Source organism: Micrasema longulum, unplaced genomic scaffold (genome assembly GCF_059751315.1).
Source record: "Micrasema longulum isolate JH-2025_06_02 unplaced genomic scaffold, ASM5975131v1 h1tg003324l, whole genome shotgun sequence".
In the NCBI taxonomy this organism is placed as follows: Eukaryota; Metazoa; Arthropoda; class Insecta; order Trichoptera; family Brachycentridae; genus Micrasema; species Micrasema longulum.
Genome location: NW_028280401.1, coordinates 1 through 64,231, shown reverse-complemented (window position 1 = coordinate 64,231; position 64,231 = coordinate 1). Strand labels below are relative to the sequence as shown.

The following is a 64,231-nucleotide window of genomic DNA, read 5'->3' as shown; positions in this document are numbered from 1 at the left end:
TACGGGACCGATTGCAGGCTCCAACAGGGACGCGAGGCCCCGAACGGATGGATGCAGGTAAAAAGGAAGATAGCCTAATCCTGCCTCACGCACACGCCTGTGAGTACAAAAGTTACACACAGCGTGTACAGAGAGACCCCAACAGGTAAGCAAAACGCCACACACCCACAACAGGGTCATTTTATATTTAAGTTTATTTTAATAAGTTAGATTTTAAGATTTTAAGTGGCCACGAGAAAGAAGGATTTTGGCGGGAAAAGAAGACCGCCCCAACCGAAGCGTGCGCCCGCCAATCAGGGCGACGAGACCGAGAAGCGGGAGGCGTCCTCCCAATCCGGTAGTGGGGACGACTAGAAGATGATAAAAACCGTGACACCCGCTTCCCGAACTCTCTCTTCTCCGGACCCGCTAGCCGAACTCTCTCTCCGGACTCTCTTCTCCTGCATCAGCGTCCCTTCACTCCGTGGGCGAGTTGTCTTCGAGGGTCACGGGCGGGTGCCTTGCCATCCCCGGAGCTCAGTCAGCAGCCCAGGAGAGAAGCTACCACGCCGACTATTCAGCCCTGACGCCGCAGCCCCGACGCTGCCGCCTACCCCGCATCTTACGCGCCTTCAAGCCCCCTTCCAAGGCCCCCGTCACGTCGGCACCACGAGACGCAACCCCCGCGCTCACGTCGCCGCATACGATGACGCAACCAACGCGCCCACGCCCCTGCTCATAACGAGCCGCCCACGTCGTGCGTCCCTCACGCACCTGACGTCATTCCTCGTGCCCCGCCATGGGACAGGAAGCCACGTATTTTTGAAAATACTATATATATACTGCAGTGATGGTGAAGGTGGAGGTGTGTGTACATGTTGGTGTAGTGAGTGTCCTGACAAAGAGACGGGTACGTCTCGAAACCGGTAGACTAAAAAAGTCAGTAAGCGCTGATATACTAATATTAGTTAGATGAATCTCACCCGCATAAAAAAAGGTTTCAGCTCTTTAACTTCACAACGATCACCAGATCAAAGAATTTAAGGAATTCAGATGTTCAAATACGGGCAGAATGGTGAATGTTACACAGTGTGTAAACTGGCCACTTTAACCAGCAAATGACAGGTAATAAGCCCAGTAGATGTCTAGACTTTCATATTACCTTCTCTAAAATGTTCTTCATCTCAGTTGCAATCTGTTAATATTAACAGCTCCCCAGGGAGTTAAATCCAGTCTTTGTCTACAAAAATTTCGACAAATTCAAAATATTTTTGATCTTGCGATATGTTTATGTTATTTAAGAAAAAAAATATCAAAGTTTGCAAAAAATGTTTCGCGCAATTTTTTTATGAAACTGAAGATTTCTTCAGACAAATTACTAATAAAGAAATGTTGCTTAGAGGTGCTATTACTATGCCAGATAGAAGAGATTAGAAGATTAAGGAATAAAATCAAGGAATTAAAAATAAAACATCAATTCGTTTCTTCCATAGAGACACACACAGACATTCAGAGATTAAATATTTGGCATCCAATTTAAATTTACCCAAGATGTATGAATTGTACAGTCCCTATTCACCAAATTACAGTACTAATCTTTGAATTTGATGGTGATGTCCGTGCGCCCCTTGTCCAGCATGGCGAAGAAGACGCTGTCGTCGTCGACGAGCCCGTGGCGGGCCATGTCGGCCAGGGAGGCCGTGACGTCGGCGCTGCTCAGGGTGGCCACGAGGCGCAGCGCCCTGCCCGCCGCGGGCGCCTCCGCCGTGACCGTGAGGGCGGGCAGGCGCGCGTCCAGCGCGCGCGCCGCGGCGGGGGCGCGGCTGAAGTCCAGGCCCAGGGCGGTGCGCGCGGGCCCCGTCACCCGGGGCGCAGCGGTCTCTACTTCAGCTTGGCTGCGGAGGCCTCTGCGCGACTCCAGGAGGCGGAGGAGGGACACGATGTGCTTGCCGGAGAGGTGGCAATCCTTTACGTGACTGTAGCCCAGAGCTTAAAGAAGAAAAAAAAAACACCTAAGTTTATATAAATATTTTCTCTGTGCAAAATAGCTACACATATTTAATCCGCCTACCAGTTTCAGAACATGATGAGTTCATTTTAACAATGTTTGAGTATGTCCAAATGCTTGTAGACTGGCTGGGTTTCCTCCCTAGGGAGTTATTCATATTTAAATGTATTTCTACAGACTCCCTAGGGAGAAAATCCAGCCAGTCTGCAAGCATTTGGACATACTCAAACATTTTTGAATTAACTGCCTGGTAAAAGAAGTATAAAAATTAGAAAATTGTTTTCAGGCGTTGCCTGGTAGGTGATTTGGTTCAGCCGGATGAATCTCACCCACGTGATAAAGGTTTCAGCTCGTTTACTTCACAAAAGTCAACAGATGGAAGAGTTGAGGAAATGTGGATTATCAAATATGGGCAGAATGGTGAATGTTACACAGTGTGTAAAGTGGCCACATAAACCAGCCAATGACAGGGCATAAGCCTTATAAATGCCTAGACTTCCATATTCCCTTCTCAAAAATGTTTTCCCTCTCTGTTGAAACAAATTAAAATAAGAGTTCATTTTACCCAATATTCAATTTAAAATAAACCTGTTCACTAATCACTTTTGATACACTTGGATTCCTCTAGTAACATTTTTGACTAATGTATTTCTTTATTTATTTATTCATTCATTCAAAATTACACTCGTTTAAATATTAATGAACTTATTAAGGCTTTTTAGGCTATGCCCGTGTCAAGCCATAGTAAATTACAATAAAAAATAAATAGTGAAATTAATTAGATTAAATTATAATGAATAGAATAACAATCCAGAAAAACAAGGTATAAGTAATAAATAATAAAATTCCAAAAAATACAATGTAAAAAGATAATCAGATATAAATATTAAAATTTGAATTATACAAATTTGGATTCAAACATAATCAAATATAAAAATTAGTAATATCATTGAAATCAACCGAAAAAGAATATACATATACAGGGTGTTCTTTAACCCTGTCACATCCGAAACCATGATGATCAGCATGGGCAAGAAGACATATTAGCATATTTAAAACAATATTTAGTACAAAGATTTAAAAAAAAAAACAAATGGTTGATTACTTCTGCAGGGGAGAAGTGAGGGGAGCGCGGCGCAGAATCAGACTCCCCCCTCCCCAATCCTCGTTACTCCCCTGCAGAAGTAAGCAACCATTTGCTTTTTTTGATATTTTATTTTTTAATCTTATTCATTTTTTTTTTCGTTCTAAAAAAATAATTTAATGCGCCAATTTGTCTTCTTGCTCATACTGATCATCATGGTTTCGGATGTGACAGGGTTTAATGAACACCCTGTATATATAAAAACATAATTGAGATATGGTTTCTAGAAACTCACTCTATACTATAGTAAGAAATATGAGTAATAAATAATATGCCAAATAAGAGTGAGTACCAAATTAAATAATACAAAAATACATAGTGAAAACACATAAAAATATCTAATAAAATTGACAATATTTGTCAATATATCTTAAACTTTAAAAAAATTGACAACCTCGTCCCTATCGATGTGCAGCAACCAATTGCAAACCTTTTTTAAAAATACATTGGCACTTATGGAGTTCTTTATGGCTGCCGGAAGTTGATAAAAAATAAAATAAAATAATATTTATACAGGATGTTCTTTAAACCCTGTCACATCCGAAACCACGATGATCAGAATGGGCAAGAAGACATATTAGCATATTTTTAAAAACATTCAGAATGAAAAAAAATATTTAAAATAAAATATTTAAAAAAAACAATAAGTTGCTTACTTCTGCAGGGGAGAAGGGAGGGGGGGAGCGGCCGTGCGGTTCAGACTCCCCCCTCCTCGTTGATTTTAGAAGATTTTAGTTGTTCAAAAAAAAATTTTAATGTGACAATGTCTTCTTGCTCATACTGATCATCGTGGTTTCAGATGTGACAGGGTTTAAAGAACATCCTGTATATATGTGAAGCATTTAACAAGAATTTAAATAGTCTTGATATATTGAACACTCCATATAATAGGTACAGAAGAGAACTTATAGGCTTGATTCAGAATAGAGAATGATGATAATGATTAGTAAGTTTTTAAATAATAAAAAGTTGAACCAACCTTCGGCGATGCCCTCCACGAGGGCGGGCTTCTTGATGCCGACGAGCAGGCAGCCCGAGTCGTGGAAGACCAGGGCGGGCACCGGCCGCCGCGCGCCGCCCACGCCCAGCAGCGTGCCGCCCAGGGGGCCGCGGACCGCCCGCACGCGCGCCCCCAGAGCGCGGCCGACGCGCGCGCACGCGGAGCGCAGCGCGGGCGCGGAGCGTTCGCCCCCGCCCAGCTGGTACACGTGCCAGCGCGAGGACGCCTGGTACGCCAGGGCTGGAGACAATAATAAATTTTAGTTTTTCCACCTCGAGAAACTGGCTGGAATTAATTGCCAAACAATGTTGTTCATTTGATAATGGAGAAATTTCACACACTACGAATACCGATAAAAATATATGAAATGGATTTGGAATAATTTATTGTATTTTCAAAATCAATATGAATATTGTGGAGAAATGTTTTCATACTTAAATGTAAAAAAGAAATTTAATAAAAATATGTTGCTATAAAAATGCACCGAGTTTTGCCTCGGTTGTTGTGACGTCAAGATTCGTGATAATGTTATAAATAAATTATAATGGCCAGGAACAAATAAACAGGAATCGTAACGTATTAGGGGCGTAGTCAATGGAATGACGGTTTTAGCGGAGATTAAAAATTACAAATTTAAACATATTTTTCATGCTAATGATCATTAGCAAAAAAAATTTTTTTTACTGGACAGTATTTCATCATCATCCCATTTCCGCACTTAATGGTGCACAGGGCACTGCATTAGTACACCAATCGCAGCGTATCTCGATCATTTTTGTTACATGAAGGTAAGATGATCAGTCACACACTTAGTTAGGTACAAGGCCAGGGGCTATGACATATTCTAGTTGTAAAAACACCCTTTCGAATAATATTTCATATCAACCATATCGGGAATTGAACCCGAGACCTCTTGCATGGTAGACAAATGCGCTGACCATTACACCACGAGGCCGACAATGGTATTTCATAGACTTTTATTACTTTAAAAATGTAAAAAAAACGTGATATTTACGTGAAATAAACCGAATAACAGGTGGCGTTACCTTTGAGCTTCAAGTTGTCCAGGTTGTCCGCCCCCACATGTTCAGCCGCCTGGGATAGCGCAGCGGCCATGGCGGGCGCGGAGGGCGCGCGCCCGGCGCGGTCCAGCAGGCGCAGCGCGCGCCCCACCACGCCGCCCCCCAGCTCCTGCCCCGCCTGCTCGCGCATGTCCGACAGAGCGAAGCGCCGGAGCGTCTTCTCCAGCTCGAGGCGCATCTCTTGCGACACTGTCTCGTCTTAGAAACAAAGGAGGCACTAGATGAAAATTTAGAAATCTCCATTGAAAAGACTGCGATATTGGAAAAATACCGATAACTATTTCTTTTTAAATACAAGGTGTGATAAAAAATATGAATTTATTTCAGACACCGCGCACGAGTCCAACTTCTAGGCGGCCCCATCTGGGAACGAGCATTTTCATTATGATTGAAAACTTACTGTTTACTGATTTTATTTAGATAGTTTTCTCTACTGTTTGTTTATGTGTTTACCGAGTCCGTCGCGTTTAATTACCTACTCTGGAGGATCGCAGGAAAATAACTGACCCAATATTTTTATATAAAATCATTAATTCTTAATTCAATTATTGCGAACTCCTGGATTTAATAAATATTAATATACCAACACGTACAACAGACAAAATAGTCTATATTATTGTCACCCTTCTCAAACCAACTATCTTTGTCACTCACCTATAACCGCGAATACACAGACTAGGAAATGAATGTATCTCTCATATTGGCATTTTTAACTCTGTGAATTCAAATCATCTCTTTATAAATATTTTATGTTCTATAGTTTTATACTAATTATTTGCAAAAGCTACTTATATTAATGATCTGGTGTTTATTCATTTTATATTTTTTATATCTTTTGTATGCTGACATACATACATGTGTAAATATATATTTCTTGTTATTTTTCTTCTTATACCCATGTTTTAATATTGTTTTTAAAATTTTGTATATCTAACGAACTCATTATTTTGTATATTTTATATTGTAAAAGGCACTTGTGCTGTATAATAAATAATAAGGTGACTTTGAAGACTGTACAAGAGTGGTCTGCGCGATTTAAAAGCGGAAATGAGCTGATTGAAGACCAACAACGGTAGGGATGTAATTCGAACTAAAAAACAAATGAAAACAGACAAAAATTTTCAAGAGATTACTGAACATCTCGTGATATTAAACTTCGATTTTCACGGCCGTTCAGATGCGCAACGAGTTTTTCTGGGTGTGTTATGCCGTGTGGTATTAGTACTATTTACAGACATATCGGATTGCATTACAGCGTCCATCGTCAGGGTTGATGGTATTTGTGTAGATGGATGTGTAATCTGGGTACCAGGATGATTCTAAATGCATCCCATCATCTCTGTTTATATTGGCGAGCTTATTTATTTACATTATTTATGGGAGCTTACACTAAAATTAAGCCACTTAGTAAACTTGGTATTCCTCTTATATTACTTTGTCAAGGTGTTATGATATAAAATATAAAACCCTTTTTAAAATATGGTTTTCATTATTTAAGGCATGTGTTTATGAGGTGCAGATTATGAATAATTATCAAAAAAGGACCCAACGGCAGGGGCGGCATTTGAAAGAAATAGTGAGCTAATTAAGTGCCTCATTACTGTATGTAAATTCTGATGATATTGTATGGAGTCTGGATGGATGTGTCAAAAACTTAAAAAACAGCACTCAGAAAAATTTAAACAAGTTTTCTTTGAAAGGCAGTTATTTTTAAACTGTGTAGGCTCACAGTTTTTTTTTAAACGGTGAAGTTCTCCAATTTTTTTTTATGTCTTGAAGATTACAACTGGTTATGACACTGTTTCAGTTTATTTTGCTACTCCGTTGTGGAAACATCTTCAATTTTTGTTATTTTTTTATAACGGTTATGACTTTGAGCTGTTTAAAATTTCGTTTTAAGAATACAGATGGACAAGGACATGGGGCTGCGCGGGTGTGGGGTGGAGTGGAGACGGGCCAGGGAGATTTCATGCGTATATGTGTAAGTACTTCTTCCTTGGGAGATTTTAATACGAGTAGGTGGGTATTATGGATAGAGATTTGAAGTTAGGGCGAAGCGAGGTACGGAGTGCGGCGGGGAATTCAATTTTTCGCACAAAGCGAAATGTTTTTTTTTTTTACTTCTGCGCTTGGTGATTAGATTTTTGTTTCTTTTAAACGATTTCATTTATTTTTGTGAAACTGTTTTAGGTGTTACGGGAGGGTAACTGTTTTAAAACTGCAAGTACATTTTTTTTACCAATTCTGGTCGGGATGTTTTTCAGGATTTTTACCCGAGAGTAGCCATCGAGTCAAAAACACAAGTCCAGTGGTCTGATTCTGAGTCCGTGCTATCGCAAGTTAACGCTGAAATTAACACGGCCGCGCTTTACATTTTTTTGTATTTATTTTTATTTAAGAAGGTCAACATGAACAGAAATTATAAAAGGAAAAATAATGAAACCCACTAAACTGCGAAACCGGCTTGTCAGCAGGTTTCTTATTTTTCCTTTACAAATAAAAACGCTAGAGAAATTACATAAATTTAAAAAGTAATATAAACATTACGAGCAATTAATATAAAGCCTTGTTACATATTAGCCATTTAATTATTTTTTTCTAAAAAGTTTTGTCAACATTTTCTTTTAAGATCTGTTTAGGAATCTTATTGAAAATTTTAGTAATTGTATAATGAAGTGTTCTTAGGCCATACTTGTTTACAAACCTCGGTACTGACAAGCCTTCACGTTGTGCTAGCTTTGTATGATGTGTATGTAACGAACGAACTTTTCTAACGTAAATTCAAATCCGTATTCTTTTAACGCGAGTTCGTGTTAAATTACAGCGAACTTAGAATCAGGCCCCTGGATTACGGTTCTATTTCACACAGAAAGGTATTCTTTATCCGCTCGAAAACATATCGAGGCATTATATATAATGATAATAAATCAACCGAAACGCTTTGACTTCTATGTCCAGCGCATTTGCGCTTATAGATTTAATCAAACCGACTCCATTGAGCAGTCGGAAACTGCGCCGTGCAAGACAGCTTACATTCTCACACTCCTCGGAATATTTTATGTAAACAGTAATTAGATCACAATGAGTATTATTGTTCAGAAACGTATTGCGGTTTAAAAACGTATTGTGGTTCAAAAACGCTTACCCATGTTTGGAGATTCTTACATCAACGAACAGTCAGAAAAAACACAGAACAGTCAAATAAATTACATATATATCGACTTATTTGTTAGTTTTAACAGTTATTAGCGTTTTATCATTAGAAACTTTAAAAAATCGACGTCTTTAACTGTTTTAACGGTCCCGGCGCCAAATCCAAGTTCATATACATTTTGAACAGATAAAGCAGCAGAAAAAACCTGCAGGCGCCAGGTGAAAAAATAAATACGAACAATAGACAACGATAATGTTGCCAGTACGTCAAACAAGAATATTCTTCAAGCAAGTACATCAAAATATTTTTTTCGTTCTTTATTTCGCCAAAACAGTATAATAATATCGGCTGAAAAATAAATTGCGCACAGAATATTACATTGTTATTTTTTCTTTGACCAAGTAATAGAAAAAATATTTTTGAACATGTTATCTTATACGGTTGTATTTATTGTTTTTTTGTGGTGAGAAACATAAAAAAAGATAATGCTGTTCTCCCAAACGATATTTTACTTAGTATACGTTTTACAAAATCAAAAGTTTTTATCGGATTTACTTTTTTTAACATACCCAAAATATCTGGTTTTTTGTACTTAGTTTTGAAATTTAATATTATTTGTGATTATTTTATTTTATTTTGGCAAATAAAATATTTTGTAGGTATGAACATAAACAGTTCGTTTGTATGTTAAATAATCTTCTTCAAATATTCAAGTGCCCGTCGATGAACAAAGTAAACGATAAATTTCGTTTGTGTTGGTGGGCACACTTGAATTATTTTTTTGGATACGTACTGTCACTAACAAATTAACGTAAAGTTATGAATTATTTGAATGTGCTGCATGAAAGTTGGGAATTTTTTGGTGTCTTCACATTTTTTCATAAAATATATATAAATGTGTGTATTTAGAAGATTGTCAGAGTAAATAATGCGCATTGCTATTCGCCTTAATATTCAGAGGAATAATCGTTATTTTTGTTTACTCTTAAGAATTTACCTATAATTTTTATTTTATTTTATTCAGAAAACATACAGTCATACATAATAAGTTTTAAAAACAACAACTTTTTAACATAAAAATACCAATTAAGTTTTATAAATTATGCAAAAGATATAAACATTAAATGTGACAAAAAAATAGATAAATAAGAATTTTAGGTGAGAAAAGAATAATTGTTAAACATTTGCGTTTTCTATGGATGTTAAAATAAAAAGAAATTAAAATAAATAAAAATACCGAATGTACACTCCGAGCCATCCATCCACGCACATATAAAACATACACAACATATACATTACATACGGCACATATACATAGCACAAATCACTCAAGATGCACATTCAGAAACTATCCCAAATAATCGACCCAATGAAGAAATTTTCTGTACAAATGCAACGTGCAGTTAAAAATGTCTACATCAATACTGAGTCCATTATAATTTTATTATAATAAATACATCGTTTTGTATACGTTTTTTAAATCATGATTTGTTTTCGCAATATAGGCGTAAAAAGTTTTCTTTTGTTATTTATATAATTAAATAGCATCAAAAGCGTAATTGTGCATATGACAAATACGGAGAGAAAATAAGAGGTTATTTACTACTAATTAAATTATTATCACAACAAATTAGTTAGCCGACTCAATAAAAAAAATATACAAACACCAGTCGGTATTGCCAACATCCTATAAATAACAACTATAGAGATTCCATAAAAAGGAAAATAATATTTTATATTTTATCTATAATCTAAATGTCATGATGACAGATGTGAACCGAGTTTCTGTGATTCAACGATGCATCGTTTATCATAAATATTTTGATTTCGATTTTACATTAAAAAATGTTTTCTAATTTGACGTCACCGTCCGTTCCATTAGACCCTTCAGAATTCGAGTTTTTGTGTAGGGTTTGCCTAAAAAGAGGACACCTGCAGTCGATATTTTACTACAATGAGTCGTCACTGACGGAGCCGAGGGATATATCAGACACTATGAGGTTATGCTCAGGTTTGTCGATAGAAATTTCAGATCAACTTCCTAATAAAATTTGCGAAGAATGCTACACGCTCCTAGCGACAGCGCTTCACTTCCGGACGCTTTGCGAAAACAGCGAAAAAATCATTCGCACTGCATTCAAAAATTACAATCAAGAAGCTTTGAAATTCGAACAGCAGGAAGCCATTATTGATAATGTGTCTTCAAATACGGGGCAAGATGTTAAAGTCGAATTATCCGACGAGTCGGCGTCGGATTCAAGTGACAACGTCGAAGAAGTATCGAGAGTTAACGACGATGAAGATTGCAGCGACGGGTTCTACTGGGAGTCTTCAGATTTTTATTATTGTTTGGTTTGTGGAGCCGAGTTTACAGATAAAGATTCAGTGAAAAGACATACTCAAACTGAACACTTAAAGGTAAAGAAAAATGGGTTTAAGTGCTACGGGTGCAATAAAGTATTTAAAAGTCGCTGGGACCGGGAGCTGCACGAAGATATGGATTGTCCACTGATGCCTCCTGGAACTAAATATGTCTGCAGGTAAATTTCGTTCAGTTTCTTCCTTTTTTTCAGACAATTGAGATTATTGATTTATATTTCTGAAAGCTCTATGACAGTGTTTCCCAGCCTTCTTTATGCCATGCCCCACTGTAGTCTCTTCAAAAGCCAGATGCCCTACCGGCATCTTTTTCAAGTAAACATCAGGTAAATTTTCAACTCTTATGGTAATATGTTTGTAAACATATGAACCCCTAATGAAATTAAATAAAACCTATTCTAATACATATGTTATAACTGAAATGATTACAAAACACAAATTGAAAATGTAATTAAGTAGAATAAAATAAGAATGAAAACAATAATAAAACACGAGTGACAATTGAAATTGAGTACAAACACACACATATCTTGACGCCTAATTCTGTTACGCTTGCTACAAAGAAATTAGATGTCCAGATCTAACTTAATTAATTTCAGTCTTAGGTCCCCTCTATACCTCTATTAGTTATATCCAATCGATTTAGTTTTTTAATGAGTAAATCGCTTATAGCGCTAAAACCACATTCCACCAAAAAAGATGAGGGAACGGGTAATAATAATTTTCTGGCATTCAAAGTAATATTAGGATATTTTGTGTTAGTTTCTTCGCAAATCCATGCCATTATTCCTACATCCTGCACAGTTTATGTGTTCTCAGATAATTATTGAAATCGCAACGGGTATCATTTTATTTTAAATACAATTTGGCGTATATTTCATATGACTGGTGAGTATTCCCCTTTATATTTGGATGCCGATGCCTCTCATCTCCGAAGCGTGGTGCCCCACCTCTGAGGCGTTATGCCCCACCGTGGGAAACACTGCTCTATGAGGTCAAGATCCCTGTGTTACGAGCAGCGAGGTTTCTGACAACGATCCGGATATTTGGTAATCCGGATGACTGGAGTTCGGTTAAACAGAGTTCCACTGTACCACATTTCATTTACAAAAAAGCTTAAAATACCCTAACAACAACAAACCATCATGCAGTTTCCCCATAGGGCCATATCACTCTGTCTTTGCATACAGAGCTCAACATTCATACATCTTCTCATGCACGCACGCCGATTATTCCTATTCTTGACATGTCCATCATCAAGTACTTGATGTACTTAATTGTGCCATGTCTTTCTTGGTCTTTGTCGTTTTCTGCATCCATCAACATTTGCATCGTAGATCCTTCTAGCCGTTCTTTCGCTGTCCATTCGCTCTACATGTCCAAACCAACGCAGCACCCCTTTCTTGATTCTGTCGATAATGCGAGTCTCAGCCTTATATAGTTCACGGATCTTGAACACATTTGTGCACCTATCATACGTTGTTTTACCACACATTCGCGTTAAAATACCTCAAAATACAAAAATCCCTTCTATGGCTTGTGCTTGTGCTTCTAAGTCCTAAAAAATAAGTTCTATAGAAAATGAGGAATACCGAAGAAGACATAGCACGATCAAGACTATCAAATACTTGAAGATGGACATGTCAAACGTAGGAATAATCGGTCGTGTGTGCATGAGAAGATGTATTAATGTAGAGGAGGCGAGGTCTGTATGCAAAGACAGAGTGATTTGGCATTCTATCCTCTCTGCCTAGCCCTATGTGGAAGCGGCGTGATGGTTTGTTTGTACAACATTAATAACCTCCCCACAGAAAATAACTCTTAAAGTAGCATAACTTAATTTGCATTTTTCAGAGTATGTTCCGTGGAAACCACCGACCGAAGTGACTTCGATATCCACCTGGCAGCTCACCGAGGAATGTCAGACTCGCGGCCCTCCAAGTCGCGCAAGAAGCCACGCGAAACCTCACGAATGAGGGAACCAAAGTCACAACCCGCGCCGCCCAATGTGGTTCATGATATCGACGCCCTCCCTGAGTACGTATGTGAGGTATGTGACCGTAGGTTTACGCACTTTATAATTCTAAGATCCATCGAACGCAGTTATGCAGAAAGCAGCAGTCCACAATTAAAAAAATGAGATATTGGTGTTATCGGGTGCAGAAAGGTCAATTTTATGTCCTGCTAAAAACAGCCAGGACATTTTCATACAATAGACTGTAATAATCACCCTCTGAAAATAGTGTCCATCACAAAAATGGCATTTCTCAATTTGCAGAAAACACCCACAACACTAGAGATATCTTATGGTACTTCGAAAATCTTTAGCATGTAGCACTAGAGTCCAAAAATCCATCTGTGACATCAATTTCCACCAAGCAGACATTGAAAGGGGCTTAATTGAACTAAAGGCTGAATCTCCGATGAGCCCCGATTCTATCCCTGCAATATTACTAAAGAAGTGTACAACTGCCCGAAGTTTCCCTATATCATTACTCATGCAACATTAGTTTGAGACCGGAGAATTACCATCAGAATAGAAGAAAGCAACTGTTGCGCCCATATTCAAGTACGGCCTTATCTCACAAGCAGCGGGACTTATTCATCATTTCAAACAAACACCACGAAGCGTGCACAGCAATCAGCTAACTCATAATGGCGTCAACTCTTCGATTAATATTATTATTTTTATTATTATTATTTATAATACACTAGCAGCTATTAAGCTGATGCGTGTATATCAAGTGTACAAGTACATGGTTATTAAACATTATACATTGCTGTGTGCATCTAGTTAACATTCACTGAACTAGCACCAATCACTTTCTCAGGAAGGCCATTCCATTTCTCCACAACTCAGTTTGTCAGGAAGTTCTTCCTGGGGTTGGATGAGGAGGTAGTGTTTAGTTTCAATGAATGACCTCTGAGATGGCTGTTTTCATTCATAGTGATTATTGATTTCAACTTGGGCACATTATATTGCTCAGTTAAGATTTTGAATGTTTCAATCGAGTCACCACGCTGCCTCCGCTCTTCCAGTAAACTTAACCCAAGCTCTCTTAATTAGTCAGGGTAAGTACCTTGCATGTGCGAAACTACGTTTACAATGCCGCAACGGCCAGAAATACAAACAGAATTGACTTTCTGGATGTATCTCGTATTTGATTCACCCTCGTAGTAACATCAGAAACAGCTAGATTGGTATACTTCAGTTACACCCACAGCGTTATGTCTTACTTATGGTATACTGCTGTGGGAAAGTGCTGCAGATGTTGATTCTGTTTTGTGCTGCAGAAGAGAGCTGTTTGAGCAATTTACAATATGAGTCTCCGAGAATCGCTTAGAGATAGGTTTAAAAAAATCAATATACTGAATGTCACATGTCAATATATCTATGAAAATTTAATGTACGTTCATAAAAATATTGTTGATTTTAGAAGAAACTGAGATTTCCATAGGTTTAACACTAAAAATATAGATATGCTAGTTGTGCCCACCGCTATAATAATTCTTCTATCTCAAACTGCATTCAATTCTACAACAAGGTACCTCTTGAAATTCAGGCTTTGCCAACAATTTTTTTTTAATATTTTGTCAAGCACAGCCTGTTTGGTAAGAGCTACTATAGAGTCTATGGATATTTCCAGGACAAGACAACTTGGCATTAGATTGGCGATTATTGATTTTAATTTTATAGTTATAATTTATTTATTGACGATTATAAGAGATTCGATGAATCCTGTAAAAAAAATAAAAATAATAATAATAACCCCCCTTTCTCGTCCAGCTGTGCGGGCGCATCCTGCGCATGCGCGCGGCGCTGCGGCGCCACCTGCTCGCGCACGGCGCACGCGAGCTGCTCGCCTGCGACCTGTGCCCGTACCGCGGGCGCGGGCCGGCCGCGCTGCGCTCGCACCGCCGGCGCCACATGCGGCGGCGCGCGCACGAGTGCGCCACCTGCGGCCATCGCACGGATACGCCCAGCGAGATGCTCATCCACCAACGCGTGCACACAGGGGAGAAGCCCTTCGCGTGCGTGCACTGCCCCTACCGGGCCATCAACATCGGCAACCTGAAGAAACACGAGGAGACGCATCTGCCCAGGATGCATCAGGTTCGTTGATTCAATCGGCAGGTTGGTCCTGTTTATCGGAATATGAAACAATCTATCTGACACTGTCTTAGGAATCAGAAATATACAAACCAATGCTTATCTTAATCTCAGGATTATCGACCGTACCGCGCAACAATCGATAAAAATTATTTATTCATTAACGGACATTGTCCATTTATTAAATTTATTGGGTTTTAATATTACAATAAATAATAGTTCACACATTTTTTAAAAAAAGAAAAGAAGCATTGACAAACAAGATCTGGACTATTTATTTAGTGCTCGTTTAAATTGCTGTAAACTCTAACCAAAAAGTCCAAATCTTGTCTTGAGTTAACAATACGACAAAGACAGGTCATTGGAGAATTAAGGCCATTTCATTTTTTTTGCACCACAACAGGCCAGATGCCCAATTACAGTGGTGAATTACATTACAGAACAACCCGGCTTGAGAAAAATCACATTTTTAATTTTTGTGTTCTCACCGGGAATCGAACCCGGAACCTTCCGTGCGCGAGTCAAGCGTCTTGACCACTACACCACGGAGGCCGCCATAGTTTGTTCTATGCTGATCGATGAACAGTACTTCATTGTTTCTCAACCTATGAGTCGGAATATGGAATTTTACTTGTCCCAGTAATGATGGCACATAAATTATACCATTTAGTATGCCGAACATATATATGGAATCAATATTAGTTCTATGTTTTTGTACATTTTTTACTCTACAGGGTGTTCTTTAAACCCTGTCACATCCGAAACCACGATGATCAGTATGAGCAAGAAGACATATTGGCACATTGAAATATTTTTTAGAATGAATAAAATTTTAAAAAATAAAACAAAAAAAAGCAAATGGTTGCTTACTTCTGCAGGGGTGAAACGAGGAGGGGGAAGGGGTTGTCTGACACTGCGCCACGCTCCCCTCAGTTCTCCCCTGCAGAAGTAAGCAACCATTTGTTTTTTTTAATATTTTATTTAATTTTTTTTCTTTGTTCTAAATATTTTTTAAAATATGCTATTATGTCTTCTTGCCTATACTGATCATCGTAGTTTCGGATGTGACAGGGTTTAAAGAACACCCTGTATATCAGCATAAGAATAATCACCTCTCTCTAGTCCAAGCATCCACGCTACTTTTCGAAGCCAGCGATGTTGGACTGATTCAATGTGATTTTTGAGATTGACATAGAATGGAGACCAGACCACTATTCTAGGAGGCATATTCTAGAAGAGGGCGAACAGTTGAGCAATAAATAGTTTTGATTGTACGGACATTAGTAAAATCAGAGGATATTCTGTTAATGAAGCCAAGATGATTTTGGTAACTGTTGGGGTTGTACCTCCTATACCAGTTGGAGTAAACAGGAGTTGAAGAAATGACGTTGAGGTTGAATGAGTAACTTTGGTGATTTTTTAAATGTAGTTTTTATGTTTAATATACTATTTTTATGTATTGTGTATGTTTTATAACCGAGAAACTTATATTTAAGTTAGTAGTAATTATTATTATACAACTATGTAGTGTGATCATACGTTTTCGTGTAAAGGATCTTTACCGACAAGCCATATTAATTGGCTTTGTGAGTCCTGTAAAATAAAAAAATTATTTTAAAAATGTTTTTAAAAGAATAATAAAAATGTAATATACGTAAATAATAAATAAATATAAAAAATTCAAAAAGCCCGGGTGTTTTGTGCTTCACAACTGTTATTGGGCCTCCTGGCCTTGGGGTGCAGAAAAAAAAACAGAATTACAGAATCAGGAATTGCTTTATTGTAAATCACTTTTTTTTTCAGTGTCTAGAGTGTTCCAAGACGTATCTCTGCAAGACGCGGTTGGCCGATCACGTCGCAAGCGTCCACGAGGGTCGCATGCCCTACCCGTGCTCCGTGTGTCCCACGGGCTTCACGACGCGCAGGGCCATGCGGCGACACGCCAAGAGATTCCACCTCGTCACCACCGGACAGGAGGTTACTGCAACAGGCGCACCGAACCCCCCCGCGCCAGACCTGCCAGCCTTGGGGATGCCGGACCTGGCGGCTAGCCTGGGATATGAACACCACATTTCGTTATAACCTAAAATTAAAATATTTTTTAAATTGTGAGATGAATATAGCGTTTGTGATTCTGATGTATTATTAGGCAGAGGATTGAGAAAGTTGACAGATCTAAATACTTGGGATTTCACAAAACTGAGGGTGGAAGCATGCACAAAGAGCTCGCAACACGCCTAGGAACTGCTGGAGCAGTCAAAACGAAATCCTGATTATTTAACTCTTCTAAAATGCCAGTACTCCTATCTGGGTATTAATTCTGCCACCTTGATAAAATTAAAAACACCAAACATCTGGATTTGAGTGTAAGAGAAGGAATATAAAGTATAAGGTGGTTAGATTTCATTACTAAGATAAAAAAGACAAACTTTTTAATAATCCCATTCATAAAAAATGTTATAAATAAGTTCAAATGAACGTACTTTTGCAGAAAGCAGCCAGCCATAGAAAATAAAAACTGAGATAATAGCACTTTTTTTTTATTAATATCCCTACAGAGATGAGGTAGAATTTTTTCAAATTCAGGATTATGGATATTCGAGCGTTTACAGGGCTTATGACTTGTCATTGGCTAGGTCTTAAATACATAAAATAAAGTAATATGCTAATTAAAAATACTTGACTTCAATATCAATACATAGATGGCGCTCCAACACGCTAGTGAATGGTTTCTCATTTAATAACATATATACAAAAATCCAAAAAAAATGTTACCTGTGTCGATATTCGCTAATAAGCGGAATGGGGAATGTTGTAAAACGTAAAGTGGCCACTTAACCCAGCCAATGACAGGTCATAAGCCCTGTAAACGCTCGAATATCCATAATCCTGAATTTGAAAAAATTCTACCTCATCTCTGTAGGGATATTAATAAAAAATATATGCCTACTCCCCCTCGGGAGAAATCCAGATTTGTGTATGTACAAAATACACATACCAAAAAATAATGTTGTGTAATAGCACTTTAATGAAAAGTGTGAATAATGAAATCTACGCAAGAGTATGACATGTTTTTGACTTTGGACAAATGATAAACAATAAATAAATTAGTTTTTTTTATACTACATACAAGAATATAATTATGTATTTGACCAGTTTTATTGACTTTTAAAGTACCGTAAGATTTTTGTAGTTTTGTGGGTGTTTTCTGCAAATTGAGAAATGCTATTTTTGTGATCAACACTATTTTCAGAAGGTGGTTATTACAGTTTTTTTGTATGAAAGCGGTCTTGCTGTTTTTAGCAGAACATAGAATTGACCTCACTGCACCCGATAATACCAATATCTCATTTTTTCTAAATTGTGAACTGGCTGCTTTCTGCATAACTGCGTTCAAATCTAATTGCAACCTTTTAAAAATGTATGTGTCGACAAAAGTCTAGTGTTATTACATTGTGAATTTTATTTCTTAGATTGGTAAGAATACTGAAGAAAATGATAGCTTTAATTATTTAATTTTTTTAAATAAAATTTGTATGTGAAGCACTGACTTTGTGATTATTCATTATTATTTACTTGTCAAGTATTTCATTCTTATAAAAATATGCATTATTTGGTTTTAAAACCATATTATATTATCATCTGTGTCTAGTGTAAGAGATTTAAGTATTATACTCGACACTAAACTTCATATAGAACATCTTACCAATGAATCCTTAAAACTCCTTGGATTTATTGACAGAAGCACAATTGACTTCAAAAATATCAATACCCTTAAAACTGTCTTCTGTTCCCTAGTTCGCCCGCACCTAGAGTATTCCTCTGTTATCTGGTATCCGTATTATGATGTTCACATCAAAAATGTTGAATCAGTTCCAACATCGACTTTTAAGAAAGTTAGGCTGGAGGTTGGGCTTATCCAGAGACCAATATACGTATAATGAGTTAGAAACTACCTTAAATATGTCTTATCTTTAAGACCGTCGAAATAAATCCGACCTTCTAGTCCTATTTAAAATTCTCAACTCACTCTTTGATGCGCCTGAACTACTGAGCTCAATAAAATTAAATATCCCAACTAGAAATCTCAGACAAAGCTTACTCTTTCATACCGATAACCATAGAACTAACTATGGCTTTTATTGCCCTGTGCCCAGAATTCTTAGGTCTGCCAACAAACATACCAGTCTTGATTTCTTTGATAACAAGTTGTCTTCTTTCAAACGATCACTGAATCAAATTCAATTATAAACACCTATTATCTCCCGCTTCCACTCCCACCGAGTCTACTCTATACCATTGTGTCTTTCTACTTTCCTTTATAATAATTTTATATATATAAATATGTCCTTTAAAATGCCCATTGGGCGTATATATTTACATAAATAAATAAATAATGTATTCCTCAGTGGGAAATCCTGTGTTGAGGATTTTTTTTTCGTATCTAGATAAAGGAGAGCATAGTAGCTCAGAAACCAGTCCGTAATGAAATAAATAATAAGTGGTTAAAAACAAATATGTTGAGAAATTGGTATCAGTGGTTACCATTTTTATGACAGACTTTCTAAGGCACAGTCTGGGCTGATAATTTGTACACCAGTCCACTATTGTTCCAAGTTTTGCATAGCGGTGCAAGGTTGACCCTTGAACTCTATTTCACACTCACTGTTTAAGCTAGCTCTAATTAAATTCTTGCAAAAGGATACAAAAGAAAATAGCTTTAAAAAAAATAAGAGAAAATTTATTTAGCAACGGATTTTTTAAAACAAAAAAAACCTTTTACACTATCAAAATTTTTTCTCTGTGGTATTTTTTAAAACACAATCCTGGGTGCAGACTAGGTTTCCTTGAATATGTTTTGCTAAACCAAAGTTTTTCTTTTCTCCTTCCCCGTTTTTTCGGTCACCACTAGGCATGGGTAACTAGATTATTTTTTGAGCTGCAGATCAGCTCGCAGCTCAAATACTTGAGCTGGAATTTTGGACCGGCTCGCAGATCAGCTCAACGATTCACCGAATCACCGCTGACTCGGCTGATATGAAGCGTTGCGCACGCGTACCATCCGAACGAAACTTACAACGAACTGCTGTGAGCCGCCATTAGAAGTTTGAGCTGCAGCTCAGCAGCTCAAAGCGTTCGAACTGTCTTTTTGAACCGGTTCAAAATTGAGTTACCCACGTCTAGTCATCACGCTGCAGTCCTTAGATCTACTCATCTCTCTCTCGGCTAAGAAGTGTGACTTTCCATCTTATTTCATCGTCAAAAAAATACGATACTAATTTGATTATTCTGTTCCGTATTTTTAACCAGAAATCTGTTTTCTTTTAAAAAAATTTTTTTATTTGCTTATGATTTTTTCTCCAATAGATGATAGTTATAAAATCATTTCATGACATAAATATTAAACATATCACAACAGAAATGGAGAACATTTTAGAGAAGGGAATATAGAAGTCTAGGCATCCACAGGGCTTATGACCTGTCATTGACTAGTTTTAAAAAAATAAAAATATTTATTATGATTTATTTTTAGCATTTTACAATACGTATACCCTTAGTAACAAATACAAAAAAAAAACTATTACATTAACACAAAAAAATCCTACTAAGTACACTGTGTAACATTCACCACTCTGCCCATGTTTGAACATCCACATTTCCTCAACTCTTCCATCTGTTGACTTTTTTGTCTAGTAGGTGATTTGATTCAGCCGAATGAATCTCACCCACGTGATAAAGGTTTCAGCTTTTACTTCACAAAAGTCAACAGATGGAAGAGTTGAGGAAATGTGGATGTTCAAACATGGGCAGAATGGTGAATGTTAACAGTGTAAAGTGGGCACTTAAACCAGCCAATGACAGGTCATAAGCCCCGTAAATGCCTAGACTTCCATATTTCCCTCTCTGTTAAAATAAATTTAAACATACCTTTCCAATTGCTTTTTGCAGTGAGCGTAGAAAACATTTCCAAATAAATAAAAAGCGGTTGTTTTTTAAATTATTTTATTGTTATTACGTACATACAAATCTTTACATTTCTTAGTGCCACCAATTTCTAAAACATCCGGCCTCAAATGATCATAAAACATCTAATTCTGCTTGATTCGGAGGCGATATGTCCAATTTAGTTTACAGCTGCTGTGAGGAGTTTATAGACGACTTAAATTATCAACAAAACGGTGTCACAAAATGGCCGACAGAACAAAATGGCGGAGTGGTACGGAGGTCAATAAACCCGATTATTATTTTCTACCACAACTTTAGGTGCATCAACTCCAAACTTGTATTTTTTTCTTTAATATTATCACTTCTAAATATATAATATACGCTTAACTTATCTTACATGGACAGGATTCTTAAACTAAAAAACTAATTTTCTAGTATATATAAACATATAGATATATTTCTTGCAGCCCCAAATTACATATACTTATTAGGAGAAGAATCTATCTTTTTTTAAAACTTCACTTAACTGCGGGGACGATTAAAATAACAGTAGAGAAAATATATTTTTTACATTTTTTTTATTTTATATTTCGCGTGGCGAAGCATAGTGCCAAATTTGCAAAAAGCACATATTACTACATTTGATTGGTTAATGGAATAAAAATTAAATGCTTTTTGTTATTTTTTTTAATACAAACTTAAATCCTATTACAAATGTGATGGATTTTAAAAATTATCAAAACATAATCTTTTTGTAAATGCAAAAAATGTGGGGAAAAATATCAAATCAGATCAGAAGCGGAATTCCTAAAATAACTTATTTTAAAAAATGGCAGTTTATGAAAAATTTTAAACTGGTCAAATAATTCATTAGAAATTATTATGGCAACATTTCAAAAGGTACAATTATATTTTTTAATTCAAAAAAACATTACAATAAAAAATAAATTAATCATTTTAAAAAAACCTTTCGCAAGAATAAAAAAAAATTGTTCGTAGTTTTGTGAAATATGTACTCAGATTTAGAATCTAAATTACACACTGCCGACTTCGTAAAAAACAATAAGTTCTTATAATTAAAAATTAAACATACAATATAATAAAATTCAAAGCGTGAAAGTATAATAATTATATTCGCAAGAAATTATTAGTCAATCTTAATTAATGTTAAAATACTGGTATATAAAAAGAAAATGATTTTGCAATTCAATTTTCAATAAGTAAATAAAAAAATTTAGAAGAATAAATCTAAAATGTAGAAGCACCATTAAAAAGAAACACAAAATTGCTTTTAATATATGAAGTTAGAATTTTACATTCATCTATTTAAAGTTAATATTCTCGTAAGAATATTTAATAGTTTATAATATGATTTATCATTATGTCAAAAAAAAAATAAGTTGGGTTTTTTAATTTTCAAACAAATTCTCCCGTTTTTACGAATAAAAACTCGAGAAAATCTTTAAATAAATATGTTATTTGTTTCAGTTGTTCAAATTCTTAACTTAATTTTTAAATTTGTGAACAATTTGTTTGATTGAATTAATACATCTCTCGCAGGGGTAAATCATAGAAATCACATACGTTAATTTTGAATTTGAACAAATGAATGACATTCCACAATTATGGGATTTGTAAAAAAAAATTAATGCGTCGTTACAATTATTATTATAATACATATTATAAATACACGGATACATTACACATACAAATGTAGATACGTCTAGTTATTTAATTACATATATCATTAATGTTCTCTATAAAGATGATTATGTTGATAGTTAAAAAAATTGCTTCCATAGATATATATGTATTACACGTTATAATACATCTAGCCAATAGTCAAACACCAAATCTATTTTTAAAATCTCAGTTTAGAATCAAAACTTATCCGCTGTAAAAGCTACGTAAAAACGTCGAAGAGAATCTCACGAAGAGCTGCCAAAATAATATAATCACAAATATTAAATAGAAATATGTTTTATACACAGTAGAGCCTCGTTGATCTGCGCTAATTGTAAATACTGCAGCCGGACAAATCATTTGGATTATCAAACGTGATTCTGTTATTAAATTTCCACAGTCATTTGATTATTGCAAGTTTTTAATTTACCGTACCTCAATGGCCTTTAAGATTACAATATTTTCAGATTGAAGAGGTTCTATTTTGCGAATAAAACATAAAATAAATTGAAACAACTAAAAAAACAACATTGTAAAATTAATATTTTTGATTATGTAGTCTGCTATGTGCCCACATTGTAGAGTATTTGACAGATTTATAGATTTAATAAATATTATTTTTCAAAATAATTTCCTCAGAACGAAATTTCCCAGTGAGGAATAACCAGATCATATATATATTTTTATAACAATGGAATTTTGCGTTCCATACAAACTATAGATATAATTCGAATGGGGTGGCAGCGCCCGTAGCATCCAGGATGGTTTACACGCGTAGAGCTAGAGCCCGGCTAAATAACGGCTAAAAAGATTTACAAACTATTTCAAATATAACGAATACATAAATATAGACATGTAAAAACTGGAATAATTGGCATACGTGCATGAAAAGATGCAGATGGACAGGTTACAAGAGACTTCTTCGCCGCCTTTTCGGAGAAACGGTGCATGTAATGGTCTATGAATCTGTCAAATACTGCATTTTACAAACGAGACAATAAACAAAATTCATTATAAAATTATAGACAGTATAACAATACTAAGAAAATACTGCATTAAGTTCAAATATGCATTAAATAGGTTCAACACGGAATTAGCAAATTGAAAGCGTGTGCGTTTTGTGAATAAAAAAATATTTGATCAGTTTTATTACGAGAAGTACTTGATTAATTAAGTATATTACATACAATTTAGCAGAATCCACTACGTTAAACATGATATTAGATCTAATTGTACGAGATTCATACAATAGTATTATGCTAACTTCGTGAATTCTCGCCATTTGACAAGGCCTAGATACGGAGATTACGTATTGCACTCATTTTACTTTTAAGATACTATAATTAAATTTACGCATTGCAGAAAGTTACAAAGATGTTATTTAATCAACCGATGGTTTGGTATAAGAATATGTTCGATCAGTGAAGAGTGGACCTGTTGAAACCGGCTAACTAAAGGCATTCGAAATGAGGATGCATCGTAGAATGCTACCCATTCCACGGACCGATATGGTCAGCAATGCAAATGCAAGAATAGATAGACGGTCGCTAACTGGTATCGAAGTCCGGAAGGTGTCCTACCCGGGACACGCGCTTAGAGGAGAGAAGTACGTACGACTGCACCTAATTATAAAAAGCAAATAGAGGGTCGACGAGGTGCGGGCCGAAGCCGGGTCTCCCGGCTTCGGAACACACGTGTCTAGGTGGGGATTGGAACAGTCGAGGCGCTGTTTTGAGCTGCCCAAGACAGGAGCGCGTACTTTCGAGTCATAGTCGACATCAGGGGGACCTGACGTGACATGTAATCAAATGCCAATATGTTATTTACCAGTAGGTGATTTAATACGTAATTTTAATTGAAAAAGTTTGAAGACTAGGGTGTTTTCTATAGCCTCTAGCGTCCCTGGTTACATATTTGTAAATATGTCTCCCGTTTGTGATGTTTTAGAATCACTTTGGTTTTTTCTGAAGGCCAGGTTTGTCTCAGATCTCCAGAGATTATCGGCTATTCTAGCCGAGCACATTCCACCAAATTTACTACGTAAACGCTTCTCTTTTTAACAGTTTTATTCAATAACAAAAATAAGATATTTGAGTTTCTATGCGGAAAAAGCAATACAGTTACTAAGCCGAGTCAAATGGCCGCGCTTAATTTTGGAATTGGCGCCTTTTTTCGAAACTAGGATAATAATGTTGCAGTAATCTCGCGCGGTGACACAACGTATACACATTAGATTACGCGTTAAATGGTAGAAAAGTTAGCCCAAACTTATTTATTAGTAGATACACGATACACCGATATACCGCTTCATGATAAAAACGTTGATATGAAATTGGAAATTGTCAAGAGTGTCGTTATCTATTAATTATTATCCAATACAATAATTATGATGTTTTTAAAATTTACAAAGCTCTGTTTATTTTTTATTCTTCTTGTTTACGCTTTCGCCATAGAGAAATAACAAAAATATTTCGAGTATCTCCGAATGTAACAGAGGCTAAAATTCACCCCTTCGAGGGTTATCAAGATTGACATACATACATCACAACAGCGATGCGGAACATTTTTGAGAAGGGCTGGGCTTTTAAAAGGCTTATGACCTGTCATTGGCCGGTTTACGTGATCACGATTGAACGTCCGCATTTCCTTACCTCCCCAACTGGTATAAGTGTAAAAATTGAAACAATGGCAGCTTCTATAACAAAAACTGGGAGTGCAGGCTGTCTGGAGATCTGATATTTACTCGGTGAAAAACAAATGCCGCCTGCATAACACCTATTCGCGTCTACGGATGCGAATCCTGGCACCTCACTAGGGCCCAAAACGGCAAAATACCGAGTTTTGAGGATAGATGTCTCGGGTGTGCGCTGGTTTGACTTTGTGAGGAATAAAGTAATAAGAAAACTAACGCAGCAAACTCCGGTGACCACTGTCGTCAAGCGGAGGCATATGAGATAAAAGTGTCTGCAAACGTGTCGCATCCGCGTCAATAAAGGCTTTGAAAGATGTTCAAACACAGGCAGAATTGTCTAAAGTGGTCACTTTAACTATTTTTTTTCTTCAGAAAAATGATCTCGGCAACTGTTGTAATATATGTATGTATATAGAAATGAAAAAAAAAAAAAAACATCCATAGAATTTTCCCGTGAAATACGTACTTTTTTTAAAATGTGATTTTAGTAGCGCTGGTTGTTTAAAAATACATAAATCACTGGAAATGTATGGAAGAAATTACTCTTATTATAAATAATATACAAATGCATTCAAATAATTGCACCGACCAAACTACAATACGTATTACAACGTACGCCGCATATGACGGACCAATGCAGTGTGCTCTATGTATTATTAGATGCGTACTAGCTTTAAGATTTGACTGCTCGACGGCTTCATAATACCATCAATACTTATTTGAACGCAACAATTAAGACTTACTTTGAAAAATGTAATAGCATTTTAGAGAAAAATCCAAAATCGATATATTGGCATAGTTTCAAAGGGTGAAAAAAACTTAAAAAGACAAGTTATTTAAATTTTTAGAGTCTCCCGAAAATTGGACGATTTGATCGGTTGTGAGATATGTCCACTACAATTGTACGGATACATTTGTATAGATAGTTAAGGCGGGCAATTATTCAAGTACAAGTGTATGTAGAAATATTAGAATACAATACATCAAGTAGAAGATTACACATACATAATATAATAATTAGGTGAAGTACATCAAGTGTTCCGTTTACCGTCGGGTATAAAAGCATTCTAACAGAAGTGATAGGTTTGTTTTCAACTATAGTATTAAATATACGTACAATATATACTTTTATCTCGTTAACATTAATTTCATTACGTTAATTATTAATAATGTGCAAGTGTGACGGTGTGATAATTCTGTGATCACTCTAACACCAACATATAACACGCAGGCCCACGGAACTAGGTGGGAATATTATGGACGAGAACCCACGATTATTGCACCATCGTTTTAAATCACAACATACATACATACATACACATGTTTACAAGTAAATAATTAATGAGGAAGTTTAGCGCTATACAAAGTTACATATTATTTCCAAATCTCTTCCTTCTCCACTGCGTCGTATGGAGCTGAAACGTGGATACTGAGGAGTAAAGGCAATAGGAGAATGTTGGGCACGAGGCGACTTTATTAGGCGCATTAAAGGGACGTCGAATTGACGCGGGAAGAGGCGAGCGCTGGCCGGCGATAGGGTCTCCCGGAGGCATCTGGTGATGTCCACATGCTTCACTTAGGAGCAAACGTGGATAAGAAGAGAGAACGAAGAAAGGCAAATGCTTTACGTGTTTGAAAGGTGGTGTCGGAGACGGTTGCTACGCATTCCGTGCACTGCGAGACACTTAAACATCTCCATCCTCCGGGAACTTTCAATAAGCGAAAGTTTTCCATCGACATGAAAAGGATTCGACTGTGTTTTGGACATGTTGTAAGAACTTAGAAACAAAACTTAGCCGGAACCATGTGAGGGTTATCACTAGAGCCCTTACAGGGCACTGCAGATTGAATAAACACCTTTCTGAAACTTCCATGTGTAGGATCTGCAGTGCAAATTATGAAACACGAATAGACATTCTACGTGAATGAGATGCTTATATCTATATCACAAAATAAGCCGCATCCTCGGGGGGCCATTGGTGAATCCTAAGGATGCTAGAGCGCTCACCGCCTACCTAATAGCTGGATACTGGAAGGAGAATTTCGCAATATGAGAACACTCGCCTTTCGCTCAACAACCAGGCTCTTTACCTAAGCTCGGAGGGCGAGAATTGATTTATGGGGACCCGTCACAATCGGTCGCAGTGACGTCAGGAGCTTGTATAGCACTGACCCGCATTTTCCAGAATAAGCAATCAAGAGGGTGGTCTCTTACAAGTCGGATCGATCAGATAACGGGGTCCTCCGGTTCGGGAGCGGGAGGAATGGAAGCGCATCATACACCTAGTGCCAGACATTCCCGGAGAAGCTGTTTTAGTAAGCGCTCGTTTGACCACAGTAAAAACATTTAAAAATTAAACCCCTAGTAAAAATAGGCAGAGATTTAGTGGGAGATAAATATTGCGGTAATAATGTTTATTTTTATTACTAAATTTCCTCATTGAGATATAATGGAATGCGCTAAGTTTAAAACATAAACGATAAACAGGTAATCAACTTTAAAAATATATTCAAAACAATTCAAATGCAAATATTAATTCTGGCAACAGATAAATGCCGTAATCGCAAAAATTAACGTACACAAATAACTATAATAATTCAATTTAACAGATTCAACATGTTAAAAAGATTGATAATCAAGAAAAATTGTATATCGGAGCGTCTCGGTTTAATATTCCCACGTAATTTCGTGTGCAAAACCAACCAATTTTACAAACGAGTTTGCTTATTGAATACCGCACATTTTGCCAGCTTTACGCGAAAAATTACCCAGAAAATGCAAGCAAAAAAGATGTTGCATTTTTTTTCAAATATTCATATGTTTACGCTGTTGAAAACACGATTGATTATTCGCATCGAGCGTTTAAATCAATAAATAATTTTTAAAGCAAGACATAGATAAAAAATATCTAAGCTGGAAAAATCGATCCGATTTTATTTTATATGTATTCCTCGTTGAATCAGCATAGGTGTCGAATCTTAAAGGAATCTGACGAGATCTGTGTCAATTTTCCGTAATACACCAATGGTTGAAATTTGATTATAAATAAAAGATGTAATTTCAGATGTCGTTTTGAGCTTCATTATTTCAAGTATGAAAGTTAAATGCGCGAATGTGACGCCGTCGTATGTCACAAAAGTAGACACATTTTCAAGACACAGTTGGACACAAGAATAGGAGAGCTGGTCCGTCTTTAATAGCCCAGTTCTTTAAAGAGCTAGGCTCGAAGGGAGAGATCTAGCTAAAGATGTGAAAGCAATCGCTCCTGTTAGAAGCTAGGCTCTACGAGACTACATAATGACCGTATTACACAAATCAGAACAAAAGAATTGAGTTCATTTTGAATTTTTAAAAAGATATTTTGCTTTGAAATTCGAGTGCGCATGCGTAATAGGCAGAGGGCATACGCGAGCAGATGTAATGCTTTAAAAAATATAATGGAATCCGTCATCTTCAAAAGTCTAATATTTGCATGCTTTTTATTTTAATATCTCCGAGTGGAAAATAAAATACAGTTTCACATGTAAAATAGAACAGGAATCAAGTAGGAGAGTTTTTCAATCGATAGCTACTCTCAGGTAAAAATCCTGAAAAAGTTAATCGAGTGGAGATAAGTCTACTAGTCTGGTTAGAGCGTTTGCCTACCATGCCGAGAGTCTCGGGTTTGATTCCTCGCAGGATCGACATAAAATATTTATTTAAAGTTTCTGGACTGGATCCACAACAATTAAGGGTGGGGGGATCAAAATCAGCATGGTTCTAAAATTCATCATTCGCATATAAGATTTAAAGCGACTTGTGTATTGCTCAACTGCGAGACGGGCAAATATCTCTTTCTTAAAAGAGCTGAAAGCAGATAAAACACTGCCGAAAGAGACGAGAACAGTCTTGAAAAATTAACATTCACAGGAGGGGTCGAAGAAAGATGGACTGACCGAATCGGGACTGCCACGAGAACGTCAGTGGCCGGAGGACAACAATCAAAGAAGAAGGATGGTCACGACCCTCTGCAGTGAGGAGAACGACGCAGATGAGATCATTTCTCTGATTCGTGTAATAAAATCTTCAGATTTGATTAATGGGAACTGGCGACAACAGATCTGAGTCAATCATTCAATTGGTTCTAGCGGGTTTTCTGCGTAATTATTCGCGCGTGTTGCCGGCGTGGTCTGTGTAGTTAACATATATATTATTCTGTCTGTTTAAGTACCAACATTCACAATTATCAACACACCCCCCTCCGCGGTAGCCCCCCCCACACCTACATGGTAGAGTTGTCCCACTCCAGCTGGTTGACGTTCTTGTACTTCTTGCGATTGTTTATAGTAACTGAAACAAAGTACCACTCATATTATTACACTGTTCAATGAAAATGCGCAACATGCCATCGTCTTAACTTGAATACAAAGTAAGTCATTCTTTCCCGCATTTAAGATTATAATTGAAGACTTTTCACCCTACAAAATAGCGTGTTAAAAGTGATTGTGGGAGGGTCCGAAGTGTTGCGGGACACCCGCTGGCACATCGCAGGTTTAAACTGTGCAACCCGGTTACAAGCTTAGACTATACCCTGTATGCATAATCTATAAGAGTGAAAGCGCTACAATTAAGGCTGTAGTCCGGTAAAACGCATGAAAAATTAAAAAAAAAAATTACAATTTATTGCTCTAATTTTTACCGTGCGTAATAAAACTGTTTTATACCCAATTTCCCATAGGGCTGAAATTCCTCATTATTATTTTTTTTAATTAATCAGCAAATTTCATGATGTATATTTACTGTTTGAAAAATTGAATTTTCGAAAATTTAAAAAATACTTTTATTGATGGTAGAATAATTATCTTAGTCATTTAGTCATTTTGTAACAGAGTCAAAATTTTGTTTATAGTGTTCCAAATCCAAATAAGTACTTTGTTTATTACACATGTATATGTTTACCCCCTCCCCTCCGGCAAAGCTTCAAACATAACTTTTTTTTGCCATTTTCTGAAATTTCAAGGTAAAAAAATTCAATGAATTCAATATTTGAATTTGATTTTTTGCATGTCTCGAATGCTTGTATTTCAATTATCTAAATGTTTCAATTATTCCCATCATTACTAAAGATGGCTCCTGCAATGGTAGCCAAGACGTCAGAACAAATCCAACACACACGGCATCACCCAAAAAAGAAACATATAAATCGAGAACCAATGGAGAAAAATCTTTCTTGGATTTTTTTCTTGCAACGGGCGGGAAGCAAACTGCGCCTGACATAGTAATCCATTAAGAAAAGCCAACTAGATTATAATTCTCCAATATGGTCACCTTATCAAACCACTTTCTCAGATTCTATTGAGAGAATTCAGAATAAGTTTCTTAGATGTATTAATTTTAAGATGGGTTTTTCTACTAATCAATTAAATTATAACAAAATTTTAGACTCTCTTAAATTAACAAAATTGCAAGAACGAAGAACATCGATCGATCTTACGACTTTATATAAAATAATAAAACCTATGTTTGATACCCCTGATCTACTGAAATTGATTTCATTCTATGTACCACCTAGGTTAAGCAGAATGTCTACAATATTTTATTGTCAAAATTCTCGAACGGTAGCTCAATATAACTCACCTATGTTTAGATTACAGAATACCGGGAATGAATATGCATCTTATTTTGATATATTTAGTTTTTTTATTTATTTATTTTTATTATACGCCTCCACTCGTTTGCGAGTGATTTCGGCTCTTAGAAACAAGAATAAGAAATTTAAAGAATATACGCTTCAGTGAATGACAAAAAAAACCCATACCCACGAAAAAATATAATATAATGTGAGGTAAATTAAACTTCTTAGATTTTCACGGCCGTTAAGATGCACAATAAGTTTTTCTGGGTTATTATGCCGTGTGTCATTCGTACTCTCTACCGACGTTTCGGATCGCGTTACAGCGTCCATCATCAGGGTTGATGTTATTTGTGTATGAATATGTGTTACGTTAGGTACTTAGAATTTTTACCGTGTCGTAGTCGTTTTTGTGTGATGTTATGTATTTGGGACTTGTACCGTACCGTACCAGATGATGGGATGCGATTAAAAACATCCTGGTACCCAGTCATAAAGAAATCGCATAAAGATTGCAATGTAACACAGATTTGTGATACGGTATAGATCCTAAATACATAATGGTACACATTAATCTAAACGACTACGACACGGTACAAGTCCCAAATACATAACATCACACAAAAACGACTACGACACGGTAAAAATTCTAAGTACCTAACGTAACACATATTCATACACAAATAACATCAACCCTGATGATGGACGCTGTAACGCGATCCGAAACGTCGGTAGAGAGTACGAACGACACACGGCATAATAACCCAGAAAAACTTATTGTGCATAATGTGAGGTAGTTCAAATCAGTATGAAAGAGTTATGTGACAATAAAATATTATTACCGTCTAAATTAAACGTAAAGATACAATGAAATTTTGGGTCAAAAGTAAAGAGGGACATTCAATTAGACTTATTATTTAAATTTTGCAAATAATATTTAGCAAATTCAAATATTTTTATTATTTGTCCTTAAGAATTCAGTCAGAAGTGAATAAGTATCCAAATCATTCTGGGCGAGCAAAAATTTTACGTTAAGAGGGAACGTATTATATTCTTCACAAATATTTTGAAGGAATTCGCTTCTTTCGTAGAGGGGACAGTCAAAAAACAGATGATCTAATGTCTCATCATCATTTTCACAGACACATTGCCGAAGTAAAGACACCTATTCTCGATAAATGCGACAGAGCAAATCAACTTCAGGAGATTGGGTTGGAATAGTTATAATTTGATTGATTAATGTATTTTGTTATTGTATAATTACTTTAAAATATGTATGTATTTCAAGTAATTTATAATATGTATAGTACGAGTATATCATATTCGATTTTTATATTTTTATTTTTAAGCACTCTTTATACCACATATATGTAAATGGCAGAAATGCCGTATATAAATAAATATAAAAATATCCAGTGTTTTATAGGAACATCGATAAGTTACAAATCGCCTTTGCTACGGTGACACACACAGTAGCAATTCTAGATAAATTATGTACAAGAAATGAAACACTGGTTCCGTGCAGCTTAGCCTTGCGTGGATTTCAACGAGCGGTGAAAGTGTGAGGAGTGAAGAGTGTACAGGCATCAGTAAAAGTGCGCTAGAAGCACTAGGCCTATAGAACGTATGGTTCTTACCTTAGAATATGATCATCCTTGCTTTTGGTGACTGGTGAATGCAAACTTAAAAATGTATATTTATTAGTAATCGATTGCCTCGGGTAACCCTAGCCTCCTACTGCTCCGTACTTTGTCGGAGTGATAATAATAATGCTCACCATCGTGGTCCTCGTCGTCGGAGGAGTCGTGCTGGCCGTCCGAGTCCGAGTCGGAGCAGCTGTCGCCCTCGGAGCTGTCCATCTCGCCGCCCTCTTCTTCGTTTTGTTGCTGTGACAGTAATCGGGTAATTAAAGACTGTTCAAATTACAGTAAAACCCCTGTTGTACGTTTTTCTAGGGAGCAACAAAAAAGTGTAAAACTGAGGAAAACGCTTAAGTTAGGAAATGAAAAATGTATGGAAAAAATGAAATTACATAGAAATATATTGTACTAGACTATACTAAGTATACTGCAGAAAAAATGTTTAAAAAAATTTTTAAATGCCACAATTGTGAATTATTCATATTTTTTCTATGATTTCATTAAAAATATTTTGTATTTTTTCAATCAATACTATGTGTTTTTTTTATTGAATTTAAAAAAAAATGTTTAAATAATTTTACATAGGTATTCAATCTTAAAAACATGAAAAAAAAATCATTTTATTTGCATAAAATTTTATTTACAGGGCACCACTTTTTTTAGTATGGTAACACAGAATTTCAACTGTCATTTACATCGCAGCAAAAATATTTTACACTTTTATGATAACTGTTTAAATATCTTACCTACCACAGCCAAAAATCATTATACTTACATAGGACGGAAGCTTTTCAATAATTTACCACAAAATCTACGTCAAGAAATAAACTACGGAAAATTTAAGGATAAATTAAAGAAAAGCTTCTTGACATAATCAACATTAACTGTATTTTGAAAATGGAGATGTATGTTTAATATGTGCCTGTGTTTATAAATTTATAAATTTTGTGTTTTTATTTTAATATTTTTTAGTGTTATATTTTCTCATTTTTCGTTTCTTTTTTATGTTATTTTGTAAACTTGCCAAACACAAGAGCCAGACTCTTTTTTGGCAAGTTCAACCTTACGTGTCCCATTTTTATACTGAATGTATTGTTAATTGTTTATTTATGCTAATAAAGGTTTTTATTTTTAAAAAAAATCTTCTTTTCACATTATGTTTATAACTTTTAATTTTTAACCAAATTTTTAAACTTTCTACATCGTAATTCATTGATGTAAAGATTTTATTCTTCCTAAACATGCGTCAACTGCATGTTACAATTTAGTAAAATGCCAAAATTAACAAAATGGTCAATTACACCTACTTTGAATTTAGTTAGAGACAATAATTTACACATATTTTTATTTGCCTCGATTTTATTCTCCATTCACGCGGCGGCGCGCGGCTCAACGTCTTTTGACAGATTGAATGAGTTTTCGTAAACGTAAAACCGGGGTTATGAAAAACACAAAAACGTTAATTAGGGGATATTTGAATGAGAATGTATGTAAAAGAAACGGGACTTTAACATTTCGGCGTAAAAAGCGGGAAAACGTAAAATTGAGTAACGTAAAAACGAGGATTTACTGTATTAAAATACTAGTCACTCAAAATAAACATAAACACCGACAATGTTTTTGGTTCGTCCAAATTTTTGAAGGACTTGAAAATCGATAGTTTGCACTTAGTCTCAGCAAAGTATATAAGAGTGGACTATATATAGCCCAGTCAAAATATACAAAAAAAAGGCAATTGGTGAAATAATTCCAGAGTTTTGGAAATAATATTTTAGACTCGGGTAATGTGTGTCAAAAGTCTCTGATGCAGTGGCGTCTTTGATACCAAATTTCTAGTGAAGCTCAGATTTTAAGAATAATTATAATATATGTAAATGTTAAGTAGGTACCTACAGTAAATAACACGGTAGGGACCATGTTTGTAGGCATCCTTGAGCATTTTTATTTTGGTTGCTAGTTTTTTTATCTTCATAATTATTATTATTATGGATAACCTATATAGCGCCATTTTCGTAATAAAATACCTCAAGGGCGCTTAACATAGTGATTCTATTGTAAAATTAATTTAATTGAAGTTTTTAAATTCGTAATTTAATACAAACAATTCATTTTGTTGTCACATGCTACGGATTTATTCAAATGATTTAGAGAGAACAAGTGGGTTTTAAGTTTTTTCCGAAACATCCTCTCACTTTCACAGCCTCGCACCTCTGCTGGGAGAGCATTCCATGCCATAGGGCCTGCGACTGCAAATGCGCGTTCACTAAATTTAGTGCGCTGTTTGCGTAGAGGTATAATAATTTTTTCTCTCGCTGTAGACGTAGCTGATCTAAGCGTGAGACGCCTATCAGCTAGTTCATCTGGAATGCATAGTTCCCTTAGATATTCCAGAGCAGAGTTGTGCAGAGACTTATACATAAGCCAATAGAGTTTGTCTTCGACCCTCTGTGGAAAACGTAGCCAGTGTAGTTCTCGAAGTAGTGGAGTGATATGACTGAACTTAGAGATTCCGAAAATATGTCTCGCTGCGGCATTCAATACAGATTGTAGGCGAGTCATTTTGTTCATTGGTAGACCTGCATAGATACCATTACAATAATCGACTCTAGACACTACAAACGCATTTACTAATTGATGGGCGGCATCAACCGGCAAATTTTGTGTTGATATAATGCGAAATAAAATACATATTAGGTGCTGGTGAATAGCAATGATTTCTTGGTGAGGCTCAGCCTCACTTGCTTCATATGCTCCTTCGCCCCTGCCCTGATGGGGGGGTGAGCTCGAGGAGGAGGGGGGGTTTAAGGGTACTATTTTTCAGTAAAAATAATTCTAAACATTTTCGTCCAATGATGTTTGGTTACCGAGCTATGGGCTTCTCAAGTTTGGATGCCAAGGCAAATTGCATATTTCAGCGTTCAAAATCCTTCCAAACTAATTTTATTTGCATACGATAAGCGTTTACACGGAAGTAATGTGTGTGGAAAATTATTTTAAGTTTTACGGAGAAGGAAATGTATGGCGTGATAATGTGCGATGGCGAGCCACTCACCGTCTCCATGGGGTTGACAGTGATGGTGAGCGCCGAGTCGTCCCAGGTCATCTCGTGGTCGGGCGCAGGCGGCGCGAGCGGCGCGGGGCGGCGCGGCGCGCGGCGGGCGCGGTGCGCGCGTACGAGCGCTGCGCCCGCGCCCAGCAGCAGGAAGCCGGAGCACACCACGCCAATCAGCAGCGCCACGTGGTCTGGGAACACGCCACCCAATTATGGTACATCGGAAAATCGGAAAGCTGACCGTGGGTCACCGAGACTGTTTGTTGTTTTTCCGATTCAAAAGAAATATCAATTTATTGTTGCTGTCGGTAATAATCAACGCAACAAAAGTTTCTCACGGATGTTTGTATTTGTTTCCGACTTATAAAAATTTAACCCCGTACAAAGGGGAAGTTCAACGATTTTCGAATATTTTTTATTTAATAGACTATTAAACTAAACCAAAAATATTTTTGTACTGTTCTCTTCGGTGAGTTCCACTGATTGGTGAATTGGCTTACCATAAACCGGAAATCTATCACAACACTCTAATATTGGTTGATTCAGAAGAACTAGTGATCTAGCCCAAAGTAGTTAATTTAAATATTTTAAAAATGCATCTTCAAGAAACTTTGCCATACAGTTCAATGCTCTTATTTTTACCGCACGTAAAAATGCATTTTTTGAATCCAAATTCCCATAGCACTGAACTTCCTCATTATAATTAAAATCCGCTAAACATCATATTGAAAGGAGGGAGAGTACCGGGAACAGAGTGAACGGTGCACTTAAATCAACCTTGGCAAATGAATGTTGTAAGAGGCAAAATTAGCAGTTCACAATGGAGTCCGGGTCCCGACTCTGATGTATAAGAGCGAAGTATGGACATGGAAAAACAGGGATGAAAATGGGCTGAATGCTGACAAAATGCGATCTCTCAGGCGAATGTGTGGTAAAACTATGCACGATAGAATGCAGAAACAGAGGAAGACTGAGAAAGACATGGCATGACCAAATCCAAAACATACTTGAAGATGGACATGTCGAAAGTCGGAATACTCGACGCGCATGCATAAGATGTATGAATGTAGAAGAAGCTAGATCCGTATGCAAGGATAGAGTGATGCGGCGTTCTATCCTCTCTGCCTACCCTTACGGAGAAACGGCATGATGGTTTGTTTGTTCGCTAAACGTCAAAAAACATGGCTACCACGGAAACCTGTTGCTGGTTGCCTCAACATAACAATGATATAATTTATTGGCTATCGCAAACAAGTGGTCACATAAACCTGTGACGTAAAGTAGTTAATTTGTATAAACTTTTCATATATTTTGAAAAAACTTTGCTAAATATATTGTCAAATTTTTGCGTGTAAGAAAACGTTTTGTAATATATAATTTCCCAAATCATTAGACCTATTCATTATTGGTTAAATATTTTAATTTGATCGCACTCACTGTTCTGTTTCCCGGAGCTGGTCTCCAGAACCCTGGGCGAGAGCATCTCCACGGTGTGCGAGTTGAGCTGGGCGTGCGCCGCGTACTGGCGCTGCGGCAGGCTGTGCTTGTCGGCCGCCTTGTGGACCTCCGGCGAGTGCGCGTGGCTCTCCTGAGGGGGAAGAAGAACGAGTGGACTTCAGTGGGATTCGTGGCAGAATATCGGGATACTCAAGCGTTAAATATACTTTTTCTCATACATATAATATGGATGGTGTTAGGCGAAAAAATTTGACTTCACTGTCAAGTTTAATAAATAAAAAGTACCTAATAGGAAAAAAAAGGTTTTGAAATTTTTATATTTATTATTTTTTAATATAAAAATTTAACAAAAAAGTAGGACAACACATTTAAAAAAAAAATAAATAATGCAAAAATGCTTAAAGCAATGATACTACCCAAAAAAATAAATACACAGTAAAACCTCGTTTACGTTCCTTAATTATATGTTTGCCCGCTTTTTATGTCGAAATGTTAAGGTCCCATTTTTTTCCATTCATTCTCTTTTAAATACCCCCCAAGTTACTTTTTAAACATTGAACAATTTTCAAAACTCATTTGATCTGTCAAAAAGACGCAGAGCCGCGTGCCGCAGCGTTTGCCCAAAATGGTGAGTAAAATCAAGGTAAATAAAAAAATGTGTGAATTGTTGTCTCAAAATAAATTCAAAGCAGGTTCAGTGTGATTTACCATTTTGTTTAAGTGTCTAATTTTGACATGTTAATCAATTGTGACATGCGATTAAATGAATAAACAAATAAATTACGATGCAAAAAGTTAAAAAATTTGGTAATAGAAATATTATTTGACATTACAAACATAATTTGGAAAGATGATGTTTAAACAGTTATCATAAGTGTGAATAGATTTTCCGCGATGTAAATGACAGTTCAATTTTCGTGATGCCATACTAAAAAAAAGTGATACCATATAAATAAAATTTCCCAATGTTCAAGGAAAAAAAATCATTGTATGCATTTTATGCAAATTCAAATTTTTATTTTCGTGTTTTTAAGGTTAAGACCTAGATAAAAATATTTAAACATGTTTTTTTTAATTTGAAAAAAACATGTTTTTTTTTTTTACATTTTTTTTTGCACCACAACAGGCCAGGAGGCCTAATTACAGTGGTGAATTACATCACAAAGCACCCAGGCTTGAGAAAAATCACATTTTAATTTTTGTGTTCTCGCCGGGAATCGAACCTGGAACCTTCCGTGCGAGAATCAAGCGTATTGACCACTGCACCACGGAGGCCGCCGTTGTGGTACTGATAAAAAAAATATTTTTTTTTTTTAATGATATCATAGGTAAAAATGAACAATCCCCAAATATGACAGTTTTCACAATTTTTCTGCAGTTTTTCATTTCATCACTTTAGCGTCTTCCTCAGTTTAAGTCTTTTTTTGCTGCTCCCTCGAAAAACGTAAAACGGGGGTTTTATTGTATATACAGTTGAACTTGGTTTAAATGAACACAGTTATAATAGCGAGATTTCGGATATAATGAGGAAACATTAGTTGACATTTTAGTTTGTGGTTTTCTCCATACATTTATTCAGTTTTGTAGATAGGCACATCAGCAAAGACTGCCTGCCATTAACGAATAATACTAACAGATATGGCTTCCATATCTTTAGATTGTAATCCCCCCAGATATGCTGGCGATCATCACTCGTAGCCATCAGATACGATTATCAATCGAAGATTTTCACATGCTGGTGACAAATATGACAAGTGTGTTTGTTGGCACCTTTTCCCACAATTTCTACGTCTGTTTCAGGATAAAATCTTACAATAATTTGGAAAACTCTAGATACGGCGTTACTCACAGAGCTGGCGAGTCTGTCGAAGGTGTCCATTTTGTCGGCCATGCCGGTGTGAATCTCTCCGCTGTGGTGCGGGTGGCTTTCCTTGGGCTTCTGCGGCTCGGCGTTTCTCAGGTGCGGATGGATCACAGTCAACTGTGGAATGGAACAAGGCACAATATTTTTAATCGAGAAACGGCATCGACGGAAGTGAGAAAATAGTCGATATTGGACACTGTCGCGAGATCAAGTTTAGAATTAACTTACAGTTTGTACGTATTCATTGCTGGTGAACCTGCCATTCAGTTCGGAGCAGGTAAGCTTGAATACTCTGTTGAGGTAGTAAGCCGGCTTCTTGTTGGTGTACTCAATCTGGTGCAGGACCTAAAACAAATATTATTATTATTATTATTCATACACTAGCAACTATTAAACTGATGCGTGTATATCAAGTGTACGTGGTTATTATACATTGCTGCGTGCATCTAGTTGACATTCACTGAACTAGCACCGATCACTTTCTCGGGAAGGCCATTCCATTTCTCCACAACTCGGTTTGTCGGGAAGTTTTTCCTGGGGTCAGATGAGAAGGAGGTAGTGTTGAGTTTCAATGAATGACTTCTGAGATGGCGGTTCATAGTGAACATCGATTTCAACTTGGGTACATTATATTGCTCAGTTAAGATCGAGTCACCGCGCTGCCTCTGCTCTTCCAGTGAACTTAACCCGAGCTCCCTTAAGCGGTCCTCGTATGATTTATTTCTTAGAGAAACTACCATTTTAGTTGCTCTTCTCTGGACTTTCTCCAACAACTCTACGTCTTTTTTAAAATAGGTACTCCAGATTTGGTAGGCATACTCCAGGAGTGGACGAACATATGTTTTATAAATAATAATTATTAATTTTTTATGAATTTTCACTACTTCTTTTATCCGTAGCCATTTCATGCGTCCAGTCGTATATAAAAATCTAGTAGCTTCTAAAAATAATTTTAAGGCTTTTGTAATTATTTTAAAGAATTGATCTTCGGGATACATCGACACCTCGTCTAGTCCAAACTAGCGACGTTGGCTCACCTCTTGGTAGCTCTCCACGGAGTCGGCGCCGCCCAGGATCACGCCGTCGCGGGACACGGTGGCGCGGATGTCGTGCGCCAGCGGCAGCTCGGCTGCGCCGCGGATGGCCAGCGCCTCGTGGTCAGGGTTCAGGGCGGGGTACACTGACACCACGCACGAGTCCAACTTCTGGGCGGCCTTGTCTGGAAATGAGCATTTTTTATTGATCGATGTATCATCAATTGATGATGGATCAATGAAAATTGAGCAATAGCGTAATAAGAATAATTGATCAACGTTTTATTTTACTATCAATCAAGCAGTAACACCCTTAAGGAATCAGTCAAGTATTCTAACTGGAATAAGTCGCGTTAGGCAGACAGACTTTGTATTGAATAATAACGTCGACTGTTTTCCGGCCTCACCTCTCGGTTTGGAGTGGTCAGAGCTGAGGACCTGCACGGTGACGTTGGAGAACACGGCCACGCTGGCACGGAACTGGGCGTAGTCACACGGGGTGTTGGGAGCTCCCCCGATGAGGATGGTGGGCGTCTGCGGCTGCAGAACCATCACGTACGACTCTGACGGCCGCACCTTCACCATGGAACCGTTCTCGCAGCTGAAACACCATAATGTTGTAAAGCAACAAATATTTTTGTTAAAAATTTAGTTTCAGATAAACATTAATTGCCTTTGCCGCTATGGAAGAACAATAAAGTAAATAATGTGTACTAGATATGGGCACACCAGCAAAGGCCGCTTCTCATAAAATAATATGTTTCTTTAAGATCGTTACCTGATTGTTGTGGCAATGTGGACATTCCTCCTGCCCGGCGTGGGGAACATTCTGGAGTTGGTGTATGTGACCTTCCTCAGGAGAGTTTCCAAGTCCTTGACACTCTCCCCTTCCACTACCACAGAGTTCAGGTCTGCAGGGAAATAGAGAGACATGAAATAACAGTGGTAAAGATAACAAGACTGAAGATATGTTTGCGTTGGAATTTTTAAATACGGTAACTTGTGGCATTGTGGCAAACCTTGTGGCGATTGAAGTGTTTGCCTACCATGCAAGAGGTCTCGAGTTCGACTCCCGGCATGGTTGACATAAAATATTTGTTAAAAAAGGTTGGGTACTGTAAAAGAATACCCAGAACACCTTTAAACTGTCAAACAATGAGTGAAAGTGGCATACATAGTGGTAAAAATGCTAATTAAAGGGGTTTTTTTTTAAATGATGAACTCATATTTTTTGTAACCTTCAAATGAACATTTTCACATCGGATTTGGAGAGTAAAATATGTATAACTATGCTGGACGTTAATACAAAAAATATTTGTCCTTGCTATGCGAAGAATGAATACAAATAGTTGGAATTATATATGTCCGCTAATTCAGCGACACATATGTATAAGAGAGAGCACGAAGATAGAACTTATAACAAGGAAGACAGAGACGCTGTTCTGTGGCGAGTGTTGTGTAGTGTAAAACAGATTCAGTCTTCAGTCCGTTGATGACAGTGATGGGGGACGCGCGCGTAATATCAGAGGCGTGTTTATGATTTTTTTGCTACAACAGGGCTAAATTATATGTTTATTCGCATAAATTATGGAAAAGGAATTATTAAACAGTGTGTCTCCATGTTTTTTTTTTGTCTTTTACTAGTGGTAACACAATGTTACATCACCGCGCGCAAAGGGATTATTTACCACAGAAATAAATCATGAATATGAGCAAGGCCAGTCAGATATTGGATCTATCAATAATATTTTGAGTTTGTCCAAATTTTTGTAGACAAGGACTGGATTCAACCCCTGGGTAGCTTTTAACATCAACATATTACAACAGAAATGAAGAAAAAAAATTTTTTTGTAGATGCTTAGACTTCTACATTACCTTCGCTATAATTTACTTCATCTCTGTTGTAAAATGTTAATGTTAAAAGCTCCCCAGGAAGTTGAATTCAGTCCTTGTCTGTAAAAATTTGGACAAACTCAAAATATTGTTGATAAATCCTCCTGGTCCATGAAGAAGTATAGAAATTGAACAAATATATTGGATCGATTCATGAACCGCAGTCAGGAAGTCCACTGGATCACCAGGAGAGCATTATGCTGGCTAATCCCTGGCAATTTGCTTGATGGTTTGCCTGTCGGCACCACAGTCACAAACGATGACAATGATAACGACGGCGCGAGATAACCTCTGGTGGTTATTTTGCAGCCTGCGTGTAAATGCGCGCCGGTTAGTTAGAGTGGGGGCTTACATAGATCGGGCGCGAGGCTGAGCCCCTCCCTGCACTGGGCCAGGCACTTGAGCTGCTGGTGGCCCTCCACGGCGTTCAGGAGAACGTTCAGACCGGCCAGGGAACCCTTCATGTAGTGCTTCATCTTCCCTTCCGATCCTGAAATTATTCATCATAATTAATCTCAAATTGCTATTGTATAATGTACCAAAAGCAAAAAAACAAAGGGAAGTAAAACCTCGTTTTTACTTTTTACACCGAAATATTTAGGTACTTTTTTTTCCATACATTCTTCTTCAAATATTCCCCATAATAAACGTTTTTTACATTTTTTATAACCCCAGTTTTGCGTTGAAATTTTTTAAAACTGACATGTGGTTGATGCATGACGAATATAAAGTCTTTGCATCAATAAATTTGGCAATAGAAATATTATTTGAAGTTATAAACATAATGCGACAAAGAAGATAGTTCAAACAGTTATTATAAAAGTGTGAAACAGTTTTGCCGCGATGTAAATGACAGTTGAAAGGTGCCATACTAAAAAAAGTAATACCATATAAATAACTTTTTACAATATTTATGGAAAAAATTGCTGGATGCATTATATGCAAATTAAAAATTTTATTTTTATGTTTTTAAGGTTGAGTATCTACATAAAATTATTTAAACATATAAATTCTATAAAAAATAACACAGTATTGCTTGAAGAAATACAAAATATTTTTAACTAAATCATCGGTAAATATGAATAATCCCCAATTTTGACAGTTGTTATAATTTTTCTGCAGTATATTTAGTATAGTCTAGTACTATAAATATATTTTTATGTAATTTATTTTTTTCCATACATTGTTCATTTCCTCACTCAGTTTTACACTTTTTTGTTGCTCCCTAGAAAAACGTAAAACAGGAATTTTAATGTAATTAGCCGTTCATTGTAGCTTGAACCAGAACCAAAATACCTCTAGAACAGATCCGGGTAAGTGGAGGGGTGTTCAATGTCAGTTTGTTTGCCTCAATAAAAAAGCCCTTTGTGCTTTAGCATATGGCCCTAGGGGTATATATACTGTATCAAAAAAAAAGTACTTATTATATATTAATAAGAATATTTGGCTGATTTATATAGGGGCATTTTTAAAAAATCACCTCAAGTGTGCTTTACAATTGTTTATTATAACTTACATTCTAACTAAGCTTAAGTGACATATTATATTTTCTGATTTAAAATTATGATATGATAAACTAAAGAAGTGGGTTATCTAAAACATTAAGGTTTGTAAATGAAAATTCTTGATGGAAGTTCTTTTTAATTTATTATATAAATAAAACACGAGTGATACTTTAATCCACAAAATTGGAATATCCAGTGACCTGTTTTACATATTTTGGAATATCCAGTGACCTTTTACCCTTTGTTTTTCAGAAATCATTATTTACAAAACCACACTCACGAAGGATGGGATACCAAAAATAAAATAAAATACTTAAACTCATTAAAATAGCATTATATCAATTCATTAGTTAACCCAAAGAAAATTTGTTGATAATGATCCTTAAGATAAAAATAACTTTATTTAATTTACTTACATATAACTTTGAATTATGTATCCTTACTTCTGTTCTGTATAAATACATTTAACTTTTTAATAAAGATACCAGTCTCGAAGATGTCGCGAAAGCGATGAAACCGGTCACTGGATATTCCAAATTTGTGGATTAAAGTATCACTCGTGTTTTATTTATATAATAAAGAAGTGAGATTTTTTATTCGGATCTGAACTGAATGAGACTGTCGATGATTCGTAAGTTTGAAGGCCAGCCGTGAGAATATTGTTTTACTTCCGTTGTAAGCCTCGCTGCTGCAATATCCCATAATATAAATACTTTTTCAGATTTTCTGTGAAGAACTTGTATCAACATACTGTAAATGTCGAGTCATTATTACCAACTTGAAGTTATGATTTTACAGCTTTGAGAACAAGTTCTTTTGGCCAATTTTTATTTGAAAGTTAAGAAAAAGTACAGTAAAACCCCCGCTTTACGTTTTTCTAGGGAGCAACAATAAAAAGTGCAAAACTGAGGAAAACGCTACAGCGAGGAAATGAAAAATGTATGGAAAAAATGAAATTACATCAAAATATATTTATTGTACTAGACTATACTAAATATAATGCAGAAAAATGGTAAAGAGTGCCATAATTGGGAATTATTAATATTAACCTATGATTTCATTAAAAATATTTTGTATTTTTTCAATCAATACTATGTGTTTTTTTAAATAATTTTACGTAGGAACTTAACTTTAAAAACACGAAAATAAAAATTTTAATTTAGATAAAATGCATACAATAGTTTTTCCCCTAAATATTGTGAAATTTTATTTATATGGTATCACTTTTTTCAATATGGCACCACAAAATTTCACTGTCATTTACATCGCGGACTGTTCCACACTTTTATGATAACTGTTTAAACTATCTCCTTTTCACATTATGTGTGTATAACATCAAATAATATTTATATTGCCAATTTTTTAAACTATCTGCATTATAAGTTATTGATGTAAAGACTTTATTCTTCCTAAACATGCATCAACTGCATGTCACATTTAGTAAAATGTTAAAATTAGACACTTAAACAAAATGGTCAATTACACTGCACCTACTTTGAGTTTAGTTTCAGACAATAATTTACACATTTTATTTTTTTTATTTGGCTCGATTTTATTCTCCATTCACGCGGCGCGCGCGGCTCGACGTCTTTTGTAATCGAATCGAACCAGAGACCTCTTGCATGGCAGGCTAACGCGCTGACCATTACACCACGAGGCCGACAACTGTACTTGATACCTATCATAAAGTACTCATTGAGTAAAAGTTTGGATCACAAAGAGTCGATACTTTTTCCCCGTCCCCACCTACGAGAAATCTCATCAGACTTGTTTTTTAATATTTACTAACGCGAGTTGAAATGTTGGACAAATTCTCGTTCTCTTACCTTGCCAGCAGGCTCCCACGGTGAGGGTGGTGGTGATGCCCTTGGTCAGGTGCAGCGGCCAGTCGTCGATGACCTCCGGGTTCTTGGGCTCCGAGTGATGCTGTTTCCCATCCACAAACAGCTCGACGCTGGGAAAGCGCACATTCACAGAGTAGTGGTGCCACTCGTTGTCGCACACCTGAATTACAAACTCTCAATTGACCAACAATGTCGTGCATATGAAACGAGGGGTAAAAAAAAAAAGATAAGATTACCGATGAGGAGAAAAACAGAATCTCAAAACTCATTGTACAAGGGATTGAAGCTGTACAATGAGTTACCTGAAGAAATAAAGGAAATAGAAAAAATCTAAATATTTCAAATTAATTTGAAAAAATGTATTAAGAAATTTTGATTAAAAAATTGTAATATTATTAGAAGTTTATATTAGTTCTTAAGATGTTATGAACTAACTTAATAAAGCATAAATAAATAAAATTATTTCAAGTAATATAAAAAATTGTATGTTTTTTTAATTATTTTTTTTGTTTAATTTTTTTTGTTTTTTTACAATATACATAAGAGGTAAAACAGAGTATTAAAAAAATAAAGCATAAATACATAGCAATGAAATACATATTAATACAATCTGTATTGAATGCCGCAGCGAGACTTATTTTCGGAATCTCTAAGTTCAGTCATATCACTCCACTACTTCGGGAACTACACTGGCTACGTTTTCCACAGAGGGTCGAATACAAACTATGTTGGCTTATGTATAAGTCACTGCACAACTCGGCTCCGGAATATCTAAGGGAACTATGCATTCCAGATGAACTAGCTGACAGGTGTCTCACGCTTAGATCAGCTACGTCTACGGCGAGAGGAAAAGTTATTATACCTCTACACAAACAGCGCACTAAATTTGGTGAACGCGCATTTGCGGTCGCAGGCCCTATGGCATGGAATGCTCTCCCAGCAGAGGTGCGAGGCTGTGAAAGTGAAGTGATGTTTCGGAAAAAACTTAAAACCCACTTGTTCTCTAAATCATTTGAATAAATCCGTAGCACGTGATAACAAAATAAATTATTTTAATTAAATTACAAATTTAAAAGCTTCAATTAAATTAACTTAACAATAGAATCACCATGTAAAGCGCCCTTGATGTATTTTATTACAAAAATGGCGCTATATAAGTTATCCATAATAATAATAATAGTAAAAATAGTAAACAAAAAATCCCACAAAGGCATGGCCTGTTCGTAGGTGTACAAGAAAATGTTAATGAATTTTTGCTCCTATAATAAATAATGGACAGTTATAATATTTTTGTGTAACATAAGAAAGGAAAAATAAAATATTCATTTTTTTACATTCATTAAACAAACAAGGCAAGGATCATATGCACGCAAATAGATTATTTCAACTTTCGAGGTGTCCATATTTAGGTGTTTATTGGATTTGGTCATGCTATGCTTTTTTTTGTCTTCCGTATTTCCTGCTTCTATCGAAATTCGCATCGTAAGTCATTTTAGCCATTCTTTCGCTCAACGTATAAAAACAAAGCAGACGTCTTTTCTCGATAATGCTTTTCTCATCCTTTGATATTAATTTATTTATTTATTAATGAAATCATACAGTCTTTATATAAAACAAGGAACAAATTAACAATTTTAAAAAGTAAGACCAATTACAGATTTCACACTAATGAATGCAGGAGGAGAGGGGAAAAATAATTTTATTCTAAAAAAGTAAAAATAAAAATATTACATAAAAAGTTCATAAAAAAGAGAAGACATTGTAAAGCTACTTTACTTTCCTCCCTCTCTCTCTGCTTCCATGAACATTTCAATTTAATTGTAAAAAAAATCACAACTAACAATAAATTATTCGATGCAGGTAGTAGATGTAGGTAAGTATAAATTAAGAGTTGAAATCAAATGATTAAAATTAAAAGTAAAAGTTAAAATTGAAAGTTAAAATTAAGAATTAAAATTAAAAAGTTAAAATTGAAAGACAAAATTAAGAATCAAATTAAAAGTTAAAAGTCAAGCAGGAGATAAATTTAAAATGTCTTTAACTGATCTGATAAAAATATGGTATTTACAATGTAGTATGTTGATGTCACTAAAACTGTCATTATAGGTAATCTGTATTCTTCGTAGAGTGCTATTTTTTAAATAATTAAGTCATTGAGTTAGCGTTGAGTTTTTGCGCTGCGAATGCTAACGGAGAAGTTTTTGGCAAAAAGTCAAAAACTATTCTGCGCATTTGTCGATTTGCAAAAAGCGTATGATAAAGTAGATAGAATGAAATTGTGGGGCGTGTTGGAAAAGTATGGAGTAAACAATAAACTTATACGTGCAGTATCGTCTCTCTATGAGGAGAGTTCAGCGTGTATAAGAGTTAATGGGGGATTTACATCTTGGTTTGCAATCTCAAAAGGCGTGAAACAGGGATGTGTAATGTCACCATGGTTGTTTAATCTATACATGGACAACTGTATGAAAGAGATAGAATGTATGGGTATTGGAGCAAAAATGGAAAATTTTTCAGTAAGCTGCTTGTTGTATGCTGACGATGCAGTTCTGTTAGCAAGCAGCAAGGCTGATTTGCAGCAAATAGTCTCTAGAATGTATGATGTATGCCTGGAGAGCGAATTGGCGATGAACGAAAGTAAGTCAAAAGTGATGGTATTTGAAAGGGATAGTGAGGTTACTGACTGCATAATAAATGTAAACAACGAATGTCTCGAGCAAGTAGAAGAATTTGTGTACCTGGGAAGCATGTTTTCAAGAGATGGAAGAGTAGAAAAAGATGTTGAAAGAAGAGTGAATGCGGGCAATAAAATGAACGGAGCACTAAACACAGTAATTTCTAATAAAAATATGTCAATCGAAGCTAAACTGGCAGTGCACAACGGAGTTTTAGTCCCAACACTTATGTATGGAAGTGAAACATGGAACTGGCAGAGGAAGGATGAAAGCCGAGTGAACGCGGTTGAAATGCGATCTCTTAGACGAATATGTGGGAAATCAATGTATGACAGGGTTACGAATGATGAAATCAGGCGAGAGTGTAAATCTGAGACAAGTATAATTGATAAGATTAAGAAAGGGTCTCTGAGATGGTTTGGTCACGTAGAACGAATGGACGACGAGAGAATGGTAAAACAAGTATATATGGCAAAAATGAACGGCAACATTAGACGAGGACGACCAAGAAAGACGTGGCATGATCAGATAAACCAAAATCTTAAGTCTGGTCATGTCAAAAGCAGACAGAACCGAAGGGCATGTATGACAAGATGTATGAATGTGGAAGAGGCTAGGAGTGTATGCCAGGATAGACGTGTGTGGCGGTCCATTCTCTCTGCCTACCCCTACGGGGAAATGGCGTGATGGTAGTAGTAGTAGTAGTAATTGAGTTAGGAATGTCGAAGAGTACAGATTGACGAGTTCTACGGACAGGGACTCGATATGAAATGCTGAGATAAGCATTATCGACAAAATCAAGAAAGGAGCTCCGCGTTGGTTTGGACATGTGGAGCGAATGGACAGCGAAAGAACTGCTGAAAATATTCACAATGCGAATGTTGATGGATGCAGAAATAGAGGAAGACCGAAAGAGACATGGCATAACCAAATCCAACAAATACTTGAAGATGGACACGCTGAAAGTCGGAATAATCGGCGCGCGTGCATAAGAAGATGTATGAATGTAGAGGAAGCGAGATCTGTATGCAAAGATAGAGTGATGTGGCGTTCTATCCTCTCTGCCTACCCTTACGGATAAACAGCGTGATGGTTTGTTGTTGTTGATGATGCACTGATCTCGATATTTGCGCACCTATCGTACCACATTATAGATTTACCACACATCAGCCTGAGAGATCGCATTTCGACATTTTGTTTTTACAATTTCAAACATTGCTTTTAGAATTTGGCACCAGGACTCCATTGCTTGAACTACTAATTCACACCCCTGGGATAAATATTTATTTTCCAGTGCACTGTTCACCCTGTTCCTGGCACTTATCCTTCAATACACAAATTCCTCTACCTGATTCAGAATATCTTTGTTCACAATGATCTACCATATATATTCCTTTAAAAAACCTTAATCAAACGCTTTCCTTGCGTGTATGGTAGACATTTGTAACCAAGAGCTGCATATCCTCTTCATTGCTACCAAGAAGCAGTACAAAATAAAGAAATATTAAAAAAAAAAAAAAAAGAGTTAAGATGTTCTTCCAATCCACATACCTGAGGAATCTTCCATCTCCACTCGGCGGGCCTGAAGATGTTGACATCTCCTTCGGTAAAGTCTCTGCGGAGCAACAGTATGAGGCGACAGTTCCTCACGAATAGGGCGTAGTGGTGGCGGTTCATCTCTGCAATTTTTCACGGAGGTAAAGTAGACAGTTAAGACTGGAGAACAGTAAGGATGTGATAAACAGTTTAAATCACGTCTGAAGAAACATCTCCTTTCCTCTTTTTTCCCTTTTCCCAATGAGTAATGGTATTGATGTAAGGTAATCAACTAAATACATTTATTTCTATTTTTAAATATCTCAAGCTTTTTTATCTTTATTTTCTATTAAATATGTTTTCAACTTGAGTAATAAAAATAAAACTTTTATTTTATCGGTTGGTTGGAAGAAATTGCCATTTGGCAATAAGCCCGCCAATGTACAATTAACATTATGTACAAAAAGTTAAATAAACAAAAAATAATCTCTCCGCTGTCTAATTTGGTTGATACGATAATCGGATATGTGATCATGCTTTCTAAGACCAGATATATAACTGATGCTGGTATTCAAAAGTTCACTGCTTAAGTTAAAAAGAGAATCTGGCGGCCCATCAAATGTTTTTATCGTCCAAATCAAAATCGCTATTAAATCTCAATGCTTATGAAGAAATCAATTGTTGTTTGTTGAATTTGTTACTAATGGGTGTTGATAAATTAAAACATAAGATTAGGGATTCCAAACAGTTAAAGATGTAGAAGACTATGATGTAGAAGACTATGGTCCACTCACTGTGGTCGTCGGCCAGACAGATGACGTGCTCCTTGCGGTGCCTGTCCATGTCGGGGTGGTCTGCGTGCTTCATCCAGGTGGAGATGGAGAAGGTGCTGGCGAGGCTGTGGTTCAGCACCGACTCGGGAATAACAGCGGCGGTAGTGACGCCGTCAAACGAGAATATCTGGTCAGACTCGTGGCCTGGAAACCAAATACATGTTTTAATAAATTACTGATGAAGTTTGGTAATTTTTTTCATGTTTTTTTATTTGTTAATAGACTATTAAACCAGGCCAATTTTTACATATCGTAATACAAGTGCTATGATTTTTTTAAAAGTTTTTTATTTCTCTTCACTTCAATTCTTCTCCGTCAGTTCTGCTGATTGGTCCGTTGACGATTAGTAAACCGGAAATCTTCGACAAAACTCTTCACCATTGGTCAATTTATATGAATTAGTGACATAGTTTAAAGTAGTTTGTTTTTATTAAAATAGTTTTTAATATTTATTTTGTACAATTTCAAGAAAATTAGCAGTATAATTAAATGCTCTAATTTTTACCGCGCGTAAGAAAGCATTATTTGTATCCAATTTCCCGTAGGGCTGAAGTTCCCCATTAAAGATATCACAGAGTGTTTTTTTAGGAAATATTCAGGGGAGGGCAAATCAGGTGATCGTGGGGGCCAGACGATATCACCACATTTTGACATTATACGGCCAGGAAAAATTCTCGCAAAATTTGCATCGTAGCATGAGCTGTGTGTGACATGGCACCAGTCTGTTGGAACCACATGTACTGTGGGTCCAATTGATCCAATCTGGGCACAATAATAATTTGCAACATGTAGGATCTACATTCACATTCAAAAGTAACTCTTACAGCATTGCCCGTAGCAGCTTCAAAGAAATATGGGCCAATGATGCCTATGGTCCAAATGGCACACCATCTACGAGAGTGTAATGGTCGTTTGTGTATCAATTGATGATATTCGGTGCCTTAATAGAGGCTATTCGGTTTATAAACAAAGCCAGCCAAGTCGAAATGTGATTTTTAACTAAAAATGATTGTTTAAACCGAGCTGTAAAACTCGAGCACTCCGGTCACGAAACAATGGGGTTGTCGATAGTTGGAATTAGCTACCACAAGAGCTGCTCTCGAGATGTAGTCTCAACAACTTAGAACCGGTATGTGGCAGACTCACGGATCAGAGATTCAAACCCCGCTCAACTACAAATTTATTCCTATTTTCTAATAGTGATAATTATATTATAAAATAAATAATTGAGCAAAAATAATTGACCTTTCCTAGCGAGTAGGACTCGTAATCAATTTTGTGCACAATGTTTCATATGTAATAATAATTTTAACGATACCTTCATCAGTTTTCAAAGTCTTGGTCCATTCAGCTCCAACTCCCGGACTGGGCAGCAGATCTACCGACTGAGAGCTGGCACCTAGAGAAAAAAAACTATATAAAATACAAATATTATAAACGTGAAAAGGGATTTGTTAGTTTCATATGTGTTTTCTTCACGTCTCAACGGAGCGACTGATTAACAGAATTTTTTGCATAGGGATAGTCGGAGAGGTGAGAAGTAAAACTGGATACTTATTTGTCATCCCAAATTTGAAAAAGTACAATGAAAAAAATATTAAAATTTAATACATTATTTTTTAAAAAGTAAGTAAATATAAATAGTAAATGGTAAGAAAAAGAATCAATTTGAAATTAATTCTTTAAATTTCTATAACTGACTTGCTTTATCTGTGGTTAGTTTGCTTCGCTTATCGTTTTAGTTTAGTAGTAGAATTTTGGATTTGTGAACAGAATAATGTCGTGTGACGTCGCCATAGACTGACGGATCATCATGTTTTTTTGGTAAGGATTTAACTACTGTATTTTTCGGACAAAAAGACGCACTTTTTAACTCTGAAAATTCAACCAAAAATTGAGGTGCGTCTTATCGTCCGCAAAATACGATATTTGGCGGCGACATAGGTACATAAAGTTTTTTAAAGTTAATAAAATTAAATATGTATAAAAATATGTTGAAAAAGCAAGAGAATCTTGCATGGAAAAAACCCCGGAGAGATATGAAAAATATCAATGTCCAAAGTAATATTTTTCAACACCGTTCCACACTGAATAGTTACAAAGAGACTTTTCACTCCAAACCGTTAGAAACTAGAAGAAAGGAAAATTACCTTTTGTATTTATATAAGATTGTTAATGGTAAATTGGAAAGTTCAAGCTGTTTGAGTAATATAAAGGAACCCAAAAACATTCAACATAGATTTGTTCAAGAATAATGTGACCTTCTTCAATCCAATATCAAGAATGTGCAGATTATACAACAGCATTGAAAACGTAGAGATTGACATTTTTGACACTGGATTGTTTAGGTTTAAGAAGTGTTTACAAGATGCGTTATTTTATTATTTTTATTTAATTTTATTTATTTAATCCAACATATAATACAAATACGTATACTACAACAGAGATGAAGAACATTTAGGAGAAGGTAATATAAAAGTCTAGGCATCTACAGGGCTTATGACCTGTCAATGGCTGGTTTAAGTGGCCACTTTACACACTGTGTAACATTCACCATTCTGCCTATATTTGAACATCTATATTCCTTCAATTCTTTCATCTGTTGATGTTTGTGAAGTTGTAGTATGTTAATATAAACAGCTCCCCAGGGAGTTGAATCCAGTCCTTGTCTACAAAAATTTGGACAAACTCAAAATATTGTTGACAAATACATAGTTTACAAAAAAAAATGTGTATCCAATAGGTACGATACAATCAATATAATTTCCTTTTTTATTATATATATATTCATTTTTATAAGAATTTAATTTTGATAATGTACATTGCTAGTTTTATTTCGATGCATATTTTACTAGTATTTTATTTATTGTTTTTATTACTTTTACATTAATGAATGAATTTTTTACAGTAATTTCATTTTAATCATTTATATTTTTAATTTTATTATAAAATGTATTTTATTAATGTTTTTCTGTAATTATATTTTTGTATGTTAAATATTATTTATCATTGTTTGTAAAAAAAAAAACTAATAAATAAATGATAGCTCTTCCATCGGCAGGTTGGTCCTGCATATTGGAATGCAGAATAGTCCATGTGGACGCAGTCTAATGTAATTGTCCGGAACATAAAAACTAATGCTCCGAATAATTTCATTGAATGTTGGGGACTCACCGCATATTCTCCGCTGGCTGTGCACCGAGTAGGTGTCGCGGTCGCAGCCCTTGCCGATGTGCGAGCTGCGCAGGGACACAGCGGCGCGCAGGCGCAGCGGCGCCGTGCCCGCGCCGCACTTGCCCGCCGCGCACGCCTCCAGCGCCGCGGTGGGGAACAGGGCGAGGGCGCCGCCGCCGGGCGGGTAGTCCACCCGCTCCGCCACACCTGGGAGAAGTGAGACACGTTATTTTGCATTCTTGAGAGAAAAACTTTCATACTAAAGGGGCACGATTGAAATATTGTAGGCATTCTTTTACAGGGGAAAATTAAAAGATTGAAGCTTCTTAAAGCAAATTTCTTTGATGTCTACAAAATCTGGAGTCCCTATTTAAAAAAGACATAGTTGTTGGAGAATGACCAGAGAAGGGCAACTAAAATGGTAGTCTCTCTAAGAAATAAATCATACGAGGACCGCTTAAGGGAGCTCGGGTTAAGTTCACTATAAGAGCAGAGGCAGCGTGGTGACTTGATTGAAACATTCAAAATCTTAACTGAGCAATATGATGTACCCAAGTTGTTTACTATGAATGAAAACCGCCATCTCAGAGGTGATTCATTGAAACTAAACACTGCCTCCTTCTCATCCAACCCCGGGAAGAACTTCCTGACAAACTGAGTTGTGGAGAAATGGAATGGCCTTCCCGAGAAACTGATTAGTGCTAGTTCAGTGAATGTTAACTAGATGCACACATCAATTTATAATGTTTAATAACCACGTACACTTGATATACAAGCATCAGCTTAATAGCTGCTGGTGAATTATTAATAATGTTGTAAATGTTGATATCAACCCTGATGATGGATGCTGTAATGTAACAAAATGTCTGAAAATATTGCGGACTTTAGATGGCATAATAACCCAGAAAAACACATTCTGCATCATAAAAAAAGGTAACAAATTGAAAGATTTAAGACTTTCAGGGGAAAAAATTTAAGATAACATTTCGCAAAAAAAAAAAAAAAAACTTAAGCTGGACCATAATAATCTATTGTGCTTTTTTTTCAAACATGTTTTTGTAATTACCTAATAATATAATTAATATACATTGGAACTGGCAGTAGTGCTGTATTCTATATTTTAAAAAATATCAGAGGCAATTATTATACATATATATATATATATATATATATATATATCTGTACCTCAGAGGCAGGCGGATGCAAATCCACAATTTGATGAAATAACATTTCGATTTTCGTATCCAGTTTATGACCATGTCCATTGATTTTGAAGAAATGTAAGTCTTATAATGAAAGAACCTATGTATTAAGATACTAAAAATACACATGAATACCATAAATTATTAGAAATTACTTAGAGAAAGTAGATTCTTTAGGCTGCCGCTGAGGTACAGATATATTTTTTTAATATTGGGTATGGCAACCCATCCTAACAAGGATGATTTGTGCCATATAGTGTGCTTTAAACATTTAAAAAATAAAAAATGCAAATATGTCTATTTAAAAAAATTATAAAGCCCTTATTACAAGGTGAACAACAATATTGGAGGCTCTTATCATAAGTTGAAAAAAAATAAAGGTTCTTATAACAAGATGTACAACTTCAAAATTGAAGGCTCTCGTGAAAAATTCAAAAATTCACAACTCTTATAAGGGGAGAATTAAAAAATTGAGGGGTCTCTCTGAAATTAAGTAGTATAAATAAATTAAGCGAGCTGATGAAACGAAATGAAGGAAAGTACCTTTCCAGCCGGCGTTACACTGCCTGTTGACCTTGATGGTGACCATGACGGGAATCGACTGGCGCATGCCGCAGTCGTAGGCCACCACCGACAGGATGTGGTTGTGGGAGCGCTCGTAGTCCAGCGGCTCCGTGTTGCGGATGACGCCTGCGACAGACGGTACAAAATAATTCAAAGGTGCATAGATTTTCGCAGTCATTGTCAATATGGTATCGTCGTTTTTGGGAGATCCGTTGCCATTTTTTACTTTTAAATATTAATTTATAAAAATGGGAAAACTAAAAAAAAGGATGAAAATAACACATTAAAAAAAAATCTATTTACTGTCTTAAAATGGGGAAGCTATCCCTAGCTAGGCAGTTTAGATGCATCACAAGCAAAAACCAAAAAATATGTATGTATACTTTTACTACTCATCAAAGCTATTGTAAATATGACTAAATGTAAATTGCTGTAATCATTTTAAAAAAAAAATCTATTAATGAATATAGTTACATTAATGAAACATGTTTTTTTTTCTATTACAATTTACTTTTATATATTTAGTTAATGTTAACTGTAACTTTCCAAAAAGAGACTAGCTCTTGTGCTTGGAGAGTGACTTACATTGTTATAGTAATTCGGCCATTTGAAGTTATATGAGTTGATAAATATCAAACGCCGGTATGTCCAACCAATTTATTTTTTTATATTTTTTCTAAAAAATTACTGTCAAGCAGGAGGACAATAAATGACCTCTTGTTTATTTATAAATTATTAAATCATAAATAGATTGCCCAGAACTGTTAACATTAATAAACTTTTGTATTCCACGTAGACCTACAAGACAAAAAAAAATGTTTTACAGTCATCATCATAGTACCAATTATCCATTGAATTCACCGATTATTCGCATGCAGCGACTTGCAAATCAATACAGTGATGATTTAGATTTATTTTATAAGAAAAAAGAATTAACAATTAAAAATTCAAATGATTAGTTTTCACTTTTGTTTTAACTCTTATGAATATTTAAAAAATAATTTTATTTATTTTTATTTCACGTTTTACATAAAACTATTTTTTAATGTGAATACCTCACTGGGCACAACCCGTGTCGAGGCATTCATTTACATGATTTAATATATTATACTTATAGTGTCTAAAAAAAATATGTTGTGTGTATAATTATTTTTTAAATTTATTATTGTTTAGTATTAATATTTATATAAACCATGAAGTAAACTTTTTTAGCTTTCCTTTTAAAGCACATTCTTTTTCTTTTTTTCTCTTTTTTTTTCTTCCTTCCTCTTTTTTAAAACTGCTATTTTCTTTAATTTACCTTTTATTTATTTGGTAAATATTTATATTTGTATCCGGTGTAATATTTATTTTTTTATGTATAAATACTGTTAACCATTGTATACTTTTCTCGATGTTTTTGTTCTTTTTTTAATATTATGCTATTTTTTCACTGGTTTTACTGTAATTATGTAAAAGGTTCATGGAACCGTAAATATTTATTTTTTTTAAATAAAAAAAAATGTAGAGAACAAAATATGATCATTTCAGTGCTGTTCAAATTTAAGCATCTCCTCATTATTACAATAAAACACTGTCAAAAAATTCGGTTTAAATTCAGAAGCTAGTAGGTCCTGCGGTGGATCGTTGTGGACATACCTGCGTTTAATATTATCAACTTATATAATTTTGAATATACATGAGAAAAAAAAAAATATACAAAATAAAAATAAAAAGAAATAATAATACAGCAATACTAATTAAAATATCACTATCGTCATTCCCTTTCTGCACCTAATGGTGCATAGGGCACTGCATTGGTACACCAATCACAGCGTATCTTGATCATTTTTGTTACACGAAGGTAAGATGATCAGTCTTACAATTCAGGTACCAGTCCAGGGACTATGAAATATTCTAGGGTAAAAACACCCTTTTCAAATAAATATTTCATATCCAGCATGTCGGGAATCGAACCCAAGACCTCTTGAATGGTAGGCAAACGCGCTGACCATTACACCACGAGGGTGACAAATATAATGCTGTTTTTATTTGGGTTCAAAAAATTTCTTTTATTTATTTTGAATTTATTTACCGAAATATAAGTTTCAATAGTTTTCAGTTAATTGGGGAGATTATCAACCCAAGTACCTACGGCCCGTTGTATTGCTGTAATCTGTAGCTAACTTCATAGTCAAGACTTATAGACTGATTTTTTATCCGTTTGGGTGACTCTATTAGGTTATAACTGTAAGGTCCATACAGTGTAGAATTAAAAAAAATAAATATATTAAAAAAAACTTTGCTAAAATTTTCTACTGAAGTAAAAACTGTTTTCAATCTCCTCTGAAAAAAGGGTAATTTTGGGATTTGTATTGGGAGTTTCACAAACGACAATATACCTTTGTGGAAGAGATTCTCCATCTTAATGCCTATGAATTCTGTCGGTGTTTGCACTCACCCTCATTGTCGATGAGGAAGGGCTGGTCAGCGGTGAGGATCTCGTACTTGCAGACGTCGCCGTACTTGGGCGTGCAGTCGCGGTCCGTGGCCTCCACCCGCACGATCTCCGGGTACAGGCGGCCCTCCTCCACCTCGCGCACATACGACGACTCTTCGAACACGGGCGGGTACTCGTTTATGTCCACGACGGTGATGTGGACCACCGCGCTATACAAATACATTTAACATTATAATCTTGATATTTTTTTATGAGGATAATACACTGGAGTCTAGTTTTACATGGTTTTGAAATAACACAGTTAAAAAATGAAATTTTTAATAATTTATTTTTTAAATAATTATTATTTTGCCTCAAACTGCATACGATTCTACAACTATAGTCCTTAAAATATAGCTTGATTAGAATGACAGTTGTTAATCAAGCTATATTTAAAGGACTATAGGTACCTCTTGAAATTCAGGCTTTGCCAAAAAAAAAAAAAGATTTTGCTAAGCACAGGCTGTTTGGTAAGAGCTACTATAGAGTTGAAGAATATTTGCAGGACAAGACAGCTTGGCATTAGGTTCATGTTTATTGATTTTGGTTTGTTGATTTAAAAAGGGAAATATCACTTTTTTTCCGTTAGAAAAATTCTTATTGAAAAATTAAATTTGCAAGATTCATTTGAAATTGATTAAATTATTTATAGTTGACGTCAAAAGTGATAATATTTTATATGCAATTGCTAAAAAAATGAAAAAACCATTAGTTCATCCTAGAGCGGGTGAAAGAACCGCCCCTGCAGAAAGTCAGATAGCTACTAACAGGTGCCTGGGAAAAGTACTAGAAACTTTGCAGTTTGCACGGGTTACGCGTGAAATTGTCTCTCTCGCTCCCGAATATACCTGTATTATCGAGAGTGAGACATAAAGGGCATGTGGGACAATTTTTTTATAATAGGATCTCCGCAACATTCGTCACATTGGTAAACTTTTTATTGTATTAGTGATTTATCTCCAATGTTTGCTTTTTCTGTTCCCAATAAGCATTAATTATTTAACAACAAAATATTTTTTCAGGCTTATAAATGTACAAGGGAGGAATACCGAAAATCTTAATCCATAATTTATTATATTTATGAAGGTATTAAAGTTATTAGATGCGATGTGTACTAGCTACACATCACCGGAAAGGGAAAGTTGATGTGAAGAATGAATTTTGTTCTCAATTAAGTAATAGGTAAATACTTTGCTCCCTCTCAAACACAATCAGTCTGCTCAGTTAGTGAGGTAGTCTCTCGAGGCAACTCTCTATTGTTAATTATGCTTTTTTGTTTTTATTTTGTATTTTATGATAATTTTAATAGATAAACAAATGCCAACTATAAATAAAACTATAAGATTGAACTTACGTGTTAGAATAGCTGCCATCGCAACCCACAGCCGCAATATCAAACTTGTAGTTGCGTCTCTTCTCGCAGTTCAGGGTATGACGGACGCGCAATGTTGCCTCATTCCCATTTGTCACTACAACCTGTGTGTATTAAAACCTGATGTAATAAATAAATGACACTTGCAGTCCATGGTGTATTTTTTTGTCAATATTCGATAACATTCAGTCAATAGCTTTGTATATTTCTCCACGGTATGACACTCAGTCGGCTGCATATTTTCAGGTGTTACCATGAGATGACACTCGCAGTCGGCAGCATATTTTACAGTGTTACTATATAATAACACTCACAGTTGAAAGCATATTATCTAGTGTAACCATGAGATGACACCTTCAGTCGACGGCATATGTGCAAGTGTTACCATGAGATGGCACTCGCAGTCGACGGCATATTTTACAGTGTTACTATAAAATAACACTCACAGTTGACGGCATATTATCTAGTGTTACCATGAGATGACACTCTCAGACGACGGCATATTTTACAGTGTTACCATGAGATGACACTCGAAGTTGACCGCTTTATTTTTCAGCGTTAAATCTAGATTACATACCTCAAAGGGCGCTTCCCCGTGGTGCTTGTTATTGAGTATGAGGAAGCTGCAAATGTCCCCGCGAGCGCGGATGGGCGGCGTCACCTCTACGATGGTCTCGTTTTCCCGGATCAGCCCGTGGTAGCCGTTCTCCAAGTCCACGAGCTCCAAGTAAGGGATGGCTGAGGAGGAAGAAAGACAAAGTAAGATAAACTCATTGAAAGTGACGAACGGAAGAACACTAGTTCGAAAAATTAAGGATTTACTACATTTTGACAATAAAAAAAAAAGTTTTCCATGAGGAATATTACTCTGAAGTTTTGCGGTCTGGCTGGTTCATTATAAAAACATCGAAATTATTCACTACAACTAGTAACTCAATTATAACTTATGGCATAATAAGATGGGGAGGCACTAATAAATCAATAGTGAAACCTCTCGAATCTGCTCAAAAATCAATAGTTAAAATTATTTTTAAAAAGCCCTTCAGGTACCCCAGTGTCAAGTTACTTGAGGAATTTGAGATCTTAGATATAAGGCAATTATATATTTTTAAAATAATAATGTTTGTGAAAGCGAATTATTCTACCGAATTCCAAAAGGAACACTCCCACTACTAAATTGGTAAAATAACAAATAAAAATATAATCTTATTTAACCAACAATGCCATATGTATGAAACTAGGGATAAAAAAAAAAGATAAGATTACCAATGAGGAGAAAAACAGAGTCTCAAAACTAATTGTACAATGGATTGAAGCTGTACAATGAGTAACCTGAAGAAATATAGAAAACATTGAAATATTTCAAATTAATTTGAAAAAATATGTTCTTGAGAAATTTTGACCAAAATTGTTGTTATTTAAAGTTTATATTAGTTCTAAGAGGTCATGAACTAATTTAATAAAGTATAAATAAATTATAGTCAATAAATCTCTAATTCACTTTGCATACCTATACAATTCGCTTTCAAAACCTTTCAAGAGACATTTCTTGTATTAAAACATTTGGAAAAGTCGGGAGTAACAAAGGAAATTTAATTACGAGGACCATTAAAATAATTATCCATCATAAATTAAGTATCTGTCTCTCTCTTCTCTAGGAGGTAAGGAGAAGAAGGTGGCTAAAGTCAATTATAATACTGAGGGGGGAGAAACAAGTATATAAACATTAAACTCTTAAAAGACTGTGCCAAAAAATCCCTCTGGAAGCGGTGCCGTAACGTCATTTCATTTTATTTGTTTATTTATTTTTAAGGTCATTGAGAACATTACAGAGTATCCAATTAATTCCCAACTCATTACAAAATATACGTATCAGATTTATTAAATAGAAAAGAGAAAAAAAGGTCATGTAAAATGGACATACATATTACAGTTTGGAAATTTTATTTATTTATACATAAATGGCATAAATTGCCTTTAACATAAATATGAAGAAAAAAAATACATGTATAAATACATAAAATTGCATAAGTATAACAATAGTAACAAGTAGGTAAATACACATAAGCAACCAAAAATATTAACGAAATAAATATGAAAAAACAAAAAAAGGAAAAACATTTTTAAATAACAAGAAAAGTTTAAGAATAATATTGCGAGAAAAAAAAATCAGACTCGTTTTATAACTATTAAGTCCAGAACCAAATATATCAGCCTTGCCCTCATACTGGTTGCCATATCTGTGGAGCCTAGGGATAGGCGAGTGCATGTGACAGTTGGTCCTAGAACTCGCAGAACCAAAAGGAGATCTGTGGCGAGTATGTCGACCAGGTACACGGAAACACACCAACTCCAGCAAATCAGGACAGACAATTAATGAATTTATCACTTTATAAAGTAATATTAGGTCAGTTAGGATTCTTCTATCAGAAAGTCTTAAAAGATTTGCTGAAGATAACATTGATAAATTATAAGATAAATTGCCCTCCTAAGAGAAATCCCACTCATGAAATATATCGACATCCGAGACGATACGATAAGCAAAAGATGACATAATTTGAAATACAGGTATTTAAAAAAAATGAAAAAACATTTATGTATATCGACAGTGGAAAGGAAAAAGTTTCTAAGCGACTTATAACAGCTTTTACTCAAGAGCCAATTAAGGTTTGTTTTTTTTTTTAATAAAAAAATTTCATTTTGTCAGATTTTTGACCCAAGCTGGTAACTACAAATCTTTAAAATATGGGATCTCTTCGTAACTGGCATCAAATAATCTTAGTTTAAAAAGCAAATTGAAATATTTCGTATTTTATAAATACAAAAAACCAAATACCCAGATTGACGATTACTCGGTATATTGAATTGAAAATAACCACAGACAAGAGTGAAAAGTGACGTTTATTAAATATTTGTGGAAACAAAGAGTTTTATAGCAGATAACCGATATATTAATAGTAAGTAAGTGTTTTATGCCATAATACCCTTGATGCTGCAAAGTAGCCCCTTTCTACAGTTCAAAATGTCAGCAGAAAAGTACTGAATTTCAACAAAACTAATATATCTGTTTCAGAACCAAATTAATTTCAGTGGATTTTTTTTTAAAATTGTTTTTAATTTTATTTACATATATTATCAGCGCAATGATTTTTTAAAGTTTTGTATTTCTGAAATAACTCCTCGTGTGATGTCAGAGGATCTCTTCTGCTTATTCTGTCAGTTCTGCCAATTGGTCCGTTTACGATAAGCAAACCAAATATCTTTCATAGCTCTCTTTTATTATTATTATGGATAACTAATAAAGTGCCATTTTTGTAATATAATACCACAGTTTTGCACCTCTGCTGGGAGAGCATTCAATGCGGTAGGGCCTGAAACCGCAAATGCCCGTTCGCCAATTTTAGTGCGCTGTTTGGGTAGAGGTATAATAACTCTTCCTCTCGACATAGATGTAGCTGATCTAAGCGTAAGACGCCTGTCCGCTAGTTCATCTGGAATGCAAAGTTCCCTTAGATATTCCGGAGCAGAGTTGTACAGTGACTTATACATAAGCCAACAGAGTTTGTATTCGACACTCTGTGGAAAACGTAGCCAGTGTAATTCCCGAAGTAGTAGAGTGATATGACTGAACTTAGCGATTTCAAAAATAAGTCTGGCTGCTGAATCATTTTATCTTATCATTGGTTGATACATATGAACCAGTGACGTCGTTCAAAATAGCTTGTTTTTATTATTGTTTTCGTACATTTTCAAGAAACTTCGCCTTGCAATTAAATGCTGTAATTTTTACCGCTCCCAAGAAAACATTTTTGTATCCAATTTCCCATAGGGCTGAAGTTTCTCATTGACAAAAGCCGTAATGTGGCATTCTATCCTATCTGCCTGCCTCTACCTCGACAGTGAAATTGGTTTGTTTGCATATTTTTATTATTTACTTATTTTTATTACGAGCACGAATTTTTATAAGAGGTGGGATGATAAAACTTCGCATAACACCGTGGAAATAATGAGAGGTGGGTAGCCCATTAAGAGACTACAATAGATGCCCGTTAGAAGTACAATGGATATAAAAATATTATTTCGTTCTCAACAAACACACAAAAGCAGGTGTGCTATAAAAAATGAGAGGGCACTTAATTTATTTAGAAAAATGAGGACTTGTTGATTGCTCGAGGGAAGAGGAAAAGCAAGCATTATTTATATATATATTCAGGTACCCCAGCGTCAAGTTGTTAGAGGAATTCGATATAAGGCAATTTTATATATATCTAGACTAATTATGTTTGTAAAAGCAAATTATTATACCAAAAGCAACACCAGCAGAAGTCAAACTAGGATGGGTCATGGGGTCTACCACAAACTCTGAATTCGGGCAAAGAAATTTCAGGTTTCTGGGCCCCAAAATATTCAATATGTTACCAGAACATTGCGAAACCATGACCCAATTCAATTAAATAAATTTGTAATAAAATGGTTACTGGATTTAGGTAGAGAAAAATCAGAAAACTTACTAAAAAAACATTCTAAAATTAATAAATGGTGTAAATATTGTATGACTTTATAATAAATTAACTAGTAGGTAATCATGTTATTGTTTATTTTTGCATAAAAATGTCTGCCTTAAAACTGATTGTACCTAGTTAGGCAGACTAGACGTAATCCAGAGAAATCTATTACCTAAGTATGTTTGTAGTAGATAAAGAAATTGTAATTTTCGTTCATAAACCATTATAATAATAATTATTATTATTATTTTATTTCACATTTAAAATATTCAAAATTTCATTAACAATAATAAAATGGAAGTGGTTGATGAATACATATATCTAGGACACAGCATCAGACTTGGTAAAGATAACCAGACAGCAGAGTTACCAAGAAGAATAGGGCTAAGTTGGGCTGCTTTCGGCAAACTAAAATATATTTTTGAAAATAAAGAAGTCCCTATATGCTTAAAAAGACAAGTACATGAATCGTGCATATTGCCGGTGACAACATACGGACTAGAAACCATGTCTGTAACACAAAAGATAGATGCTCGGTGTATGTCTAAGAGACAGAGTGAGAAATGAAGAAATAAGGCGCCAAACCGGAGTCGTAGATGTCATGGAGCATGCAGCAAAATTGAAATGGCAGTGGGCAGGACACTCGACGAGGCAAAATGATGGCAGGTGGACATCCAGAATAATAAAGTGGAGACCGTGGGCAAACAAGATAAGTGCTGGAAGGCCACAGAAAAGATGGGTCGATGACATCGCCTCTATTGCCGGTAAAACATGGATGATAGGAAGGAATGGAGACGTTTGGAAGAGGCCA

The 64,231-nt window shown here is 35.7% G+C and overlaps 3 protein-coding genes across 3 annotated transcripts; 1 reads left to right on the top strand and 2 right to left on the bottom strand.

Moving 5' to 3' along the window:
* Position 1: 1 nt before the first annotated feature.
* Positions 2-8,542, bottom strand: LOC148270869 (uncharacterized). Its single transcript, XM_088242113.1, has 4 exons — positions 8,359-8,542; positions 5,178-5,411; positions 4,111-4,371; positions 2-1,968 (listed from the first exon to the last, which is right to left on the bottom strand). Exons 1-4 carry the CDS (start codon positions 8,360-8,362, stop codon positions 1,571-1,573), a joined length of 897 nt encoding a protein of 298 aa, XP_088098239.1. The 5' UTR covers positions 8,363-8,542; the 3' UTR covers positions 2-1,570.
* Positions 8,543-10,113: 1,571 nt separating this feature from the next.
* On the top strand, positions 10,114-17,386 carry LOC148270868 (uncharacterized). The gene is made up of 4 exons (XM_088242114.1): positions 10,114-10,907; positions 12,601-12,796; positions 14,534-14,860; positions 16,661-17,386. The coding sequence occupies exons 1-4, from the start codon at positions 10,213-10,215 to the stop codon at positions 16,937-16,939; spliced, it is 1,497 nt and encodes a 498-aa protein (XP_088098240.1). The 5' UTR covers positions 10,114-10,212; the 3' UTR covers positions 16,940-17,386.
* Positions 17,387-27,592: 10,206 nt separating this feature from the next.
* On the bottom strand, positions 27,593-59,653 carry Cals (calsyntenin 1; the record flags this gene model as incomplete). The annotated part of the gene is made up of 19 exons (XM_088242112.1): positions 27,593-29,508; positions 32,568-32,676; positions 35,483-35,673; positions 36,920-37,070; positions 38,790-38,921; positions 39,033-39,149; positions 39,842-40,023; positions 40,246-40,439; positions 40,617-40,749; positions 42,084-42,221; positions 45,063-45,240; positions 49,307-49,434; positions 50,086-50,268; positions 51,443-51,523; positions 53,299-53,505; positions 55,044-55,190; positions 57,505-57,713; positions 58,898-59,019; positions 59,493-59,653. Coding segments are annotated over 19 exons (2,831 nt in total), but the record flags the coding sequence as incomplete, so codon positions are not given.
* Between the last annotated feature and the right edge of the window lie 4,578 nt (positions 59,654-64,231).

Coding starts and splice junctions, on each gene's coding strand:
- LOC148270869 (XM_088242113.1), bottom strand. Junction 4,372..5,177: donor GGACAACTTGAAGCTCAAAG/GTAACGCCACCT, acceptor TATTGTCTCCAG/CCCTGGCGTACCAGGCGTCC. Junction 1,969..4,110: donor CGTGGAGGGCATCGCCGAAG/GTTGGTTCAACT, acceptor TTCTTCTTTAAG/CTCTGGGCTACAGTCACGTA.
- LOC148270868 (XM_088242114.1), top strand. CDS start 10,213: ATGTTTTCTAATTTGACGTCACCGTCCGTTCCATTAGACCCTTCAGAA. Junction 12,797..14,533: donor TCCCTGAGTACGTATGTGAG/GTATGTGACCGT, acceptor TTTCTCGTCCAG/CTGTGCGGGCGCATCCTGCG. Junction 14,861..16,660: donor ATCTGCCCAGGATGCATCAG/GTTCGTTGATTC, acceptor TTTTTTTTTCAG/TGTCTAGAGTGTTCCAAGAC.